This window comes from Onychostruthus taczanowskii, unplaced genomic scaffold, assembly GCF_017590055.1.
Source record: "Onychostruthus taczanowskii isolate IOZ18803 unplaced genomic scaffold, ASM1759005v1 scaffold4, whole genome shotgun sequence".
Taxonomy (NCBI): Eukaryota; Metazoa; Chordata; class Aves; order Passeriformes; family Passeridae; genus Onychostruthus; species Onychostruthus taczanowskii.
The window spans coordinates 18,260,336-18,332,424 of record NW_024501459.1 but is presented as its reverse complement, the minus strand read 5'-3'; positions in this window follow the sequence as shown (position 1 = coordinate 18,332,424).

The window sequence follows — 72,089 nt, the reverse complement described above, 5'->3', positions numbered from 1 at the left end:
TTAAGGTCCGGGCATAATGAACTTGAATCAAACACAACTTGAAGAATGGATTCTGCAAGGTCTGGGAACCCAGTGTGGTCCACTGGTGGACTTTTCCCTCCCAGCTGGAGAACACTTAGCAATGATGTCAAGTGTAAATCAGCTCCAGGACTGTCCAAAGTGTGCCTATGCACAAGGCATCACATAGCACATAGAGCGTATCTGTTGGGATGACACTGCTCTTTTCTGCCTTCTTTACTCTTGCCTAATTGATAATGAGAAGTTTGGTCAGCAAACAGATATTGGAAAAGAATATTTGCCATTTAGATATTCATGTAATTATTATTCAGCGTATGTTATATTCCAGTGGGGAATAACATGCTGGGGTGTTTGGGGATGAATGCAAAACCCATTCAGGAACTGTTTGATAATAATTAAGGAAATAAGATGCCTAGTGTATATAAAGTGGGCTTTTAATTATAATAGAAAATAAATTCTTCAGAAATAATTTGTGAGATAACTTATTTCTCAAGTATGTTTTGGCAGGGTTTCAAATAACATATCAGATAGTGATCACATATTCTGTGAATGGATTGCAACTAACCCAACACATTTTACAGACCCAGCTACTGAAGCCCAGCTCCCATGCAAATTGAATGGCATTCCGGGAAGATATTGGAAAATTTCAATCTGTCTGCAGGATTTTCTGAAATTGAGTCAGAAGTGGAGAAGTGTGCTGTTTGCTCTGACACACAAAATCCTGAAAGCATGTTGATAGGATGGTCTTTGCTGGGAATGTGAGAAGCACTTACTCCCCTTTGCAGGAAGGTGGTGGCTGCACAGCACAGTATTGGGTCTGTTAAGTCCACGTTTGATCTGGATCAAAAATGAGTATGTATTCCTGATAAATTAGCCAAACCATGCACTAGGGTTTAGACCTCATGTTTTTATGCCATTCCTTGTCAGGACAAAGAATAGGACAAAGGCATTAAGGCCTTGATTAGCTCTTTTCAGCATATGACTACTGCAGGTTTTGCCCCATCAGAATTTATTGGAGGAGGCTTGTGCATGTTCTGTTTAGTGAACTTTGATCTGGTGGAAAGCTCATGCTGACCAGTGCTTATGCTTGTGAAGAGAGTTGGTGCTGCTGTTTTCTTTACTCAGAGTGTCAGGAGTTGGAGAATAACTGCAAGGGAAGGTTGTCTTAGGTTTAGCTTCCTCTTTGTTCATTTGCAGGGATGTGACACTCTACCAGCAAATTCCCAGGAGACAGCTGCAAGTGTCTGAGGACCTTATGGGATCTGGAGGCGAGCTGTTGGCAGTTCCTGGGACAAAAAACCAAGGAGATTCAGTGGCTCTGGCATCACCCAGCGAAGTTTTTCCTGAGTTCCAAAACATGTTGCAGTGCATATTTTGGTGTTTCATAAGATAACATGCGTGTAGTAAAGCTGCAGCTAATCCTTTTGTGTTTGGGCTTTCTCTTGAGCACAGGAAGCCCAAGCTTGCTGTGTCTGTTCATTTACCATTAATACTGTAGTAACACCTGCAGAGGAGATAGGAGAAATTCAGAAAATGCCACCTTAGATTACAAGCTGCTGATTAAGGTGTTTTCCCAGGAAGATGAAGGTGAAGAGGGAGATACCTTGGATTTGGTATGTGAGCAGCCTTTCACATGGCTGTGAGAGGGCACACGGCTGTGTGCCATAGCTGGTTGTATATCACAGTTGCATGCCCACCACCTGGAAGGCTAATTATTAGAGAATCACAGAACAGCTGAGGTTGGAAGGTGTCTCTGGAGATTAACTAGTCCACCCTTCCCCCACTCCAGTTTTGGGAATCTTCCTACAGAACAGGGAGTGAGTCCTACTTAGCTGTATGCTTTTGAAACCTCTAAACCTGTGATACTCTTAATATGACCTTTGCATATAATACCTTGAAAGTAATTATAATAAGATCTCCCTCTTGAAATACATATAATTCTTTTTAATTCTCTGTCTTGGCTTAGGAATTAGTGTAATATTTGCAGTTGTTGTAAACTGCCCTTGGCAAATGGTTTCTTCTCTTCAGCTGTGAATCTCAAGCTGTATACAGAGCCAAGGGTATAGCCCACAGTTTCAATTAAGTAGCATTTGATTAGGTGGTAATAACATTAATTGGCACCCAGAATCAGTTGGCTGTAGGTGATCTGAAGTGATAATGCACTAGAGCTTCTAACATTCTAAGTCAAAATACTCCCTTAGCCTGGGGAAAGATGCAGGTGTTTGGGATAAAAGAGTGCTTTGTAAATGAAGGACTTGAACACTGTGATTCCACTTCATTACTCCTCTCCTGATGCTTAATGTAAAATGATTACTTTATTGCCACCTCTCTTCTGTGTTTTGAAAGTATTAGAAAATTAAAGTTTAAAGATAAAATATGTCCCAAGTTGTTTTAAAAAAAATTCAAAGCAAAGAAGCAAAAAAGGATATTGAATAACTAAAAAATAATTTAGAAACATTCCAGATTCAAGCCAGTATATCTATTACTAAAAGATACAATTAAAATTATCAGTTCTTGATTATCTTGCTTGCCTTTGTAACAATGAACCCCTCAAAACAATTGCCTTTCCTGAAAGACTGTTTCAGTTTGGTGGATTAGGGGTCTTCATGGAGATAGAATACATGTATGCAGCTGGCAAAGCAAGTGTCTTAGTGAATGGTAATTGTTCCCCAATTCCCACAAATCCTTTCATAAACCATAGGCCTGGTTCTTTTTTTAAATGCTCTTTCTTATATTTCATTAACAGCTGAGCCATTGCTGAATTATGCTTGATATAATCAGGAGTTAGCTTTAGCAAAAATAGCATTGCCAACTGAGGGAGTGTGAGTGTTCCTGTAATTTTGCACTCTTTGGAAAAGGAAAAAAACATGAGCAAAAAATTATGAAAGACTCTCAAATTTATCTACACTGTATATGGCCATATAGAATATTGGCATAAATATTAAATTTGACATTGTTGTGAAATTGCAGGCATGCATTTCGTATCTTATTGTCTTCATTGAAAGCTTTCTTTCCTGTGATGTTCAAGGCCCGGGACCGTGTCTGGGAGATGTTCTGTTATCAGTGCGTGTGCAGTAACAGAGCCAGAGCAGCCCTGGCGAGACCAGGGTGTTCTTCTGCAAACAGAGGGCACAGCGCTTGGTGCCTGCAGGGACAGTGTGGCGTGGGGGGTCAGGCTGTGTGCCTCTGACCCCAGGTTTGTGCAGGAGTGTGGCTGCAGCTCGTGCTGGACGGGTGGACAGCGCTCTGAGCGCGCGGTGGAGTGACCTGTGTCACCTGCGGGATTAAACACATTCCTCTTCTTAAACGTATGCACTGCGTTTGTCTGTGGTCCAAATTATTCTCGTGGGTTGTTCTGAGCAAGGTTTTGGTGTCCTGAGTTGTACCCCAGAATAAAAATTGATTTTCTTTATTTTTAAATAAAATAAATAAGCATAATTGAGATTTAAATAACAAGCATAATAGAGAAGAACAAGAAAATAATGAAGACATATGGGGTGAGTAAAGAACAAAACAGCATTTAGACATGTAGGTCAATATTTCTTAAATTATGCTATCGGAATATCAGTGAGGCTCTATAGGCAAATCGTATGTATAAAACACTGAAGAGAAATGTGTAGTGTAAACACAACAAAGATCTGATTCTTTTCTTGAAGACTACTATGCAGTTTACATAGCTTGTGATTCCCAAACAAAGACTGGTTTTGTCAGACAGGGAACAATGTGCATTGCTGCAGGCATGAGAAAGGAGAGCTGCATTTGGAAAGTATTGCAGTTATAATGGGAGTAGATTACGAAGCAGATAATTAATGATAGGGATACAGGATCTTCCCTTCCCACTGGGATTCATTCTCACTCTGTTGGTGTAACTTATAGCCCTGAGGAACACCCTTTTTAGTTTCAAGACTCTCTTTTCTAATCTTTAGGTCTTTTGGTGTTTTATTGCCTTGGTCACAAAGGTTCAAGGAGGTCACTCCAGAAGATATTCTCTGCAGGGGATTAAAGTGACTCAGAGGAACAAAGTAATTTGGAAGTTTTTGCAGAAGTCTTCTTCCACCTTTAAACTAAAAAAGTATTTTCTTCCACTCCTACAAGACCACTTCTGAAGTGTTTTGCTCTTCTGATTTATATAATTCTTCCTTCAGGAAGATCAGAAAAGAATATGTAAATTTAAATAGACTTCGTAGTTATATCTAAAAACAATGAAAATGGTATATTAAAAAATGTACATGCTTGGAATTATGAATTAGTTTATGATATTATTACTGATAAACATAGCATTGCTCTTTTCAATTACATTAAATAATATCATTTTTCTCCCCCAAAAATATCTTTTGTTATTAAAAAATAAGATTTTTATAATAAATATTTTAATAAGATGAAGAAAACTAATTGACAGAGGATGACACTTAATAGGGTAGACCAGTGTGTGAGATTTATTCCTGAAAAACTTGTAATAGATATTGAATATAGTTATTCACAAGACTTAAGAAAGCAACACAAACATTGCAAGCAGAGAAATAATGTTTAGATTTTGAATTTTTGACTGGTCAAGTATATAAGCAATGGATAAGAAGCATAGGTTACCATCTTCTTTAGATTATCTGATGCAGATTTTTTCTCACTTAGTGTTTGGCCTGTAAATAGAAATCTTCCAATTTGCATGCTAAGCACATATATAAGAGCAAGAGAAGACTTGTAAGTGGAACACAGCATCACCTTGAAGTCTTCAAAGTTATTCAGAGTCATCAAAACAGTAACTCAAAGTATCATCAAAGCAGTAAGCAGCATAGCCTCCATACAGCAAAATGTAAATAATTAGCAGAGAACCATCTGTAATGCATTATGAGCAAGTGTGTTCTGGGTATTGGTCTATTAAGGCATACATGTATTAATGTAGTCAATGTGTTAGGGTATGTCATGCTGTACAGACTGCTAAAAATTAGGAAAACTATTTTCAAAGCTTTTATTTTTCCTGTGTACTCTAGCATTTCTGTGTTTTTGTCTTACATAATATTAAATTTAAACTTCATTGACTATATTTGTGTGATGATAACAAAGTCTTTCAGTCAATCAGTATGACCTCCTGATAAGGGTGGAAAAGGCTTTTATCTGGTCACTCAGGCTCCTGTGGTTTAACAAGTGTGCACATCGTCCATTCAATTAATGTATTTCAGTACAGAGAAAAAAAAAATTAGGCAAGTTTCATAATTGCTGAGGTTGCTGGAAGAAAAGGAATATATATTCATGAAGTGGGCCCTAGACTTTGATGTTTTGCATAATATAAGCCCTCGAATCTCACCAAAAGACAGTCCTGCTTAGAGAAAAATGCTGACTACATTGTTTAAGAAAAAAATGGAAAATTTTATTGATTTTATAGTAAAATTATATATGCAGACTTGCTTAAGATTGAATAATGTTTAATTCATAGCTGATTCTATTTATTTTGCAGAAGGTTTTGTGCAGTTCAATATTGCTGAAAAAATAGTATTTCTGCAGTCCAGCTTAGGGCTTGTGATATGGTAAAGTTGAATATTGTTGAAATATGTAATATCTTAATATGCATAAAATGTGTGTTTTATGAATGGCATATAGATACAGTTTTGCTGAAACCTCAGTATTTTTCTCTAGCAAGTCTAACAAACTTTTTAAAAAAATCTTACTGTAAAATTTTGCACTTCATATTCCTTTAACCTAAACCCCATGGTGTATTTTTTCATTAAAAGGAAAAAAAAATGTAACAGGCACTTAGGAGAGGGTACTTCCCATGCCAGTGTTTCTATGGGTGAAGGTGAGGAAAGAGGACAGAGAAGCAGAAAGAGAAACAGTGTAGGTATTTTCATGTCATATGTAAGAAAACGATATGGGAGAGAAATCGGCCAGCAGAAAGTTATTCAGGAAAACTTCAACACAACCAAGAAACAAGTCACTTGTCTGGTCCCAAGTCCTATTACAGGTTCTTAACCACAAGACTGGTTTTCTTTCTTCAGTTGAAAGTAATTAATAGCATTCTGAAATTATAATTTCACTCAGCCTTGTTTCCTGTTGTGCTGGCTGGTGGTTTTCAGTGTAGCTAATATCTTATCTCTTATTTTTCATTAATTGGTTGGCATTTGATTATCCACCAGCCCCCCAAACCACAGGGAGTTTTGTATTTGAGCAAGCTGAGGTGAGAATTGAGTCCAATATATGTTATTTGAGTGCAGCTGAGCTGGAGATTCAAGGTGTTAAGTACTTACTGAAGACTGTTCTTATAAATCAGGTCAGTCTGTGTATATACAACTGTGCAATTTGAATTAATACACTTCTGCATGTGCTGTATTTTAATAGAGCTGGACAAAGGAGGTACAGTAAGGAACTGAGTAACTCAGGGAAAGCCTAAGCTGCCTTAATGCCAGTGGGACAAAAATATCACCATATTTAGCTCCAGTGTAACCAGACAATTTTTTTTTTTAAATTTGCATGTTTATCTACCCTGAAAGTGAAAATGGAGAAGTGAGGTAATATGAGACATTAGGTTTGTTGTTGTGCTTTTGCTTCTGTTTGTAACCATCATCTTGCTTTTCTCCCTCAGCTAATATTGAGTTGAGGACACCTTATAAGAAAATAGGTTCTACAAATGTCTGCTCTGCTCCCTAAGAAAAGATTTTTTTAAAGGTTTTTGCTTTTGCTTTTGTTTTCTTTATATGTGGTAGAGCAAAGGGCTCCAATTCACTTCTGGCTGTTGTTGAAAAGGGCTTCTTGCAGTTTGTCTCCCTTTATGTTTTGCACCCTCTGCAGTGCCCTTTTGCTGCCTGAATATTTAGCATGGCAGAGGAGCAGAGATCCTGTAAATGTGAAACAGAGTTTGCAACGTTTTGGAATCAAAATACTTTAGCACCAAAGCCTCCTGTTTTTCTAGCATTACAGGAAGAGAAGGGTCCATAAATTTATAAAGCAAGTCACTAGCTTAAATGTCATACAAACTGTGCTTGTCATGCAAATTTAGGAACTGACTTACAGGCTAAAAATGTTATCAATTGAGCTAGAGTGTTATGTAATACCTGAAGTAACTGCTTACCCTGCATTATTCAGAAGCATGTGTTTATTAAAGAAAAACAAATTGAGATCAACTTTGTTTTTTTGTTAAATTTAAAATGGGGAGGAAACTGACAACTAATCAGTCAGAGCTTGTGAAAATGATTTGTGACTAGAAAAGGGAAGAGAAGGGAAAAAAAAGACAAGGGGCGAGAGGTAAACATTGTACTCTGCAGATTGGATGTGCTTTATTCTGGAGCAAACTTGTCCAAATGTGAATAAATGTGGTAGCTCAATAATAAATGAAGAGCAGGAGAATACAAGCAAAAATCAGGTGAATTCATAGTGTTGTCTGTATTTTAGTTAAGTGGATGCTGTAATGTGGTAATAGAAATGTGTTACCTACATATCCTGTTTTAATGAACATTGCTTCATTATACTGCTGTAGTGAGTGTTTCTAATTTCCAAGAACATAAGAGTGTATCTTACTGTGGGGGAAAAAATATACTTATTAAACTGCAAGTTGCCAGCATGCCATTCTTGACAACCACATACACACACATACACATGCATGCATATGTATAGAAAGTATAAAATTGTTAAAATATTCCTGAACCCGTGCATACAATTTCATTTTTGTAATTCATTTCATCTCTTGTAGAGAAATACTGTTTAATTTGAATGAGGCTGTGAATTTTGCAAAATGAGCTGGTAATAGCATTCTACTTAAACTTATGGCATCTCTGTTCATATTGTCTCGTTCAGGAATGGTTTCTTTATAATTAAAGTGTCAAAAAACCACATTTGAATCAAGAATGATGAAATTCATTCAGGATGATTTGCTAAAGAATAATAACTTTAAACTTTCTCCCTTTAAACAGAATTGTTTAGACTCTCATCAGCTGTCCAGGGTGTCCTTATTTCTTTTTCTAGATACCCTAGGAAATGAACTGATCTCTTACAATGCTTTCTTTATTTCCATATGCTCTGCATATTATATACATTTTATGGGTCAATTATTGGAGGCTGTTGTACCAGTGATTTACAGGAGCATTGGTAAATACTTTTAAAACTTTACTGAGTAGGTAAGAAGATGCAACATATTGCACCACCAGTACAGAGAGTATAATCAGTGAAAGTCCAAATTTTTTTCAGAAATGTGGAGACTTCCAGGAATCCAAGTTGATAAATGTGAATTTTTCGGCATGTTGAACTTGACTCCACAATATTTGGCTTATTAGTTCACTGCTGAGCACAGGATGGTACCTCTGGCCTTGATTCAGCAGTCTTTAAATAAATGGATAAGTGCTCTGCTGAATCAGGGCCAGACTAGTGCAGTGTCAATATAGGGCATTTTGGGTGAAAGAAAATGTTGACCACAGGGGGTTGATTTCTTCTTCCTCGTAGGGGAACAAATTTGAAATAAATATACAGGAACAGTAGCAGGAAAGAAGGTGGACTGAAATGTTTTACCTAAAATTAACCTCACATTGTATGTTCAGAGCAACAGTGCTTGTTCTGTGAGATGGAAAAGCTATGCTTGACTTCAGTATTATTTTTTTAATTACACAGTGGGGTTGTATATAATAAGGGTGGGATTTGCTGCACCTTAATGTCTTTCTGAAAGCTGTCTGGTCTGAGCTTCTATAGGTGGAAAGAGACAGCCTCTCTCTAGGAGCTGATTTATCCTATTGTAAGGTATGTGTGGTTAATTACCCCCAGAGATGCTGCTGCATGGAAGGAAACTACTGGACTCTAATCAGACAGAAGCTAGGTGAGATAAAGAAGATGCTACCTGACTAAATAGAAAAAAATGTTTATTACACAGGTGTCTGTCTTGTCTCTTGCCCAGCAGAATTAAGACATGAAACAAGGGAAAGAAATTAGGTTTACAATTTACCCCCGTGCCTGTGTGAAGCAGGTGTCTGAATACGAGCCAAATAGCCAGCCCTTGGATCCAGCTTAATTTCTGGAGAATGACTGCTGTAGCAAAAGCTCCCAGTGTTCCTCACATTGACCTAGTTTTCAGTTATCTAGTGACTCTGTGCTAATGTGACCCAGTATTTCTTTGCAGTTCCCTGTCTGGTGCATTTAGATTTTTTTTTTTTCCTTTTTGTTTACCTTTGGTGTCTATACTCACCAGACACCTAATCCTGCAAAGTGTTAAATCCCACATGGGAGGTAGGGGCTGTTCTCTTTTCTCATCTAGCAGGAGTCAGGCTGCCCCATTTCTCCCAAGATTAGGCTGGATAACAGACAGGTAAGCATAAACAGCATTGTAGCTGGTCTTTGGATTGTACCCCAGCAAAGGTCAAACATAATGTTGCAGTGAAAATAAAGCATTTTGAGTCATTTATTCCTTTAAAAAGGTTTGTATCATCCATGCAGCTGCAAAGCCATAATGCTTTCATTAAAAGTCACATCTGTGCTGAATTAAAACAGGAGCCTTTTCCAGCCAAGGAGTATTTGTCAGCTTGAAAGTTTTTTTCTTAGCTCCTGAAGCTTTTTTCCAAAATCCACGGGCTAAGACAGAGAGCAGACCTTGTCACGAGCTGGTACTGAGGTTTAAGTACATTCCTGCTCTGTTATTCACCGTCTGGCTCCAATTTAGAGGTACATCTCCCTTGTGTTCACTTTATTAACCTACATATGACTGGCTTTTCTGTTTAATGTGGAAATGAAAAAAATAGATGCTGGGCCCAAGAAAATTAGCCTGAAAACATCTTTTTCCAGATTTTCTGTTCCTTGTGGCACATTAACCACTTGCATGGAATGTTTGGTGGATAAAATATATTTTAAAAGACGTTTTTTGAGAGTAGGCATTTTTAGCCCTATGTGAAAAGATTTAAGCAATCACAAAATCTTAGTCCTCTCATCTCCTCTATCTTTTCAAGCCCATTTACCACTTTCTACCAAAACTGACTTCAAAGATGTGAATGCACCAAATCAATGCAAATTTACTAAGTGGATAGAAGAGGATAGCCAAAATTAATTCCTCAACTGAGAGTGTGTCTGCAGCATGAGCCCAGCAGCTGTGTGCTGTGTAGCTGCACCAGTGGAGGAACAGATGTGTTTTCCTCAACACACTGCTGGATGCCTGTTCCACAAAAAGCCACCACATGAGCTACTACTGACTTGTCTGTCTGATGGGGATGAGACCCGGCAACTGGGAGGACTTGAAGGAGGAACTGAAGGTACAGTGGGAAGATCTGTGGTGGATGTGAATGTAAGTGTGAGTTGCTGGGAAGTAATGTTTAGGGCAAGAGACTTTGCTGGTTCCGCAGCTCACAGGCCAGATGACTTAGAAGAAGGGTAGAAAGCTTTAAAATTTGTGTTTTCAGTGTTATCATTTAGTTAGAAAAGGACAACAAGCAGCTGTCTGTACAACAGCTGTAAAGAGAGACCCCAATTAAATTGGGTTTCTAAAGCACAGCAAATTATCTTTATTGGCTTACTGAAATTTTCTTTTTAAATGCAAGAGCAGCGAAGCTTTGAGAAGTAACTAGGAAGAAAAAGATGGGCGTATCTTTATCAACACAAGTGACAGCAAATAATGCAGTGGGGACAAGAAAGGTAATCTACCTTTATAAATTAACTATTTATCCATACATGTGTATACATAAAAAATTTGAGTGTGTCTTCAGTCCTTTAAAAAAGGCCAACAAGCAAAGAGATCAGATTTTACTTTAGAAGCAATAGCATTTCAACTATATTTTCACTTTCTTAATCTAACACCCCACATTGCTGATTGTCAGTGTCTTCCCCAGTCACAGAGCTGTGCTCTTATTGTTCCCAGTAAGGACTGTCATCTCAGAGGAAAAGTTGTACCAAGGTTTCCTCCAAGTTTTTGGCTGTGCTGCTTCACAAGGGAAATATTTTTTTTGAAGAAGATATTTGGATGTAATACAAACAGTGCGAGGAGCTTCCCTCTCTGCAGAGGAGAAGGGGAAACCACCTCCAATTTTTTTTTTCATGAGACGTGGCAGATTTTCAGGATGTGTTTAACAGCGCTGTGCTGATTCTCATATCCTGGGGAGAAGTTCTGGCTCTGTGGAAACTCCCATCAGTGCTCCTGCCAGCTCCTGTGAAGTCAAGCAGAGGCAGGACTCCCAGGAGCAGGGAGGAGCTCATTTCTTCCTCCATACTCTGGAGTGGGGTTTGTGGGGGGGGGCTTCCTCTAGAGCCTGCATCATGCCAGGTCTCTGAGCTCATGCAGCTGCAGCTCTACCTTCCTCTCTGTTGTGGAATAGATAACTTGTTTCCATTGCATATTTTTATATAAATAAATTTAAGGAAAATATCCCTGAAGGTAACCTTTGACTTAGGTGGTCCCTCAGGGTTGTTGGTTGCTTAACCTTCTCCTTCTGAAATTATTTAAAAGGAGAAGAGGATGGAGATAAATGTGAGGGAAAGCAGTATTTTTCTAAGCAAAACAAAGGGTATTGGAAAATAAAAGTTGATAAAAGAAACTTTTCTGACACAGTCCAAGATGGCTTTGCAATGATGCAATTTCCTTCACCCTGTAAGGTTACTGCTCCCTTATCTCTTGGGAGCAGAGGAGGAGATGGGCAGCCTATGCCCACATTTCTTCCAATAGATATTCTTGGAGTGGTAGTAGCAATCAATATTGAAGCACACTTTGATATTTCTAGATTCTAGTAATTGAGAGTTTCTGAATTTGACTGTCAGGTGCAAACATAAAAGAGGATGAAAGGATTTCATTATTGCCAAGTTGCAATATTGTTCAGAATCCACTGTCTCTGGAGGCTGACTGGGCTCTTGTTCTTCTTTCCTTGCAAATTAAAGGAAAGAGGGCTTCAACAGAATTCCCTACTACACAGATTTTGCTAGCTAAGAATAGGCATCCAGAAAAAAGAGAAAAGTAAGTTAAACACTGATGTCTGTAAACTCATAGCAGTGGAAATTTGTATGCTGAAAAGCTGTTAATTCAGTGTTTGTTTTATCTTACTGTTTATTGGCTCATTATAATTTCCAATATATTTAGCCTTTAGAGCCTCTGTACTCAGGAAGAAGTAATTATTTGTTTAACAATAAAAGAGTTTTCTTTATGCCCATCTTTCTCCTTGTGCCTCATCACACAGGAGGGGTGGGATGGTGAGGCAGTGGTGTCACTGTAACCACTCCTCCACTGAAGAGGAGATGCAGATGATCTCCTGGAGCTGTTCATTACCACTCATTGCCTTGTTTAACATTGGAAATAGATGCAAGGTGGATGCTGCTGCCTGATGCATCGTTGCATGATGGAATAATGTGTGTTGGTGAAGACTTGGGTGAAACGTCTTCGTCCCTGACAAGTTTTCTGTGAGGAAAGCACAGGGAGAAAAGCTCCATGGGGCTTTCCTTGTGAGTGTTCAAAGAACAAGGCATTTCCCTACTTCCCCTGGAAAGGAGAGGTATGAAAATCTACAGTACATAAATCTGGAATTAGATGTTTATGTTTGCAGGACCACAAGTTTGGTGCTTAAGGATCTAGCAAGTGGAGGTAAGAGATCCTGGCAGCCCCAGGCCAGCAGTGCCCAGGACACTTGGCAGTGTTTTGGCTAGTTAGCCAGGAAGTCAAGCAGAAAGGGGAACCTATGATCCTGAACACCACTTCTTTAGGTAGGAGATGTTGGTTCAGGTGTCTTTCCCCTGTAAGGTGACTTGTGGGTGGAACTTCATAGCTTTCAGACTGTTGTCAGTTAAAACTGGTTGAAAGTGGTCAAGTTGATTCTTGGCAGCAAAGGGGGACAAGTGCTTCTGGGTAGGAGGTTAGTTGCCTTTAGGTGCTTGGGCAGGGTTTGTGGGACTGCTATTTTGAACAACAGCACCTAGACTTTTCGAGTAGATAGCTTAGAGGTTTGGATCTGAGTACAAAAGCACTTGCTTTTCAAAACTGCATCTGTTATCCCTGTATCTCCAAGTCCAGGTACAGATTCCTCTCCTCAGAAATGCAATGTTGCATCCAGTTGCTTTGCAGCTCTCCGTAGCTTCGTCTGCTAAGAATGTCCCTGACTGTGTGTCTTTCAGACAGCTGCATTGAGTGATCAGGATTTGCATTTCTGGACATTATTTGGGACTAAGAAAGGTGATGTTCTCTGTACCTTTTCCTATCTGTAGGCTGCACTTTACCACTGTTTTTTTTCAGAAGAATGTTTTTGACCCCCATTTAGTTTTCCTTGCAATGGATTTTTGTCTAAAATTAATGCACACCAAACAAATAGTCTGCTTAAAAAGAGAACAAGAAAGAAAAAAAGAAGGAAAAAAAAACAAAACAAAACAAAAAACCTCAACCTAACAGGAAAGTAACTGCAACAATAATAATAAAATCTTAGTTCTTGCTAGGTTGCAGTCTCAATCCAATCCACTTTGACTGTAGCTGTGGCAAATTGCTGTCTGAAAATGACTGCCCTATTCATCTGTTAATATTGTTAGAAAGAAAGCTACAACTGTACCTATCAGTGTAACTAAATTAGAGCAGGTTCACATAAGGCAGGCACACATAAAAATGTACTTATGAAACAGATGTATCCCTCAACAGGAAAATGACAGCAATTCTGATAAAATGCTTTTATTATTTACTTTCAACAAGTATCTATAACTGCAGCTTGACTATTGTTGAATCATTTCAATAATCTCGTTATAGGCCTGGCAATAAAAGGAAAAGCACTTCAGCACAGTGAAATGGCCTGGCTTCTGACATCTACAGTGGCATGTCAGTGATACAGTGGTGGGTTTTTTAGCTGTCAAAACAAACAGTTGCATTATTTATCCAGGTGATGAACTGCTTCAAAGCAGTGCACATCCTTTGTGTGGAAGAAGGCAGCTTGCACAAGTTGGGCACTGCTGGTAGGGATGGAGGGATGGATGGATGGATGGATGGATGGATGGATGGATGGATGGATGACTGCAGTGTGAGGGAAGCCTCAGTTGTGCTGGGTGCAGGGGTGGTACTCGTGTCTCTTGGAGGTACACACAGCAGTGTGAAAGATTACACCTGGAAATAAAAAAAAATAATTTTAGTCTTAAACTGGGCAAGTGTTTGCCTGGTATTTGCAGGCTTCTGCTTCTTATAAGCTGTAAAATTTATGGTCAACTTACAAGTTCCTCTAAAACTAGTGCCTAGAGCATGTCCTGTTTCCAGCCTTAAGTTTTTTGGATATGGATTGTGTGAATTTTGAAAATGGATGCAAAAGGAGATGGAGAGTTAGCATTTATGCATTCAGTGTCTTTCCAGGTTTTCATGGATTTCGGAAGAACTGTGACATCATAGCTAAGTATATGCACAAAGCACTGCAGTTGGCAAATATAGAAGTATCTTTTGCTATCTATAGGAACACAGAAAAATAGACTCAGTGGCTTGAATATAGTCGTGTAGGTTGTTTGTGGCAAACTGAGTACTATCTTTAGAGTATTTAATTTTAATCTGCTACAAAATAAAATCAATTCCACTTCAAAAATGTGAAATAGCTTTTTTTCATTTGTTCTCAAACTTGAAGAAATTTTCAGAGCAGAAAATGATGTTCAGAGCATTTTGGAGCTGAAAATGTTAAAAATGCTCAGTAGTGGACAGTATCTATAGGTAGTGATGTGAAATGCAAAATCTAATGTCAAAAAACCTGTCCTGATTCTTCTGGTAATTTTGGTGACTGCTCCAGGCACCTACAAAAACTTACTCTTTAGCAGAATATGTTAAATTACAAGCTCTGGTAATGAAAGTGTTAACATTTCTGTAGCAACATCACATTACTTTTTATTGTGTATATTATTCTAAATATTAGAACATTTATTTTAAGTTTTCTGAATATTCAGTGTAAGAACATACTGCAACTGAAGTCTTAAGCTTTTTAATCTTTAATATCTTTTGATGATCTTCTAGTGAAATTGGCTATATGAGTTCTGTTTTTTATAATTGCTTAAATTTTTATTTCTTCTGCTATATTTATATCTCTACTTTTAGGACCTATTTCTTTTTATATTTTTCTTTAATATCTGTTGATCAAGAGACAAATTTATTTTTAAAATATTTGTTTGGAATTTTTAAGTTTCTGAAACTTCCTCCCCTTACTCTGAACACACTGTGATTAGATCCCACCCAAAGGAAGAGTTATTCTGAAAATTAGAAATAAACCCCATAATTATTTCATTTTTGTTTTCATTTCAGACAATGGCAAGTGAGAAAGTGCTCTGTATGTCAAAAATGTACAATTTTAATATTTGCTATTCGAAGAAGCAAGATAAATTATTGAATTTTGAACTGTTGTCTTCAGTGAGGATCACATACTTGAACAGTTTGAGCAGAAGACATCACAAACGTCTCAGGTAGTTGCCTAAGCTCTTCCCATGCATGCTTAATGAGTCCCTGCCAAAATATTTCAGGCAGCAAATAAAATTGCATCTCCTTTGAAAGCTCCCATTGCCTTATTTCCTTGCTCAGCCTGAGATCCCCAAAGGAGGGCTTGAATGGGGAGATTATAAATATCTCAGCAGAACAGATATAACACCTACAGTGAAAAGGTAGTGGCAGAAGGAAGGAGGGAGATGGGAAATTTGGCATATTTTTGGGAAAGGTGTTGTTTGTTTTTTTTCCACAGGGAATTTCCTTTTAGCAGGTGCCTTACTGATCCTGACTCAGATTAACTAAGGTTTACATCTAGATCTCTCTTCTAAACCAATGTAAACTTCATCATCAGCTTTACCTGACTGATGGTTCCAAATACTTTCAGCTCTAAAAAGATGTTTTCTTTTAGGTGACATGAAAATTGATTTCTGGTCAAACCAAATATTCTGAAATGCCCATCCAAAGCCTCTAAATGGAGAAGCCAATACTGTGTCAGTGAAACCTGGCAAATGCAGGGAAAAAAGGTTTACTCATTCTGCCTACAAGAGCTGTGTAAACAAAAACAAAACAATCTTTCAGGACAGAACATGAAGAACTGGCAAGCAAACACAAGTGTAACAGAGAAGATTTCTAGGTCACTCAACTGCCTAATTGCTGGCAGCATCTCTGTATTTTTACAGCATGTCTCTCTAACATAGTCCTTAGGAAAAAAAATACTATATATGCAAAATAGATACAAATCTAAAGCATTTTGTGTTCTGTAGACTTCAGCTTTTACCTGCAGCAAGGTAAATAGAGCAACCTATCTTTTCATGACATATTAAATTTTAGTGATGAGTGAACTGCAAAACTATTTTCATCTTCCAACTTGATCTGGAGGACAATGGTGGCATTACTCACTGTTTTCTAGGGGCAATAATGAAAACCCTGGATTTTGTACAGCCTTGTACTTGCAGTGTCCATTCTCTGCTTCTATGGAATGATTTAGCCATTCCCATGACTACTGGGATCTCATCAGCAATGTTTGATATCCAATTTTTTTATGGTATTATTAACACTTGATGGGATGGAACTAGGATATTTTTAACCTTTGATAACAGTCTATATTAAGATGAAATACCAGAATTAAAAAGCAAAACAACAAAAAAAATTCCCCAGACCTCAAACCTACAGGGACAATAAATAGGTTTTATACTGTTTCCTGAATATGTGGCCCTGCATCCTTATACACAGAAAAGATCTTTGGTTGTTCTAATGTTGCCTTCCCAATTGTAAACATCTGTATAAAATAATACAGATGTATGTAATTATGAAAATATTTAATTCTTATTTAAGATTTCTTGTTTTTAATCTTTACAGTCTTTCAGGATTGAAAGAAAACCATGAAAACCATGTTGAAAGTACCTGTCTTTATTAGGAGAATTTTTTTTTTTCCAGATTTGAACAAAAAAGCTTAACTCAGTTTGTTCTTTAGTCACTACTCTCCCATGTTGCATTGTTGATGCTTTTAATAGGTTTTCTATGTATTAAACTTTGTTATCACAGTATTACCGGGGGAGTAATTGCAATCCATTTAGCAAAAAAAAAAAAAAAAAAAAAAAATTAGGTGAGTTACTGCTTTCTCCAGTGACTAATGCTAATTAACTCTGGCTTCACCTGCACTATGAAAATGAGCACTTTTTAAATGGTTGTGAAATAATCTTGTGACTCAACTATATTTTTAAAGTGTATTTCCATTCTTAACCCAAGAAACTATCCAATAGTTTGAGCATTTTGCAGATCACACCTGTTAAGGAAAAAAGTCATATTAGTCAGGTGTGTACATTTACTTCTGCTTACAAGAAAATATCAATATTCTGTTCAATGGACACAGGAAGATCAAATTACTTGAGATTGTTTAGGGACTTTACTTTGTCTTCTCTTATCTGTGTCTTTAAGCCTATCCAAGACTGTACCCTTTGCTCTAGATGGGCTTTTCTCACTGTAATCCTAATTCTGGCACTAACCAAATCTGCCTCATCTGCCTCCAAGAACATTTCTTTCTCTTTCATCCTCATCCATTCCTACACACAGAGGTCAGAAAAGCTCTGGCATCCATGTAAGTTAGGTTCCTGAGGGTGTTTGCATACTTCTATATTTTGGGTTAGGAAGCTGTTTCAGTCATTACCTGTTTGCCCAAACAGGTGCTTCTTGCTTCCACCCAAACATCTGAACATCGGCTCAGTAGCTACCTAAATCAACCTTAACAATGCTTAATACTAACTCTAATGGTATATTAGTTTTAGCACTGTTCATTAGCAGTAAGACCATTTTTATTGGTGCTTGCAAAAGCATATTTAAATATTTTTAGATGTCTAGTTTCTGTGCATAGCATCTATAGGTCAGAGTTTGCAAAATGGTTATCATCTGTTCCCCATCCAATGTAACTAAGGTAGTTCTGCACGGGAAAAACCCCTCTAATGATGAAGGGGGAAAAAAGCAGTGAAATTAATGCAAAGTGACCCACTGCAAGAGCTCACTTGTGTGAAGTGGCTTGTGTGTAATTTTTAGATAGAAGACACAAAACCAAACCACTAGCAATGGACAATCTATGATGGATGTCCCAATATATTGAAAAGCTGAGCACTGGCAAATTACATCATCCCCAGGGTATCAGAGAGACTTCAGGGCACAAGCTAAACAAGCAGGAGGAAAGTTTGGTACTTTGGCTGATCATACTCTGTATACTCTCCTGTGCCTGATTGCCCAAATACATTATTCCCACAAGGTCATGGCATGGTAATCAGTGCATGTTTCAGAGAAGGCACTCTGAACTCATTGTCTCAGGAGACCGAAAATGTCATTTCACTCTGCTTGCGTATATTGATTATTTATTCTTAACAAGTTCTATTACAAATAGCACTGCTGTGGTGGTTGCCAAGTAAACATATCCTAAGGTATCCTCAGCCTTTAGCCTATTAATTCAAGACCTGACCCTGTTCAGATGGGATGGATACAAAATGGGTGCCCAGACGTCTCATACATATGCTCAATTAGATCAAACATGCATCAGTGGATGGTGATATACACCAAGCCTATGAACAACACTGCTGTATGTGTTGCTCAGTCCTTTGAGATGCTGTAGTGGTACCCTTCACTGATTTTAAACCTTTAGAACACAAGGGAGACAAATGCTGGCTTGCAATAAGTACTGTTGGTTTGCTAATTTCTACTTATTTTGCTAAATCTTTGGTATTTGTGTATAGCTTGCATAGAGTGGGTAGCTGTGTTCTGTCTCATTCAAAACAAAAGCCAGAAAATATTACACTGTTGCCCTACACTACTTGTGTTATCTTGGGTTGCCATGGCATTGCCACACATAATACAACATAATGGCAACAGAAAGCAAAAAAGCATTCTGGCCTGTGAGAGTGTTGATGTAAATAGATAATGAAGCTTTCTCTTGTATACCATGATAATAGCAAAGTAATGGAAACAGAGCTGCATGTGATAGCAGATTTGATTTATTTACTGGGATTTATATAAGGCATTCTTCATGATTCTCTCCTCCTGCCCAAATAATTGCATACAAATTCCTCATGCCAAGATATCAGAGCTGCCATCTAATGCTAGGTCTTTTTCACTTGTCGAAACCATTTAGCCACTGAATATGACAAACCTTTAACTGCACACTCCTTATGATCCCAAACCTTTTGAGATGCTGGCTTTTGGACCATTTTTTTTTTTTAGTCAGGCAAGGGGATGATTTCATTTGGGTTCTTTGCATAGCTGTTTGCGTGTCTGTTCATGTGAAAAATACTGGTGGGCACCCTAGAAGCCACTTGTTGCAGCAGTATGACACCAGGAAATAGACACTTTCCTTTGGTGCTCAAATTTGGGTCAATGTGAGAATAAGTTTAGCCACACCAGACAACCAGCAACACAGTGACCCAGCCAGTGAATGTCACCTGCAGCATCAACCACAGACTGAAGGCTCCATGGATGACATGAGCATGCTGAGAGACATATGCACTTTTTTCCTGCAGGATGTTGAGAACTGACCTGATTCTCTGGGCTCAGACATGCAGGAGCAGTACCACAAGTCCTCCTTCCTGACTTCTGGCAGCTCTGCATCTGTCTCCTCTCTCTGCTACCCATAAGCCAGTGACACGCAGACTGATTCCTGTAAGCCTCCCATACCATGAGTTATACTTCAAGGTTACCTTTGAGAGTTCAGAATTACAATGTGGACAACTTTGCTGAAGGCTATAGGGCATGGTATAGATGGAGTTCTGTGTTAAGGGATCTGTATGGTTAAAACTATATATTGGAGTAGAAAACATCTAAGTTTGCTGTCAGCTGAAGTCAGAGGGGGCTTGACAGCATATTAAGTCTCCACAGGGAGTAAAAAGGTTGAAATAATTTGAATTGGGATCCCTCCCCCTCCCTAACCAGTTACAATTTTAAGTAGTTTAAGGCTCAATAGAGCAATAGGAGTGCCTCCAAAACAAACTGTAAAGTGGCGCAACCTGAGAAGCTCTGCTGCGAGTATATTCCCTGTCTGCTGCAATAAATGATTGTATGGGTATTCTGGTCCCAGAATGGGAGTTTCAAATTCAGTAAGAGTCCTCCCCACACTCACACCACCAAAAATTTGTCAGTGTTAAAGTCAAATGAGACAAGAAGAAAAAACTGTACGACCCACTCCAATCCCTTTTCTAAAATTATTTTTTCCCTAAACGTCCCCTTCTACACTAATTTTGACCACTGGACTGAAAATCTACAATTTGATAAATTCTGTTTAACAGCAATGAGAAAGGTGTCATATCAGCCGTCCTGTGAAAGGGACTCCAGGAGCTCTCTGATACTGAGAGATGGTTTATTTGTGTCTGTTGCAGATGGATGACATCTTTACAGAAACAATTTATATGTTAGACTGAGAAAAGAAACTGATGCTTTAAGATGTCTTCTTGATTCATTCAACATAAGTCATCCAAAAAAATAAGCTTGCTCAGGGGCATGGTACAAAAAGGGAGAAAGAGAAGACAATAAGCTGTTGATAAAAATACACAGGAGCCAAAGCTCTTGGAAACATCCATCTGGACCTTGGCAGTGCCCTGGAACTCAGGAGCTCTGAACCTCGTAGACACCTCTGGTCTCCTGTACCACAAAGGAGAAAACTGCATGAGTTCACTAGAAGCTGCAATGACAGTTTTATTCTGCCACTCTTTGTGAGTCTTTAGATAGATAACCTAATAAAAAAATGCAGATAGTAAAAGAAATTAGCAAGGATTGTCTCTTTTAAGGTTTAAAGTGTTAATATATATGTTTTCAGCCCCCATAAGTAGTCCGTATATTATGCATGTTAATATGTACCTTTGAGTGATATTAAAAATAGAATCCTGGTCATATGACAAACCAGTTGCTATAGTAACTACATTTTTGCTGTAGAACAGCAAAGTACTAATGTGTAAAATGTGTAAATTATCAGTGTGCAAGAGCAACTGATGTGTCTTCGCTCTGCTACTCTGTTTTAAAATGAATCTTTCTATGAATATACATGTCTCATTCATGTATTCTCATGACACTCCTGTAGCTGGCTCCATCTCTTCTCTTGGCCACCCTTCTATGCTTAAGTGAGATGTGACATTTCAGCCAAAAGAGAAAGAAGCAGGAGAAACACAGATAATGGCCTTGATCCAAAAGAAAAAGGCTTATACTGATTTCAATAGACTTTGCCTTGGGCTTTATGCAAACAAAGGTGATTTATGAGAGATACCAGAAAAAGGCAGAGTTCACTCATTTTTGCATGCATGTTACCACATTTGCCTTTGGAAATTTGAAGAGATGTTGCCCTTGACATTGGGGAAAGGTAGGATCAAGCACAAACATCTTGGAGATTCCCATAGCAGGCTGAGCATATCTCAGTGAATGTGGAACCAATTTTTGAGAACTTGTCTTCCTTCACCCCAGATTCCAAGCTTCTAGATTTACATGCATGTCAGATGCTGTTTTGCCATTTAAATTTCTTAGGATAGATAAGATAAGCGTTGCTAAAATTTAAGAGTGGGTGAAACACTTGGAATGAAGTCCTGGCTTAGATGAAGTCAATAGCAAAACTCTCATCAACAGTATTTCCCCTTTTCTGTTTAGTGTCACACTGAAGGGGGCACTGACCTCCTGCCCTGCAGGAGATTGTAGGCCCCCAAAATGCAACAGATATTTATTTTGGACTCCAGAGAGAGGAATAGTGTTTGTAGCAGTGCTGGCTGCAGATCAGATGTATTCCCATCCGGGGGGAATTATACCAGTTAACCAGTAAATCTTTTGCATGACTCGCTTTAATTATACAAGGTGGCTGTGATACTTTATTTTATTGGCCTTTCTAGTTTTGCTGTAGTCCACATTTTAAAGAGAGTTGGTTGATCCTGAAGTCATTCTAATTTTAAAGTTTCAAGGCACTGTGTTTTTCTTTTTGCAACCACAGCGTAGATGTAATTATAATCTGCCTTGTAACAGCACCTGCCTGAGTGGAACAGTTAGTTATTTACTAACACTCCAGGAGGGACTCCAGATTGAAGGAGATCAGCTGTGTCTCTGAGCTCGTGGGTAGCCCAGTATGAAAATATTACTCCAGATTTACTGTGTCTGAGCTTCATGACACAGCCCACCCCCTGTTCTCTATTGCAAGGCAAAGGCTTTTTGCTCAAATGAGACAAACCCCATTTTGTATGCAAATACATGTTCCAAAATAGAAAGTGTTAGTTTAAAATCAGAATGTATTTTTCATCTTAAGTCATCAGCAGGAGCTTCTACCTTTCCCTTGGAACTTTTGACAAGTAGAGCTACTGTCTTAAATTCTGCTGGAAAATTATATTGTGGGACTCCAACCAAGAATTCTTGTTTTGTAGCTTTTTGGAACAAAGCTTTTTATAAAGTAGTGTTCTGAAATCTGCATATGGAAACCAACAGACTATCAGATTTGTATTTGTGAAATATTGTTTTTAATAGTTTTATGTGACAGCAAACTAACATTTTTCCTGTTTCTTGTGTCATTGTTGCAGTATCAACTCTATCATTTAGTGTCAAATTTCTGTATCTATATCAACAAATTGTGAAATAACAATTTTGCTGGAGTTCTCTTTTCTTTGGAGTGGAAAATTTCAACTTTTGGCATACATCAGGACTTGTTAGGTGGAGATGATGTCTTGGTACCTCTGTCTCTCTTCTTGCTCTCGTGGACTTGCTGCTCAGATGGACTCTCACCACTGTAGAGATAGCAGGAACTGAGATGGCCCAGGCTCCAGAAAGACTGTGGGACTCTATCCTGTACATGCTATAAAGCTTAATTAATTCCAGTGTTAAACTTACTTGGATATTTCTATGCTATCCTACAATATATTCTTGCTTTTTTATCAATAGCATGGTGGAGAAAATGTAGTGATAGAGAATCCAGCCCAGACAAATGAATGGCAGCACGAGGTCTCTGACTGTAGTACTTAAAATGTTTTCCAAAGAGAAAATCACTGAATAGTTTTCTTTAAAAAGGCCTCGGGATAGAGGGTTTATGTTCAAACATTCACCTGGAACGCTTTTCCTTTGAAACTCAAGATCTCTAGATGGAGATCCAAAGTTTTCTAAACAAAGGAAAATCCTTCTTTTTCTCTTTCTCTTGGTTTCTTTTTCAAACAACTACAAAATTTCATGAGAGTTATTATAAGGAAAATATGCATCAATTATCAATAAAACAAATATTTTATTAATTATTTGTGGTAAGAAATAGTTGGGAAAAGTAAGTTCTCCCAAGGTTTATTATTGTTCGTATTGCCACATTATTGCCATTTTCTATGACTTCTTTTCCACTAACAATAAAAGATTCAGTAATATATTACTTTCCCTTTTTTAAGAAGTATGGTAAAGTGTATTGTGCTATATGTCTTCCTACACTTCCTTGGTATTGAAGTTATAGCTCTTATTAATGAGTCACTTTTAACTTGATAAGTCAATTTGTGGAGTCGAGTTGAGTAATTTAAACCTGTTTTCTTTCCAGTAGTACGATCATTATGGAAGATTGTGAAATAAAGCTCATAATTAGGAACTGCTCAGGAACTGCACTGACAAAATAATTTTTCCAGGAAACAATTAATTGACCTTCAAGTTGTGAAGATATGAAGTGGTTTCTTCAGAAAAGATTTCTGGTATTCAGTCTGGGATTTCTCAGCAAAACAAAGAACTTGTTAAATTAATGAATCTGGATTAATTTCCTTCCCTTCTGTCCCCTTTTTGAGAGATCATGATTTTGCTTGATGGTTTCCTTGTCAATCCCTGGACTGTTGTAGGTACACCAGGATTTTTCTTTTATTCTCCTTTCCCATTTCTTCCTCAAAAACACTTATTTTAAGCTATCACAAATTCATGCCAACATGGAAGGGAGGAGATGCCAATAGAGAAAATTTTTTACCATTAAAAGAAGACAAACAAACCTTTTGTTTTGATCCCAAAGTTCAACTGCTTCAGCTTTGCAGGTATGAGACCCTATTTTTCAAACAGGGAGTAGAAAGCTCACAGATGCATGTGTTTTGTCATAAAATCCTTCACATGTAGCTTACATATGGTAGCTTAAGTTATGTAAAGCTTTAGAAATCTATAGGAATATTCAGGGAATAGTTCAAAACTCAATAGAGATAAAGACAGCAGAATCTAACATTCAATTTGCCAAATATTCTGAACAGAAGCCAGAAGTCCATTTACATATAAATATATAATTTATATTGTGGAAATGCTTCAAGGCCTTGAATGCAAATGCTTTGGATTTTTCTGAGAAAAAAAAAAGAAAAAAAATTCTTTTCATCCTCTTGTCTTTTGTTTCATTTAAATCGTGTTCCACTGTTGCATGCATTAAAATAAATTAAGAGGGCAACCTTTTCTCTCTTTGCATACAACTGGCATATAAATGACACTTCCTGCATGACAGAAAAACCTCAGATAATTGTTTTATAATTAATTTACCTAAATTAATTTAACAGATAAAAAAATTGCATTATTTTATTATAAATGTGTCCAATTCATTTAGAGAAAATAAACAGAATATGGTTTATAACTCCAGCCTTTTTCTTCAAAATACTATTCCTCCTGAAGACTAGATGCTTGGGATTTTTAGCTACTGATGGGGTTTTTTTTCTTATTACTGTTTCTGAGTATCAGTGTTTTCTGTATGTTGGCTGAATCAAAAAGAGAGAAATAGAAAAAAATCAGATCTGAGAAAATTCTTTTGTAAATATTTTCAGTATTTTTAATTTTGTAACTAAAACTTTGTTTCTTGTTTATGTTCAGCTGCTGTTTTAATGTATTTAATTTGCTGGCAATACTAATGACAACTAATTCATCTGAGGAAAAAAAAAATTCTGGCTTTGGAGAAAGAGCTTCTGATCATAGGAATTTGTTTTTCAGGCTATGCAACTGAGTATCAAAAGTGGAGATGTTTTACAATACATTGGGTTACAGTCATTTATTTAAAACCAAAAGTCATTCAGCAAATACTTTGATGAATGGTTACATGAGAAAACCATTTTGCTGGTGGATCAGCCCCAGCTAGGAAAGAAAATCCCAACAGCTTCCTGTCATTTCTACAGTTCAAAAATAAAAGCTTTTCTCATGCGCACATAGGTCTCTTGAACTCATAGTAAAGAAATAGCAGGTTGTAAAAGAATGGACACTAAGAAGAAAAGGAGCCTTTAAGCAGATTAAGTAGCTGGAGAGATACAGTGTATTGTCTGTTTGACTAGAAAAATCTGTGCCTTTTATGAGAAGTAAGTATTTGACCATAAATTGAGAAATATATTTGCCTGATACAGATTGTGAAAGCAGACAATCCAGAGATAAGGGAAATCTAGAATCACAGAATATCCTGAGTTGAAAGGGCCCCACAAGGATTCCTAGAATCACAGAATATCCTGAGTTGACAGGGCCCCACAAGGATTATCGAGTACAACTTCTTGTCTCTGTGCAGGACACCCCAGGAATCACACCAAGTGCCTGAAGGCCTTGTCCAAACACTTGGAACTCTGTCAGGCTTGGTGCTGTGACCACTTCCCCACGGAGCCTCTTCCAGTCCCCAGCCACCCTCTGGGTGAAGAACTTTTTCCTGATATCCAACCTCAGCCTCCCTGACACAAATTCAGGCCATTTCCTCAGGTCCTGTCACTGGTCGTGAAAATGAAGGGATCAGTACCCATCCCCACACTTCCCCCTATGAGGATGCTGACGACTGCAAGGAGGTCTCCTCTCACTCTCTTCTTTGCCAAGCTGAAGAAGCCAAGTCACTTCAGCCACTCCCCACACGGCTTCCCCTCAAGGCCCTTCACCATCTTCATTGCTTTCCTTTGGACACTCTCTAATAGTTTAATGTCTTTTTTATGTTGTGGTCATCAAAGCTGCCTCCAGCACTGGAGGTGAGGCTGCCCCAGTGCAGAGCAGAGTGGGACAATCCCCTTGCCTGGCTGGTGATGCTGTGCTGGATGCACCCCAGGCTGGCACTCCTGGCTGTCAGGGCACACTTCCTCCTTACCTGAAAACCTGAAACCTGAAACTTTTTATGTGAACCCTGGTCAAAGGGAACCTGAGCTTGGAATGTGGCAATCCACAGGAGTGGATGGAAAATTGCTCAAAGCAAATGGAAAAAAAATAAAGTTAGTCCAAGACTTTAAATGCTAACAGTGTAATAAACTGTTCAAAAAGCATACAGCACACAAAATAACACATTTGGAATAAATTTGTTTTTGAGAAGGCTAATAAACACCTTATTTTCCACATGGCAGTAATAGTGGTAATCAGCACATTTAGATTCAGAATGGACAAACAGCTTCTTGAATAGAATGAATGTTGCCAGGAGCTGTAGGGCTGTGCTGTTAAAAGGGACTTCAGCCACAGCTGAAGGAGCCAGCCTAACAGGAGAGGTTTGCCTGGTGCAGTTCTTTCTGGACATGGTAGCTGCCCTATTGACACAAAGTCGCTGGGCCAACAAGAATTTATGAATTGGTGTGAGTAGTGAGAGTGTTACAAAAATTATGGTCTCAGACAATAACATTCTATTCTGATCAGCAGTGATTTTTTAAAAAAATGAATGAAATCTAAATCAAAATAGGTACTTAAGTAAGGTTTATTTATTCTTTAAGACATTAAGAACCCAATTAGCAGAGTATGCTGGATTTAAATATTCAGTGTCTTAAATATGGATGAGCCCTGGGATATGTTAAAGTCAAAACTGCAAAATCTCTCTAAAAATATGAAGGAGAAAATGTAGAAAATGCATCAGGTATTTTTGAAAGTACATTGAAAGTAAAAAGGGCTTAAAACAAGACAGGCTGAGAGAACTGGGTCTGTTCAACCTTGAGGAGAGAAGACTCTGGGAAGACCTTATTGCAGCCTTCCAGTACTTGAAGGGGTCTTTAAGAAATCTGTAAAAGGACTTTTTTCAAGGGCATGTTGTGTGAGGACAAGGGGAAATGAAAGAGAGTAAATTAGATATTTAACTTAGATATTAGGAAGAAATTATTTACTGTGAGGGTGGTGAGACACTGGAAGAGATTGTCCAGAGAAGCTGTGGATGCCCTATCTCTGGAAGTGTTCAAGGCCAGGCTGGATGGGGCTCTGAGCAACCTGGTGTAGTGAAAGGTGTCCCTGCCCAAGGGGGGCTTGGAACTGGATGATCTTTCAGGTCCCTTCCAACCCAAACCATTCTATGAGTCTAATTGTGAGTGATTCTGATTGTGCAGAGATTCTAGATGGACACAAAAGGGAAAATATTTCACAATGAGAACAATCAGCCACTGGAACAATCTCCCAAATGAAATGGTGGGTTCCCCAACACTGGACACTTTTGATGTTCAGCTGGACGAGATGCTGGGCATGTTGTCTAGACCATTTGTTTGCCAAGAAAGTTTGGACCAGATGATAGGATTCTATGATACTATGAAATAGCAGAAAGCTATTGGTAGTAAAGCTAACAAAAGAACAAAAAAGAAAGCCATTCTTCTTTCCAGAGGATGAGGTTAAGATATAGCTATGGATCAGACCCAAAATGTCTTGGTTTTTCCTAGTTTTTGCCAAGGACAAAGATGAATAATTATTCAATAACAGGTAATTATTGAATTATTGTTCAGTAATAACAAATATTTCAAGACTCAGGATTCAACAATAACCATGGTACCAAAGGGGAAAAGAAGAGAATCTGTAATGTCTACAGCTGAAGTAAAATCAGAGTCTGGAAAGTTTAATTTCATCATGCATCAGGAGTAAACATGAACTTAATTTTTAATGACACATGAAACAGTAAGAGTTTGATAGCTGTTATTTTTATAAATTAAAATATGGAGAGCTTGGATGGAGTGTAGGAAATATAAACGAAAGAAAACGAAAAATTGTGATCTGGGCAATTACAGGTTCTGACTGACTTATCTAAGAAGTAGGGTAGGTCAAATATGCTTGGACTTTAGCAGGGTATCTCACATGGTGCTCCACTGCTAATTTCAATAGGGAGAATGGGCATTAGAAGGGAATTTAGAAAAAAAGCGAAAGAGCTGAATGAGGACAACAAAATAATGCATCAGCTCTAGCTTGAAGGGGATCATCAGGCTGGAAGGAAGTACTATGGATTCTTGAGGGATCATTAGGGACTGATTAAGGATACCTAATCAATTGTCATGACCATCATGGGCAAGAGTGTGAGTTTGCAGCTTAAGCACAATACCTATTTCTCTCAAGACACTTGCTGCTCCGTATGCTGTGATAAATAGGAGACAGCTACTCTGTTTCACTACAGGTAGTTGGATGCATGTGGGCAGCTGCTGCACAGTAAATTATGTGTTCAGGTTTTCCCTCTGGTAACTATTTCCTCTCCTCATACCTTTCCTTAATAGCTTTAGTAATGACAAAGGCATAAAAAGTGGCAGTGTGGTAATGAGACAAAATTGGAGGTTTTGTCAATATGGAGAAGATCGAAGCATAATGCAGGAAGATCTGTGTTACCTAGAGGACTGGAATAGCAGAAAAGAGCTGTAATTCAATAGCAAAATGTGCAAGGGCAGTCACTTAGAGGGGCAACTGGAAGGAATTTTCTGATAAGCTCAATGGCAGGAAATGGCAGAGGAGAGGGAGCAAGATACCCTTATTGGTTTCAGGATATGTCTGAGAAATCCAAGAGATGCTTCCAAGAAGGTGGCAGGCTCTGCCCTTAGATAAATCAGCTGGGCCTCATATCTTGCCCTAAAGACATATTATGAGCATACAGAGAAGTTTTTGCAGCTTCTGGTCACCCATATTAAGACTGCTAAATTCAAACTGGAATAATGGTTGTTGATTGGAATGATGGGTTGCTTTTATGAGATTAGAAGATCTTGGTGTGTTTGCTTCACAGGAAAAAGAACTGGGAAGGAACATGTTACTGTCCAGCATGGGAATAAAAAAAAAAAAAAAAAAACAAAAAAAGGAAGTGGAAAGTATATTTGAAAATATGACAAAACTGATTAAAGGCAATAGTTATAAGCACACCAGACCATACATGAAGGTAGAACTGGGAATGAAAAGTTGTCAGATTATTTCAGAATAAAGTCTTGAAATTTCATGGAACTTGAATCCTCATGTAAAAATATAGGAATTCAAAAACATGTCAAAAGATTTATTTTTAAAAGTTGTAGGTTTTTTAATTGTTTAGAGGTGTAAAAATCACTTTATACAATGTTGTTCTCAGTCTCAGCCATTGGTAAGACCTGACAAGTGGGTAAGAGGCTCTACAGACCTACAGAGGAAGAAGATGAGAGAATGGTTCAGGCTGGTAGTTCCAAAGTCTTGAGCAGAGTGCATATCTGCTGATCTTTTTTTGATGTTCTGGTATGGTGGATCTCAACCCTGATATCCAGTTCTTTTACTAACATTCTTGGCAATAATTAGTTGTGTGCTGTGCTTAGTGTGGAAGGGCTAAAGGACATGCCGAAATAGTTTGCAGAATTAAGACCACAAAGATTTCTGGGCTGATATTTTAGGGTTTTTTCATTAATTTTTTTTTGTAATTTTCTTCTGTTCTGTCATTTTAAGATGCATAGCAGAGTATTTTAATGCTGTATTGTTATGTGAGCCATTTGAAATTATATTTGTTGTTTATAGAACTCAGAATAAAAGTTAGGAAGATATAAGTCCATAAGTTCCCTTAGAACATAGGTATTTTCAACTCCTAGTAGCACTAATAAATCTGTTTCTTTAATTGTGAGAAAATTAAGTGTGGTAAGACTTTATCTTCCAGTCATTATGTACATATATATATATATATATATATATATATATATATATATATATATATATTCTTGCCCTGTAATTGGTGTAGGTAAACCTTTGTCCACTTTAGGTGTATTACTTAATGGAAATTATTGTTCTGAATTTTTAGTGCTTCTAGCATTACAGTTAATGAAAGCCAGATGGAGTCCCAGCCGTGACCAGAAGTAAAAATCCCATTAACTCAAGAGACACAAGAGTAGATCCACAGTGCATTGGAACCTATCAGAAACTTATAATCTTTAATGTTTGGAAATACACTTCTTTAAACTCAAGGTTAGTGCTAAAAAAATATTTGATGGCTTCATCTGAAAGTTGTACGACTTGATGAGAAGTTAAATGTGAGATTTTAAGAAAACAAGAGTGAAACATGTTTTATGGTTGCTGGTAATGAAATACCAATGTGACCTCATAGATAATTCAAAATTTCAGTGGGAATCACCTGTGATGAAAGCCGGGTGTAGTGGAGAAGGGTACATGTAGATAAATAGTTGGAGACTTCAAGGTCTCATTGCACCATAGAACAAAATAATGTGTTTCAGAAACTGGAACACTGACAAGTGAAGATTTTTAAAAAATAAACCATCCAACACACTGGAAACTACATGTAAACAAAAGGTCACATTGCATAAGGGTTGAGAATGTGGCTTTCAGCAGGCAGAAGAAAAAAGAACAAAACATGCAGTGTAAAAGTCTATAGTGGCCTTACACATGAATCAGTCCAAAGGTAGAGAGCTGCCTCAACATCTTAAGTACATGTAGTGTAGGCCAAGCAGTTGTGGAACAGCAGGAATGGCAGGAGAAGAATAATTAACAAGTAGTCCTTTGGCAGAATGAAATACTTGTAAGTCATAGTAGGGATTAGATTTGCTGATGTAAGAAATTATTTATTTGGAAAAATCCTCTAACTCAAACACATTGTTTTTCAGTGAAAACTGGAGAAGTTAAGAATGTGCAGCTGTAAAATTTCAGGGGGTTTGTCTAATTGACCTCCTCTTCAGGTGTCCAGATTGGCATCATGACTATTGGAGTGAGTCATCAGAATTGTGCCTAGATTTTGTATGTCACATAGAGCACCACTTCTGAAATAAATACCTAAATTACTGCTAAATGATGGCTACTACATTCAGGGCGACAAGGATGCAGAGGACATCAGAAAAGACAGCAAACAGAGAGAAAGCAGGTGACCTTCAAAGTCACTGGAGAAATCTTCCAGGCCTGTCACCTCAAGAGGGTTAGGAAATTGGACCCATGAAGCCTAGCTCAGCTGAAGGGCTTTGGGAACAGGAGGAGGTGGGACGTGACAAACTGCAGATCTTGACTTTGTGTGAAGCCATTTAGAGCAGGACAGAAATTGCAGTGGGCTGGGAGAAGGGCTCTGGTGCAGCACAGGTGCATTGCAAAGATACCAGGCACTGTGGAGGACTGTTTTCACCCACCCTTCTGCCCAAGGGCTCCTAAACCCCTGCTCACACCATGCCCTCCTGTCAGAAATGGGTCAGCTGTGCTGTCGTCCATTTGGAAGGAGCACTGCACTGCACAGCCTCTGGCGATGCCTGCCAATTGGAAGTGGGTGAAATTCACTGACCCCAAGTTTTCCTGACAAAGGGAGTATTTACATTCATTGCCTTTAACACACAAAACTATTTTAAGCTTCAATGTGAGTAAAGCTATTTTTGCTAGATGCACAGAGTGTTTGCCATTGTTCTATGTACCTTGTCACATCTAGTGTGTAAAAATGCTCTCAGTGGAAATACCTGGAACAAAACCAATGAGGAAGCTGCACACATACTTCAAACACCTGCATATCACAAAAATTTAACAGTGCCAGCACCAAATAGTTCTGGTTTATCTCAGAAGAATGTTTGCAGCTAATCCTCTCCTGTGGACATAGATAAACATACTGCAGCTAATACATACTTATCATAATTCAGAGGAGACATTTCAGAGTGCACCACTTAACTGCTTTTCAATTTTTTTTCCTGTTTTGTCATTATCATTGTTGTGGGGATTTGGTTTTGGGTGTTTTTTTGTTTTGTTTTTTTTTTTTTTTCCTTAAATTTTGATTTTTGTTTGTTTGTTTATTTTCCAGATAATTTACAGGTGATTGTTTGGTCCTTTCTTGGAACTACACCCACAGTGTACTTCAACTTTCTCTTACTTTCAGTGCTGCTTCTCTTAGCATAGAAATCTGCAGAGCTGTGGGACAGGTACACATAGAGCACCTAGCTGCAATGTAGGTTTCATAGGCCCCATGACAGCACAGCTAGAGTCACTTCAGGCATTGCAATTTAAATTACAGGTATGTTATCTACATTTATTGTTCTGTGGGACCATTGGTTTTCTTAGTCAGATTTCAGTTCTCATTTCCTAAGTATTATATTTTCATTCAAACGAATGCAATGCTGTTTATTCTTTGCCTTTCTTTTAAATATATAAAAAGTTCAAATGCAGAGTTATTCTAGATCAAGACATATATATCAATGTAACAATTTGCATTACCTGTGCCAGTACTTTCCTGTCCTTGTATTCTTGCTGTAACTTCAAACATGCCTTCCTTCAATCCTCCCTCTTAAGATGGTATTCATCTCCTGCATCTCTCCTGAATTTCTGCTCCACAGACTTCAGATTGTCTTAAATGTTTTTGAAGTTTTGCTCATGAATCTTGTGTCCCAAACTTTCCGTCTGCTCAGTCATATGGTTGTACTGTCTCTGATATGAATCTTCTGTTGTGAAGAACAGATATTTCGTCTCCTGCATCTTCCTCAGAGCCATATTGTTGGAGGATTAATGCAAACCTCCAGGTAGGTAGCTAGGCCAGAAGGCTATATTTGAATGCCATTCCTCTAATGGGTCAAGCAGTTCAGTTGCAGAAATGAATAATAGAGAGTGTGTTTGCCAACAGGTTTAATCTACTTGAGTTTTCTCATCATCTAGAGACTTCTCTGAGACATTGTTATCCTCTTTTGATTCCACAGTGTCTCTCTCCCTTGCATTGAACAAGCTGTTACATGCACTACAGATTTCTTTTCTTGTCTGTGTTTTCTTTGAGACTGTGCTGAAGTTGCAAAGTTGGGAAAGACAGAAGCCATTAAGAGAAGCACTGCTTGTTCATTGTAGCAAACTTCTGATTTAAGAAAACAAATAATTGTTGATTCCACTTCCATAATGTGAAGCTTTCCGTCTCACCTCCATGGATTACCTCACTGCCATGTTTCAGGATGGGTGCAGACTCAATGTTATTAGTCTTTCATTCAATTTTTTGAACTAAGAGCATATTGGCATCTTAGGGGTGTGGAGGCTGTTAGACCAGGTAATCCTTGACACCACGCAAATGTTAACTGCCATGCAGCAGAGGTTTGAAGTTGTAGCAGGATAGAGTTTCCTTTCACTTCCTTCACCAAAGGTCATGAGACAGCTTTCAGGAAAATAAAGTGTTAATTTGCCACAAATACTTCAGCCATCTCCAAAATAACTATATTTCAGTGTTTTCTCAGCCCAAATATTTCCCTGCTCATGCATACCTGAATCTGGTAGTTTGCCTCTGTGCAAACTCGTTCTGCTGATTGACCTGACCTTTGGATATTTACTCATGCGCCTCCACCTTTAATGTTTCCTGCAGGAGCTAACACAACATGTGCTGCATGTGAGGCCAAGAATTAAATACAAGGTTTTGTGTATTCGTCTTTGAAATATGTGCATTTGACAGTATGGGAATCTATCCTTTGTTGTGCTTTAGGAATGGTGTTCTCCAATTTAGTGTTCCCACTGAAACTGCCCTAAACCACTCCAGTTTTTTACTCCCCCCTTCCTCACTTCTCCCCTTCCCCTGAATCAGGCTGGAGAGGAAAATTGGAGGCACAAAAGAAAAAAAGCACAGGTTGATACAACAACAATTTACTGGACCCAGCAATTACATAAGAAAACTAACATGGGTGTTTAAGATATGTGAAGTATTCACATGCAAAAGCACACCACTGTCCCATAGGGAGCCATCACCACCCCACCCCTACACAGAAGAGAGCCCTTCCCCATCCCCAGAAAGCTAGGTGGTATAAAATAACCTCCAGGCCCTGGCCATGCCTCTCTGAATTAACCCTGTCCAGGCGAGAACCAGGGCAATCTTCTATAAAAATACGTTCAGCCTATGCTTTTCAATGTTTGTCTACAACAGTTTGATAGTGCAACTCCACCTCAAAAATTCCTTTTTTTTTTTTTCCCTTTTTTGTGACAGGCATTCCTTACATACTGCAGCTAATACATACTTTTCTCAACTAATATTTTGTTCCCAGGATAATTTGATAACAATTATTCTTTTTGGGTGGCGACAGAGAGCATGTCAGGATGGAGCATAATTATCAACTGAACAAGTAGGGACTGGATTTGCCAACCAGAAATAACAGGATAATCACACACTCTGACAAGATCAATATATACCTGGCTGTCCAAATCTTGAGAGTGGTTAAGCATCTCAGTGTTCTAGGATGCTACATCCTCTCCTGGATTTCTCATACTCTTGTTCATTGACTCTATCTTCCTTTTGCCTTTTGATTTACAATCCTACTATAAATTCTTTTTGAACAGAGATTATATGTTTCTACAGTGGTTGGCAAGTGATCCCATTCAGAGCTGGAATTCTCCTTAATAAAAATAAAGACTATACTTTAGATGCTGGTGGGTATTCCTTCACAGATAGGCATAGCATGTAATATCTGAGAGAGGGCATGTATATATGATTTTACATATTAAGTGGGTTTGAATCATTCATAGGCTTCAGGAAGTGCCTTTAAACCCATTTCACCACCATAGTAGCCTTGGAGCAAATGCAATGCTAATACCCCTGCTTAGTGATTTTAAATAGTTTGTAAGCTGCTGTAAAAAATGTGTTGTCAAACTCTGAAACTAATTTACTTCTTCCAGTCTATAAAACAAGGAAGGAAACATCTGTTTAAATGAGAATGTAATGGCAGTGGGGATTATACTTTTCTTGTCTCTGTTGTTGTTCATTTTGTTTAATCGGTTTAAATATACAAAAATAATGTCACTGATTCATAAGTAGTAGTATTTATTAGAGCTTGAGACCCTGTACAAGCCTATGTAGACAAACATTTTTGTGACACTGCTGGCATTTCTGAAACAAATTAAGCAGATGTGGGAACATTCCAGACATTGCTGAAGACATAGTTCACTCCACATGGATGAAGTTATGGCAGAGTTAGCACAGATGACTGGAGCTATCAACACAACATCTTTGTCCATAAATTCTCTGCAGAAAGGGTTAACATATTGCAAAAGGAATCCTGCATGGGAATTTTCATATTCCTCTGTGTGATTCACTTATTTATACGTGCTCTATGTCTGTCTCTCAGATTATTCAGCCCCTGGAATGCCAGAATAAATGCTTTAGAAAGGTCAGCCCTGCTTGCAGGGAGCCAGCCTTGCTGTCCTCTGAACTTCCAAAACGCAGAGACTGTTTCTTGTGTGGGCCTTTTAGCGGCCCAGAAGAAAATGCACTAGAACAGTATTCAGTGGAGTGTGAAAAGCACTAAAGGGTTTTGCCCCTGACCATTGTTTCCTGTGAAATGCAAGTCTAGTGCTCTAGCAAAATTTGGGCCATGGGGCTGTGCCTTGTCTGCTTTATTCTACTTGGTTTGTTTGTGAATTTTTCATTTAGAAGCTAAGACAAACCAAGGTTAACTTGTTGCTTACAGACAGGAAATAAATAATTTGATATGAATTTTTTGACACAAACAAGTGAGATGAACAAAAATACTGGGGGCACATTCTATTGATCATTTCTTACTCCAGAGCCTGTGGCAGTCTGTTGCGGAACCTTGAGGGCCCTGGAAGAAAATGGCCAAGGTGTGAGTGTTATTTTACAGGTTTAGATATGGAATGTAGATGGCATAGAATATGCAGCAGTAAAATAGTGTGCAAAAGCTTTTTGTTGATTCAGGCACTCCAGCAGTATTTGTAAATCATCCAGAAAATCATTCAGGAGCAAATCCAGTGGAATCAGAACCAGGTAAACCTCTTCACCGGAGTGCAAGGAAAGGAGAGTGATGTAGAGCAGGGATCCTCCAGAGACATGGTTGGCTGTGGCTCAGGACAGAGGCTCTCCACTGACTGTGCAATAGTGTGCGTACATTTCATGTGGTATTTTTTAGAAAGACAAGCAAATCCAGATGCATTCACAGCTTTGGTCTCCACGTAGAAAAGCATGAGTGATCACGGTTCCTTTTAATTTACCTTGGGTAGCTGGAAAGGGCAACTAGAGCTTGGTGAAATGGCATAAATGGATCAAAGTCTGGGTATTTAATTTCTAACTTCCCTAGCAAATTTTTGTCTTTAACTAACATTTTCTCATCATCAAAAGAAAGCAAACCAAAAAAACCTAAAACAAGACAAGAGAAAATTCTCTTCATCAAACCATTCCCAAGACGTAATTTGTGAAGTGTCATTCCTCTTCCATGGTAACTGATAGAACAAAACCAACTGTAGTGCTCCTCTAGTGAGCCGTGAGGTAAACAAAGAGCATGCACTAATGACAAACTCTCAGTAACAAGTGAGGACATTAAACTTAAGACTTAAATCTGCACAAGGCACCACTGAGGACCTAATTAATGTTTTCATGAAAAATAAAAATTAGTTGAGAGATACAATTGGATTTTTGCAAACGTGAGCTTTCTGAGTGAGAACTCAGATGTCATTTCATGGGCTTAAAATTAATTTTCTAAGACCATCATTTCTTTTGGACTAAGCAGGAAAAGGCAGCTTAAGAGCTCTTTCAAACATGGGTTATGTATTTTGGTTTAGTTTTTTAGATCTTTGTATGCAGTTTAATCACTCTTCTGGAAAGTCTAAGGCAGGTATTTTGCACTTCATAATGTCCAGTGGCTACTCTGTGTCAAAGGGTGAAATCCAAGGGTGAAGGTATTTACGTCAGAATAAAGCATGTTTTTCTAACTCAATGAAGACACTAAGATGAAAAAATGATCTTTAATGTTTTGTTTTAAACACTCCTTTATTTCCTTGAAGACTCACCAACCAATGCAATTTTAAAATATTATCTTATAAACTGGGAAAGGAGAAACAAATATGTCCATTCAAATATGGCCTCTTCACATGAGTAATGAAGTGAAATAAGATCAGCATATACATTGCCTCATCAGGATATGAATGAGCCTTTTTTAATGTCTCTGAAAGGCAACCATCACTTTTACAAGATCAAATAATGGAAGGGCTTAAAAATCCTGCATGCAGGCTACTTGTAACACCTGAACAATGTCAATCAAAAATATTTGAGCCAGTGGGAAATGATTCCATTGGTTTTCTAGCTTTGATCACAAGAGGGAGTATTTGCAAGTAATCTTTCCCTGTAAAAACAAAAATGCTGCTTAACAGTGCAAGCAGTGGATTTGGGCCATTAACTGTTTTCTGCAATGGTCTAGCAACATCCAAATCAAACTTGCAACAAATGCAATTTCTTCTTGTCTGCTTGTAGAAGTATGCATGATGAGACCTTCAGAAACTTCATGCAGTCTTCACCAATCATAGTGAACTATTTTAGAGGAAGAAATTATAGTCTTACACTCAGAGCCAGATTACTGTGGCATAAATTCTTTGTCAATGTCTCAAAGTAATAAATTAATCTTTCTTCTACTTGTATCTTTCTGCCTAAGAGAGACTGGTGCTTCCATAAAGGAAGTTTTATTTTCTATTAGTTATAATCTTTAATTATAATTTTTTTCAGGAGATAGAATGTCAAGGAAAGGAACATATGGAGTGTAAAAATAAAAAATGGCAGTTTTGGACTACTGTGATTTAAAGGTCACAGTTTAAAGCTATCTGCAAGTTCGTAACAGCAACAAAAAAGTCCTCATTCATTACCAATGGCATGGCTTGCAGCTGTGTTTGGTGCTGATCAGTTATCTTGCACTAAATAAATTAAAGACAACTCGACTGATAGAATTAAAAATAAAGAAAGAGTAATACTGGCATAGTTTGTTACATGGTCAATCCAAACATCTTGAAACCAAGCTATGAATTACTGAAGGTTCATAACTTTCAAGCAAATTAAGAATACTTTTTGCCTCCTCTTTGACCTGTAAGCAGAATTTGACCCAGAGAGAGAAATACTGATGATGCAGTGGGAGTGCAATGACACTTAAAGGAAAGGAGCGGGGAGCCCATACTGTTGCAGGAACAGAGACCTGCTTGAGGTTTCAAAGGACAATGGTAGCAGGCTTCATAATTCCCTAACTGCTGGATTAACCTTTTCCTTATTTAAAAATGCTACAGAACTGTTTAGGAATCAGAGGAACATGGAGCAAGGGAAGGAGGAAGAAGGATTAAAGCCACACTGTCAGGTAGAATTATGCTCTATATAAATGTGATTTTGGAAGACTGTTAGATTGATAGAAAAGCCCTATGAAATCAAATGTGGAAAATTATTCCACTGAAGAAAAGTCTTCTGTTTGTATTTAGCCATTCCACCACAGCATCTGCAATCTGAAGGAAGGGTCTTTGTTCAAACCCCTGAGTGCCAATTCTCCTGGCCTTCTGTGAGAGCACTAATCATTTTGCAGTAAGGAGAGCTGCTCTTTGTGGTCAACATGTACTTTTCCTGACTGCACAGAGGTGTTTTGATGATGGCTGGCAGAGCAGTGTGTCAGGAATTTGTTTACTGACATAAGTGATAGGTGGGAACATGTCAGAGCCAGTGGCATTGTCTGACTGGCCAAATCATGAAGTGGAAAATGCCAAGCCAGTGCTCAGAGGTGTGAGCAAGGATGGTGCCTCCCTGCCCTTCCCCTCTAACCACACACACACCTGTTGGCCCTGCAAAGTGCTGGCAAAGCCTGTGCTCTCGAGGACAGTGTGTGGCAGCCGGACGGAAGAGGAGAGAAGAGGACAGGACAGGAGAGGACAGGAGAAGGCACCAGCTGCCCATGGCCACACATCCCCCCACTGTCCTTGCAGTTGGAAGGAAGCATTGCTGCTCTCTTAAGAAAGAGAAACTTAAATTGGAGAGCTTGAAATGAGTTTTAAGAGCTCTGCTTTGCTCTTCTTTGTGCATAGGCTTATCATTCCATTCCCCACTCTGTGTAGGTAGCCATTCTTCTTAATGCCTGGAATAAGCATCAAAGTAGCTGTGCTGGAGCCAGCCTCTGCCTACTGTGTCCCTCTGATGGTACCACCTCATGGAGAAAAGGTGACATGATGACATCCATTCCTGACAAGTAGAAGTGTTCATGTCTTGGGGTGACTTGGAACTGAACCCATTTAATAGCCCCAAGAGTCAAGATACAGTGATTTTTTTTTGCTTTAACTGCACTGGGGAAGCTTTCAGGCAATGATTTAAGACGGTTTCTATAAAATCATACACTTTTTTTTGCCAACTGTTTCTTGATTTTCCCCAGTTTCCAAACCTGATTTCTATACTGATTCCTCTTTTAAAGCTACATGTTCTCTTTGTCCCAGGATTGCCCTTAAAAGCTGGAGTGCAGAGGGAGAGAATATCCTTTCAGCTTGATGTGAATTGCAAAGCAGGGCTCTCTCCTTCCATTCTTAAACACGAAGGGTGGTACAAGTAGCAATGCTGACAGTGTACATTTGCAGATGCCACCATATGGGTCTTGAAAAACTAGTTGCACCGATGATTCCCTGCACATGTAGGAGACAGTTTGCATTGTTGGCATCGTCCCTGCACAGAAACAAGCACAGCTTAGCAAAGCTAAGCAGATGGCACTAGATCTGGTGCCAGGGAAGCACTGAATTAAAGGTTATACCCACCAGGTTTGATGCAGTGCCAGTTTGAATTGGTACAGAAGCTTCGGCCCACCTGCTTATTGGCCCCGTGACATCTGGCATCTTTTTTTTTTTTTTTTCTTTTTCCCCTTGGACTAAGCTAAATGCAGCAAGGAAAAATGTCATTTTAAAAGCTAGTTACCAATAAATGGGATAAAATTCTCTGAGAAAAAAGAAAGCCTTGCAAATGCATTCTGTTTAACACTGCTATATTAGAGATCTTGGGACAGCTTTGTGAAGATTATATGATGGAAAATACGAGTCTGGGTAAAACCACATTTTACAGAAGGCGTAATGGTCAGGGCAGCATACTAATGAGCTCATGGAGCTGTTAGGAGTTTAGGGCTATCAGCAGCCTGCACACAACAGCTCAGAGTCTCAGATTGTCACCCTACATATGTTGTCACTCAGAGCAGGAGAGATATTTTATGCTATGCCACCTGAGTGTGGCTGGTGGAGGTGACTAACAAACAGCAATGCACCCTGCTAAACTTACTGCCTGCTCCACTTGGATTTCTCCATCTCCTTTCTGTTGTCACCCTTCACCTTCTTTTTTTTTCTTTTTTTTTAACCAGTCTCTCTTTCCTCTCCACACGTTCACATGCTGTATACACAAATATGCTGCCATGGGGACTGTGCTTGTTGCAGAGACTAAACCTGTTTATATGTCTTCTCCATTAGGGATTTAATCCTTGCTCCCTTGGTGTGAAATGAAAGCATGCAGCTGTATGGCACTCTGGAGATGATTACCAATAGAGCTAAACCTGAGTTTATACACACCATGAGCCAGATTAATCAACAATTTATTGACTCAAAATTGAATCCATACAGCAGTGGTTTTGACTTTCTTCCTTCTTTCCATTTTATTTTTTTTTTTAAGAGGGTCTCAGACTGCCTGAATAATTTTGGTAGAGAATTGTCAGAAAATCATTGAGCCAGATTTATTAAATATCTGAAAAATAGTGACAGGCATTGTGTGCATTCTAAGGCTCCATCACAGAATGGCAGGGAGGTCGATGTGCTTATAAACTGTAGACATACATTTTGAAATCATCAGTGCTGGTTTGCAGTCTTCGTTAAAAAAGAAAGAAAAAAATGGTCAGCTTTGGACCTTGCCTTGAATTTTCTTGGCTTCTCTACATCCAGTACCAATGTTTAGAAAAACAAATGAAAAGCTGGTAGGAATGGATAAATAAGGCAATATATTTCTGAAGAAATAAATGTACTGGGGAACCAGTTATAATGCAAGTGTATTTCACAATAAAAGACGATTTATCTCCTCCACACAACAACCCAAAAAATGCTGTACACCTGGAAATTCTTAAGCCGAGAATATTTTGTCATAAAAAAGAGACTAATATTAAACATCCAAATTTTCCACTGCTGACCTTTGAGTTAGAAAGTATTTGCAAATATATCCAAATCCCACTGAAGTCAGTGGAAAGACTTTGTTGGCTCATGCCTGCCTTTTCCTGACCTTGTTGCTGGTGTCTCTACCTCTCGCTTTCTCCAGCACAGGCAACTGCATTGGTGCCCTTCGTTGCTGGAGGCTGCCTCACAAGGCCATTCCTGGCACAGATACATGTTGAGATTCAAGTTGAACACTGACTTTTTAAACTGTTGTACAGCACAGCTTTGGCATCTGCTGAGCTTTGATTTCCAGGGTCAGAATTTCATGGCTTTCAGCTCCAACCTAGATTTACTGCTTGTGGACAGCAGTCTCGTTGCACAAAGTGAAATCACAAGAGCTGGATCTCTTCTGGCAAGGTTTCAATAAGGATCAAAGTCTTGGAGGTAGCTTCCTTCTTCAGCTGTCTCTGAAGTAGCTTGATCTGTGAACTCTCCAGATCTTCAGATTTTCAGAGATGAAGGTGCAATGGCAGTTCTATTGGTTTTGGTTTTAGTGAGGAGAACCATGCTGGCCTTTTGTGTCACACTTTACAGGTTGCCAAAGCAATACTTGGGATATTTCCTTGAGTTTTGATGAATGTCAACACTGAAATAAAAATAATGGGCAAGACTTTGAACCCTTTTTCACAACAAATCCTCCTCCTTGTCTGCCCCAAACTTGGGGAATTTATTACTCAGTTCAGTAACAGTACTACTTGAAAAGCGGTTTGTTTGTTGTTGGCTTTTTTAAAAATAATTTGACAAATGTTCTATTTACATGACAGATCAGTAAATAGTTTGGACACAAATTGCTTTTGTTAGTTCCTCAGATTTCTTCATGTAATAGTGCTTTCTCAGAATATTTTCTATTAAAAGTTTTTCCTAGCATTTTTAAGTTATAGACAATATGTCATGCTACCCAGGGACAATGATGTTGAATTAAAAATAACATTCCTAAATATAAAGGTTATAAACAAAGAAGTTTATTACATATCTGTAACCAACACACAACAAGGATAGAAATTTCATTATTTGCCTGAATTTAGTCTATTTTCATCTTTAATGGTTTATTACTGTTGCAGTTTAAATTTTCCATCTGGTACAATAATTTCCATCACTGTCACTCTCTTCACCATCTTCAAATTCTTTCCCACGTTTAGTGTCTTCATCACCCTCATCTTCCTTTTTGAACTCAAATCATCATTGGCTCCTTTCATGGCATTTGAAATTCAGTCTTTCCTAAAGCATTTAGTGACAACATCTGGATTTATCTGATCTCATGTTGTCTTGATCCAGTGACAAAGCTGTGCTGCCCTAGGACTTCATCCTCCCTGTAGGAGTTACAGCAGGATCCTGTGCCAAGAGCCATAAAGGCTACACACATTCTTTAAAGGTCTTGCTGTCTGCTACATCAGGCACCTACAGCTGTGACATTCCTGCTGGTACAACTGCAAGGGATGCACTCTTTCCTCCAATGATAGTCTTCATTCCTGGTGTTAGATACCCTCTGAATGTACCTAGGACAAGCATTCTCCTTTCGTGCACCAGCACACCTGGTCTCCTGTTCCAAATGATGTTCAGCCAATCCTTCATTAAGTCTGTAGACATCCATCCTTGGTTTTGACACCTAACAATTATTCCAGTAGGCAGCTGGTCCTTCAGCATTGTTTTCCGCTTCAAGATCACATACGGTGGCAATTTTATACCATCTGCTAACACTGCCAGCATTACTGTAATGCACATTTTTTTCATTCCCCAAAGTTTTGATGATGACGGATTTTGAACCTATTTTTTCAATGACGGTATTGGATGGCTCATCAAAGGAAACTGGTGTCTCATCTGCATTTCCCACTTGGCTCAGCAGGTAATTGTGACCTTTATGCAATCCAGTCACGTACTGCTGGAATGCTGTGACTTTTATGCTGAAGTTGGAAGGTACATGTTGGCAAAATGAAGCCCTTCTCTTTAGGCAAAAACCTTTATGACACATCATCTTTATGCACCAGTCATTAGTGATTTTGAACTTTTGCCATGTAATTTGTCATGCTTGTGCTATGCCGTGAGATCTTCATGTAATGATTTTCTGTGCAACAAGAGTTCTATCCTTTTTCCTTTTTTGTTTTTAGGTGCACATATTCTCCAACTTATCTTTTTACTTAGCAGCAGGCAGGATGGATTAGATGACCTCCAAAGGTGCCTTCTAACCTTAACCATTCTGTGTTTCTGGCATTCCATGGCAGTTCATGGAAGTGCCCTTTTCAGGCATTTAATAATTTCTGCATTGAGTTATTGCATAACTGTTTGTGTTTTCATTATTTCTGTCTTGTCACATGTGCCTCAGTAACATTATATTTCCTCTTGGCTCACAATTGTTAGTTAGTACCCAGAGTTCCACCTACATTGTAATTCCTACTTGCCTTTTAGTATGTTCCCTCTTGTACTTGTCCCTCTGACCTCCAGATGTGTTGCTATTTCCCAATTTACCTAAAGCTATTTTAAAAAATCACACTGGAATTTTCTGATCCACCTCACATCTATTCTCTAGTTGCTGAAAAATCAAAGAGTAAATCATTGTATTCAATCATTGTATTCAAACTTCTTCAGATTTTGGGCTTCTTTGAGCAAGTTTGTGGACGTAACTAATGAACCTTCTGCAATGCATAGTCATGGTATCATTATAATACAAAGGAAAGACAATCTCCAATTTTTAAGTTAACTTTCTCGACAAAACCCTCTAATCCTGCTTCTGTGTAAAGCAAGTATTGGGGTCTTTTTTCTGGAACTGTAGTCAGATTTAGTCACAAGCTTTTTTTTTAACTCAGGAAACCATCAACACAATCTGTGTATCCACTCCAGAACAGCTAATTTTTTTATTAAATGAGTTAAATGAGGTCTGCATTGCACATGACCTGTGAAATCATCTTTTTTGGCCAGCTAGCCCTGCAGCATGTGGGCTCTGTCATGGGCAGAGCTTGGCTGAGCAATGACCCTCAGCCATGGGCAGGCCCACGGCCCCATGGGTGCAGACGTTTCTCTGGTGTGCTGGCCAGTCATCCCCTTTGTGTCTGTGCAACCAGAGAGACAGACCAGCTCTCTAGCTCAGGATTTCCTTGCAGTAGATTATATGACATTTATTCTGGCCCTATACATAGACTTTTAATCTGAGTAATATACAATAAACACTACACACACGAGTCATGTAATGCCAAGTGACAAGCAGAATACGGCTCATAACAACCCAAAATACAGGGTAATTTCAATTCATAAATTAATGTATTCATAAACATTTTAAAAATTAAAGCATACTTACTTGAAACTTTTTGCCATATTTTTATATTTTGAAATATATAGAAGTACAATTAAATTATCTGCATGAACAAAAAGAATCCAAGAATCAGCTCCTTGTCTTTGCTTATAATTTCTTGAAACTAATTGCTAGCGTGGTTTTAAAATAACAACAAAATAGATTGGTAGCATCTTACATTTCTACTACCTTAATCTAAACCAGCAAGCATTTAACTTCTTTTTTTTTTCACCCAGTGATTAATTCCAGATAATAAATTGTGTATTGCTGTGAAGTGCCTCATAGCAATGGAATGTATTTAACTTTAATTAAGCTACAACCGGATCTATATTTAAAATAACATTGTTCCTTCATTATTTTGGTGAGTTGTATTTAACTTCACAAGTTACAGAGTAGAACTATTTTATAGACTTTCTTTATTATTTGAACGGTAGACAAATAAAAGTGGACATAAAAAAGGTCATTTGTATTTGAAAGTTTTATTGCTTGAGTTACAGATAGTACATATAAGTGTAAAAAGACTGTAGCCCATATTAGTTCCGCTATATATTTCTGGGTTTGCTCTTTAAATTAAAAAAGTGTGGAGCCATGAAAAACAGATGCTTTCAACCAATTTTCCTCCAAAGTGAGAAAAATATATGTTTGTTTTGAGGTGCTATATAGGGATGGAGTATTCTGAAAAGATTGTCCACTTCCTCAGCAATTCCTCTGAAGCTGGCATAGACCACATTTCAGTTCATGGCTTCAGGTCTGAATTTTGGAGGTGAGTTCTTGATGCCTAAAAAAACATAGGGTTTTTTAATGCAAAATCTACACCACTATGTAAAGCCTCGAAACAAGTCCGTAGGTACATCTGTTGCATGTTGCTTTCTGGTAGAAATCTTGAAGCTGGAGGCCACTGACTGGCTGCAGATCTGCTCCATGCTGAGTATGTCTGCAGTGTAAGAATGCAATGTGCTGTGAGGAGGGAAATGACTAGAAGCCTTCACTTGGCTGGTTGGCAAAATGTGGCTGCTTATGATTTTATTCATATTGCTCTATAAGTAGGGTTTAGTTTTTTGTGTTCATTTGTCATCAGATATTATCTCTATAATCATAAGGATAAAATAAATGTAGGACAGCTTGCAAACTCCTTTGTGGGTGTTCAGGTTCCTCTTCTTGATTAGCTTCTTTTTCATTTGTATTAATATAATCTCTTTTTTGTGGGATAATTATTTCATTTTCTTCTGGTTATTTCTTAAAATGTTAATACTTATTTCTCCTTTTCTAATTTGACATTCCACTAAGATTATTTAATTTTTGATTTTATTTCAAGAGACCAAGTAATGCAGTGCTAAAAATGAGTATAAGCATTAAGAGTATCAACTAGAGTAAATGTTAGACCATCATCAGAACAAGGCTTCTTGTTTAATGTGGTTTTGCATTGGCACACCATGTACCTATGTCATTTATAAGCACTGGCACAAGCAGACAGTCTATAAAGTGTCCAGATACAAAACCTGTATGGTTCTGTTGGATTTTCTTGTAAAAATGTCTTAGTTTTCATACAACTGACATTGTCATATTCAAGTTTGAACCCCATCAAAGGGCAAAGGGATTGTAATTTTAAAATTTGGGCTTCAAGATCCATATTGCCACCACTGGTATCCGTGATAGAGTCTTCAAGGACAGCCTTTGTCTTTGAATTTTATAAAGCTTTGACGCAAATTGTAGCATGCTGTTCATTTTGTGAACAAGGACCTTTGAAAACAAAACATATAGGGAAAGAACATCTCGAATACACCAGCTGAAGAATTAGAAGATAATGCCACAATGCAACATACAGAAAAATAAATCAATGTATCAGCCTGTATTAAAAACCAGTACCCCTTCCAGAATGGGCATGCTGTGATATGACATCCATTGTAGTGAGCTGCTTCTTTGAGTATATAGAAACAACTCCTGAGGAGGACCAGCACATCTCTTTGAGATAATTTAAAGCAAACAAATAGCTTTTTGAGAAATTAAGGGGGGAGAAATAGCAAAAAAAAAAAAAAAAAAAATTGAAGCTATGATTTATAAGAAAATAATTAAAAGAAAGACCTAAAATTATTTTTTCCTCATATCCTACAATTAAAAAATAAACATAATATTGTCTTCAGTAGACATTGCCTAAAACTAAGAAAAAAATATTCTGCTATATCCAGCTCAGTGCTTGAAGGAAAGCAGCAACTCCTGTGATGTGTAGGATCAGTAATGAAATCCAACCATAGGGCTGGGAACATGGGACAAAGGCCAGTCTTCAAATGATGAGTCCTAAGATTATTTGCACAGGCTATTTGGATGCTTACTCATGGAATCAATAGTTCATTACAGTACCAAAGTCAGACAAAGATAATAATTTGGAAGGTATTTTTTAAATTATTATTAATATTTTTTCTGTGCTGAGAAGCTTTATGTAACTAGAGGAGGGTCTGGGGTGAAATAACTTCAAGCTGATGAGTTTTGATGATGAATTGAATTAGGACAAAATTTTCTTGCTGGTATGTTGTGATAGGGATTTAGGGAAAAGAAGATTTTGTAATATTCAGATAAGTATACAGGAATGGCAATACTGCAAAATCTCCATTGAGAGAAATGGAGGATTTAAACTCTCTCACCTAGACCATATACTACTTCTTTACTTCTCTAAATATTCTTGTAATATAATAGCTGGAAAAGAATATTTTTCAAAGACACATGGAGGAATGTCTCTTAAAATCTGTTTCAGTTTCTGTTGCATTTTGTTGGAAAAACCTGAAGGAACATTAGCGGTAGTGATGGCTTTGCCTTGGAATCCTCAGTCAATGAGTGAGCAGGGTTATGGCATTTGAACAGTGTTGATACTCAACTCACATGCTGCTTATTAAATACATGTAACACAACGACAACAAAGTTGAAAAGAGAAATTATATGATGAATGTTTTGGAAAAAAGATGGTTTCTTTTTTTTGTGAAAACATGCTAACAGAATTATATGGTTAATTATTCATATAGCTTTGATAAGGACAGCAATTCAAAATTCAGAGGAAATGCCTACAGTGTTTCAACAGTAAGATTAAGCAGCATCTATCAAATATAAAACTGGCTGTAAAGATAATTAGCTCCAGTGTAATTTTACATTGAAGTGGTTCTAAGGATCCAGGACTTGGTCTGCAGTCAGCAATGGTAACTTTTCCATGGTTCTTTGCACGACAGCCAAAGCTCCAAAAAGAAATGACCACCACAAAATGCTTTTGACATAACTACAGGTAAGAGATAACTAAGCAGGGACTGCCATTATCAGAGTTTTCCATGCAAAAGATTCAGCATGCTCTTGAAAAGTATCTGCCGTGTGACTACAATGTCGCTAAGTTATGACAAGGAAATATCTGTGATATGACAGTGGCATCGTACAACTGTCAATATAAAGTAAGTGCCATGGGATTGCTCTGTGCTCTAAAGCAACTGTCATGTAATGGGGCTGTGACTAGGCTGTAATAGCAGTGTGACTGCAACATGCCAGCAGAGTGACTGATAGGTAACTCCTGGAAGAGACGGTTCCCATGTAAAATTGGCTCTAATCGTTTTGAAGTGCTGCGGACCCCATTTGTAGTGACAGCACTGCCCATCAACTTTGGCGAGGTTTTAGTCAGTACCTCATGAGAGACCAAGGCAGTTTAATGCTGTGCTTCTGGCAGCCTTAGAGTTATTCTGAATAAAATATTCTTGTATCTGTTCAGAGTTGCATTGTGCCAAGGGAGCTGACTCTAGGTACAGCCTCATGCGCAAATGCCCCTAAGCCAAAGATGGGCAACACTGGCCAGGGACCAAAACACAGGGTCAAAGTGGGCTCCCTGGGTGTCATGGCAAGAAGTCTTACCCCTGGACTCCACAGAACAGTGTTACCCTGTGGCAAGCAGAAAAAAGGCCTCCCTCTTGGGAAGGTCCCCACCATCTAGGAGCACTTTGGACCAGACCTTGAGTTCTTGACCTCTCTGCTAGTCGGCCCCTCTCACTCCCCAGAATTAGACCTCCACAATGAATGTTACGGACACTTGGCAAGTAAGGAGAGAAAATATGGCAAATTAATTAAGAAAAAGGGAAGAATTATTATATTCATTTCACAGATGGAGATATTGGTGTTCAGATTAATTGATTTGCCCTGAAGCCATGCAGCATGTCATTAGCAGCCTTGTGAATATAGTAGTGTTGCTTGAAAAATGGTTACTGTGGATAGTCTTCAATTTTCTATTATATCAATGGAGAAACCTATTTCTCTAAAGAAGAAATATATTCTTTGCAAAAAGTAAGCTGTTAGAAATTTTCCATTATTTTTACTTTTTGAAATTCTTTGTCTCCTCCTCTCTGTCAGATTTCCTTATATTTCAGTTTACCTTAAATAAGATTTGGAACATTACAGCTAAAATGAGAAAAAAAAATAATCCAAACCAAACCAAACCAAAAAAAAAAAAAAAAAACAAAAAAACAAAAAAAAAACCAACAACAACAAACCTACAAAAAACAAACCCAAAAAAAAGCCACCCAGAAGAAAGGTTTAAGAATGCTGATGCACAATTTACACTGAAATTCAAAAAAAATAATGTAGTCAGATTGCTGTTCCCTTGCATTCCCACCTTCAAGAATCCCAAATATGTTAGTTCGTGTAATGGATCATTGGTATGTATGTCATTGTATTCAGGTCACAAATCAAACCAACAGTGTTGGAAAAGGAATGCAAGCATCACTCAAGTGGAGAATAATATTTCATACTAAACAAAGGAGGACAGGAATAGAAGTTTATCCTATCTGAAAATGGTTCTGTTTCTGCATACCAATGCCTTCTATCAGCAGAAACACCTGCAGCCACCATAAGGTCCACCTTTCAAAGGGAACATTTTCATCTTTCCCCCTTTTCTTTCATATAAAGGAGCAAAATAAGTATACTGATGTGCAATTAATTGTAAAGGCTCTCTGCTGAAAAGATTTACTTGTGGTTCAGCAGTGTAATCATCTGTTGGGCATTTGCTATAAATCATGGGTGTCTGCTGTTGTCTCCACTAATTAGTACACTAACTTATTATTAAGTCCCTTAAACATTATACAAGATCTGGGCTGTGCACAGAATTACTGGGGGAATGAGAACACTTGAAGTTTTATTGCACAGCTACAAAGCATACAGTAAATATCTGGGTGGTGGGCAGTTGTAAGGCATAAGACAAGATGGAATATACAACCTTTTGTAAATGCTCTACCCATCCATAATTATAAAAGCCCTTTATTTTTCAGCCTTCAATGTGTCTGTTCAGTCACTCAGGCACCAAATAAAGGTCTCAAACACAATAATTCAAAGCAACTGGTACAGTAGTAAGTGAAGTTTTAAACAACAGTAGACAAGTTGATTAGAGCCTTTGGAGATGCATGCCCTGAATAAAGGTTAACCTTTGTGAACTTTGAATACAAAGCTTTCAGATGAATTTTATATGAAATCTGGTGACAAAGAAAAGCACTATTCAGCAAGGGCTGATTAATTGAGTTACACTTCATTGTATACCCCTGACAATGATGGAAAATAAATTTAGCAATGTGCTTTGTAGCCATACATGTTGACGGGATCTCACTAAAAAGCAAGAATCAGACCACATAAAGGCCCTGTTGAATACCTCTGAAGATAGTCTGGTGAGTGAAATGTAAAGCCAGGATTTACAAATATTACATAAGTGAACACTGTTACTGCACTCAGGCTGAAAAATCCTGTTCAAATCCAATAAGTGGTTTAAGATGTGTAAATAGAGGTTTCTGCAGGGAGTCAGGCATTAGAAGCCACCTGGAGCATGTGGTAAAGATTGTATCCATCAATACAGCAGCTGGGCTGAAATTATAAAGAGAGCTGCTTTCCATCACGCTTGTTTTAATGCATACATTTCTCCTGTCACTAGCACCCCAGGAAAACTACTAACTACAAAAATGAATGGTACCCATTACCTGATATTCATACTTGTGACAACAGAGACAACAATCACAACACAACAGTAAGCAAAAAAACTGATATCCAAATTATTTTTAAGTTGTTGCGGTGGATAGATCTTGAGAACCAGTTGGTAATATTTTAATAACATTGTAGGTTAGAGGAATGAAGCAGGCATCTGGCATTCAATCCGAAGTTTCCTTCTGCTGCACACATTCCATCAAATCATGCACCAAAGCAGTTTAAACAAATCAAGATTAGTAAAAAATTGTTCCAAGAAGGGGAACCCCATGTAAGGTTCAGTTGTATGCCAGCACCAGGGAAAATCTGACATTGGTTTTCATTGTGATTATTTAAAAATAGCACAGATTTACTATCAGTATGTTCCCAATGCATTAAGAGCACTTTTTAACCCTACATTAGTGTTGGACTGTCTGAAGAGGCAAAGTAGGCAGCTGCTTGCCTGAGGTAGTAGCTCAGGGCATCAAAAACTCCTCTGCAGTTTCCTTCCAAACTGGCAAGAGTCACGGGTGAGAGAAACACGGTCTTCAAATTACAAAAAGCTACAGTGAAAGCAACGTGCAAGTGTCACTCCAAAACAGGCAAGGAAACTGTTAAATTGCTCATTGTAAAGTCAGTGTTAAAAAATAATAAAAAACAAGCAAGCCATATTGCATGTGTAGGGACAGACTGTGCCACTAAGCCACAGGCCCAAGCCGTGGGTGGTGTGGAGTAGCATTGTTCCCCAGCAATTAAAATGAACATGCTCGCCACACAAAACTGCAATGTGTTCCTTCCTCTGTGAGTTGTGCCCTCCTTCTGCTCCCTGACACTACCAGCCACAGCAGTGAGCCGAAACTCTCTAGTGTTCCAGGGAATTCGGGGGACTGCAGGCCTCAGTGACATCTCACCGTAAATTAGGAGGCACAGTGTTCCCTGAGTGATTTCTGTCCTTCTTCCTGTGCATCAGTTTCAAGCATCAGAACTGCCAGTCCTGTATTTAGGTTATTATCTTATTCCCTGTGGATTTTGACAGAATACATTAGTACTACTGTACAGCAGGAAGCAGGTTTGCAGCCGGATGGATGAGATGTAGGTTGTGCAGTGGTTCCTATGCAGACCTGATACAGTTGGACATCAGTCCTCCATCCCAGATCTCACAGGTGAACAGCAGCCACCTAAGGAGTGAGGACCACATCAATTTCTTACCTTTTTTCTTGCCGTACTTCTGGTTAATTATGTTTCTTTTTGATTGTTTATGAAGAGAACAGCAAGTCTGTTTTTAAACTTTACCAGAGTGTAGCTATTCCATCAATTAATACTTCTTTGCATATGAGAAGAGCTGATAACAGCCCAAATTCTCTCACTGTTTACTTTGCTGTGCAGCTTATTTTCTCAGTAGCCAGCTTGACTTAAATGTGTTAATGAGGGTGCCACAACCTTGCTCTGAATGATTAGTGGGCCAAACCAGTTGAGATGTTTCAGGTGTTCTCCAACATACCTGAGCTAACATCAGAGATAGGGATCACAGGCACTAAGTTGCTACATGAATAATCTCCAGCCACATCCTGCATGTGTGCACAGATACACTGATTAACCTCCCTTGGGCTCCCTCCAAGCCTCATGACTTTTGTTCGATGGCTCTCACTCACCCCAAATGCAATGATAAAGCTTTCCCTCCCCACAGTTATTTTCTAGAACTTCTTTCTGAAGTATTGGTGGAGGAAGGGAGGGAAGAGAGTATTTTTCCCTGTGTCCTTGCCTCCAGTCTGTAGATCCTTTCACTCAGTAGAACTCTCTCTCTCTTTTCTGCTGCCATGGTGATTCAATGAGTTTGATATTATTCTGCTAAATCTGCCTCTCCCAAGAGACAGTGGTTTGATTCTCAGTATTCTTAGATAGGTCAAGAATCGCATTAGCTCAGGGCAAAATTGCTCACTGTACAAGGAGGTGAGTTTCAAGATCTTGGCAAAGCAGCAAAAAGGACTTACTCTTAACTCTTGTGATAGATGTCATGATGATGCCAAATAAAAGCAGTTTTGCTGAAAGAAAACTCAGAGTGATATTGCTGCAGCCAGGGATGAACCAGCAGTGATGCAAACAGTCCGCCCACGGTGGAAGAATACGGCACGATGGCATCAGGCATAATAAAGGAAGAGCTGGCAGGTGAATGACACGCTTCTTTTGCATCTTTGGAGCCATTTAATTTGAGATTAATTGTTGTGCGATAGCTACTCAGTAGCCCAAAGGCAGCAGCACATTTATGCTTCACATTTCCATGACTTGTGTTGCACAAACAATATAAAAGGCCACTGTTCTTGGTTTGCGTGTGCACACGATTAGGTCCATTCACAAATCCACTTTATCCTGCCCTCTTATTTATGTATACACCAGTCAGCTAGACAATGCAGCACATGGCTCTTTCTGAGCAGGCAGTCTGAAAGTCTTAGCCTTCCTATTTTGAAGCAGAACTGGGTAAAAAGCAGAATTTTTAACCATGCGGCAAAGAAGATTCAAAAATAAATGTTCTAATTTGAAATTTAATTATTAGAAAACTACCATAAATGGAATCATTTTCCTAAGAATTATTACAGAGGGCTGTGGTAGTTATGCCATAGTTATGTCTAATAATGGAAATATTATATTAATATTTTCAAGATGATGACTTATTGCTGTTAGGGAAGATATACTTCATTAAAGATCCCACAGAACTGACTCTTGTGGACCTTTGTTTCTCACCATTAAAAGTTCAATAAAAATTGTTTTACCCATATCTAATTTGAAATTTGAAATGCTATCATTATGCAACCTTCATGTTGTGATTTATTTATGTTTTAATATCTTGCAGATCAAGCTTTTCCTAAAAACTTCAAAGCACTTTGCAAGCAATAGATAATGCTACAGTCCAGCAGAACTTATTGTCTTATCAATTTTATGAAGAGTTTTGACTCTGAACTCAACTGATTTCTAAACTGTTTCTCAAATTGAAGTTCATTTGGGTGGTTTTATTCATGGCAGTGGTTTTCTACAGTTTTACCAATATCTTTAAATTCTGCTACCAGTTCTGCATAAATCCAGGAAACACCTCACAACAATCAGGGTGTGTAGAAAGTGGTGACCTCATCAACTGCTCATCTTTACTTATATTGCCATACTGGCATACTACTATGAAAAGAATATTTGGGACTAGGCTGCATTTCAATTTACAGTAATAGTTAGTCTACCATATCGGGATTTGTGCAAGCTTCTTCTTCTGTGACCGTGAACTTTAACTTCTTCTTTATGAGTTCAGAATATTGCAAGGAATTTTATTTCTTAATGTTGTGCCCTGACTTGTTCCACATGACTTCTTTCCTCATGTGTTATTTTTAGCTGCTAGCCTTGTAAATGCAGACTTACCAGTAAGTAGAGTTCAAGTTCAATCTCAAAAAAGCAAGGCTTTTAAAAAATAAATATGCTGTCTAAATATGAATTTCAGGAAAGCAAACATTCTCAGATGAAGCAATGTCAGTTTTTGATTTCTATGATTTAGAAAAACATGATAGGGAAAGAAATTGGTGTCATTCTTTTCATGGAAGTTTGCGATTTTGTTAAAACAGTTACAGTCATAAATTTGTGAGTCATTCAGAGTTGCAAACCAGATTTACCTACATATGAGAATACATACCTGAACTCTCAAAGGTAATGGTGCTGTGGATTGTTTGTCTTGGAAAGACATTTTTTGGTCATACTTTTTAGTATGTACATATGTTTTTACAGGAAATTTTGCCTGTTTCTGCTATTCTCAAGGAAAGCTAGCAGAGAAAACCTGACACTGCTGTCTAGCCCTGGGAAAGTTATTAAGGGATTAGATTACCTTGTCTAGGAGCATGAACCAGCTTTCACATTGCAGCCAGGGCTGTGGTTGTGTGTCCTGCTACAGAGAGGGAACACCATGAGGCCATTCTCCTGTAAATCTTCTGCTGCCCAGCATCAGCTGTGGTTGATACCCACTGTGACACAGCTTGACAAGGTGAAAACCACCAATGAATTTCACAGTGGAAAAGACAGTTCAGAGATCCATAAAAAGTTCTTGATGGCTCCAGTTTACACACAGGGAGGACCCCAAGCAATCAAATCCAGATTAGATTCACAGTCCCAAAATCCAGAAAACTTGCCAAAGAGTGGGGAGGTATTGTGTGTAAAAGGTGTTACATGAAAAGATAGAACTTTAGACTAAACCTGGAGATTTGAGGCTGGAACATTTACCTAAAAGTCAGCTTCTATCATACAAATTATGGTCATTTTACATACCAAACTATGTGGGGAAAAGATTATCAGAGAGATTATTTTCCATCATATGAATAGCCTCTTGGCTGTTGAATGAATACTAAATGCAACAAGCCATTTCCTTTTCTCATCCACTTTCCTCCCTCTCTTGCTTAAGTGCCTAAATTAGGCTACATATGAGCAATTGATGGATGGCTTGGAATCTTGACCAAAAGTAAATCTTTTCTGTGCCTGCTTGTCATCTTTTCCCTGTGTCTCCACTTTAGAAAGATGTTTGGGGAAGAGGGACCAAAGAAAATTACTTCCTCAACCTGTAGACTTTCCTCTTAGAAAAGCCCTCTTCTCCTGCTTTGCTGCAATGAGATTGATCTGAATTTTTATCATTCTTTGATAAAAAGTTGAAGATGGATAAACGTAGCCTTCTCTATCATGGGGGAATTTGTATAAAATTTTCTGTGCCTGGATCAGTTCCAAAGCTGCTATCTCTGGATTAATCGTTCTACCTGAGCTGAAAACTGTGCTTCCAGTGCCAGTAACACAGGACCTGAGTCAGTATGAGCTGTAGTCCACCATCACCACATTTCAAGTAGTACTAGACACCTTAATACTTGTGCCTTTGCCTTGTCAAGAAAATGCTCTTCAAGAATGTGAATCATCAGCTTGATGCACATTTTAAATCAGGAGGTATTTTATAACCAAAGGCATGATTCTACTCAGAAAGAAAAAATTGTGAGTCTTCTTAGTAACAGCTAGATTTTTTTCCCCAGTTTTTGTTTGCAAATCATTTCAGTGTGAGCATAGCCAATGTGGATATGTGCCTTTTAAAATCTGTAGTGGAGAGGAGGATGGACATTTTTATGTGTTAAGGATTCTGTTTGTTGGGAGAGTTTGCCAGCCAAGAATGTTAACTTCCACAGAAAAGCTCAAATTCAGCTTAGACACTGGTGTTGAAAGTCAACAGATGTGTTTGAACTGTGCTTAGATTGATGGAACTCTGATTTTTCAAAATGGATATTTTTCTGACTCTGTGTTGCCGTGCCAGGAAGTCACCAAGAGTGGACTTTGTATGAGAATCACTCTGACATTAAAAGATCCATTTGTCAGATCACACTTAATCTACTGCAGGATTTTACACAAGTTTTTATATGTTGAACTGAGTAGAAATGTAATTTTGCATGCTTTAATATGTATGTTTTAACCGAACAAACACCTTCTATCTCAAAGCTCAAGATGTTTCCAAGGTATGTGGTTTGCTTTGTAAGTGCAAACTTTCCCTTCTGACTGGACTCCCTAGTCACTCATAAAGACCATAGTACATTCCTATTTTTCCAACAACATCTCCTTTTTGAATTTATTCATTTTTATTTTTAGCATTCACAGTGAACTGGCAAAAATTAAAGCTAAAATAAATATGTCCTTTACGGAGGAAGACAATTGTTTGGAAAAAAAGTGCAACTAGGACTGACTAATTTCAATTAAAGTTGTGTATCTGATCCATACATTTGGTTCTATATTTAAGTGACAGCTTAATTGGTGGTTGTGGCTGGATCTAATTAATTCTAATAAGGACGATGAGCCTTTTTAGGTTGGCATATAGATACCAATGCAAGTTACATCTGTACATTACTGTGTCATGTTATCTTGCATCAGAGAAAATATAAATGTCTTTACCCTTGTCGCTACCCAAGTAGGGAAACAATGTCCTAAACATTACAAATGTGAAGGAAAAATTAACCTATTTTTCATATTTATAAATTATATTTTATTAGCATAAAGATCAGCTTCAATTTGCAAATAGAGCTTAGCCAATTTTATGTATTTTGAATAAAAACTCATCCAAGCAGATGAGGATGATGCACTTAGAATTCCTTATTTAAAACAATGTTGTTCTCCCATTGAGGAAGATTCTGTCAGTGTTGTTCCCTGAAAAAGTACATTTTCTGTCTGTAGTACTAAATTCATTGAGGTTATGCCTGTATTTACATTGGTTTTCTCTTTGCTTATTTATCTGGGAGAGATGCAGACCTTCTTCACTGAAGATAAGTACTGCAAAGTGCTTGTTGCTGTCTATTGCTGAATTTGCTTCTTCCATCTAATCTGATCCTTTTGTTCACTTAGGTATTCACAGGGTAAAAATGCCTCAAGGAGACCAAAGTCAGCTGAAATAAGGGATATGTTCCAAGAAAACAATACCAGCATGTTAAAAGAAGCAAACTGAGAATCAGAGAAAAGCTTTATAATTTAAAATTAGCCCAAAGCAAAAGTGTTATGCCAAATATTATGCAGTGTTTAGGTGGTAAATCCTTGCCATCCTTGTATTCTGTAATAGTGTAATTTACCTCCTTCCTTGGGAAACAAAAATTTAAAATTAATGTATATGCACATTTTTGTGTGTATGTGTGTGTATATCAATGCACTAATATCTACATACCTATGGAAAGAAGTAGATTCAGTTCTCATTTCTACAACACATACCGAAGTGATTCTGAAGAAGATAAACTAAGCAGAGCTTCTGCACTATTTTACCTTCTAAGGGTTTTGGTCTGAGATGGATTTTTCATGTGTGCTCAAAGCTCATCACTCCAAATGACATCAACAATGGTTTTGTTTTGAAGGTACAAAGATCAAGATAATGCCAACTAATCAAAAAAAGTGGTCTCACAGGTCTTAGGTTGGGTACCCTGCATCAGTAGACACCTTAGGATTACTACCTATGCCTCATGTCCCCAGCTGAAACATAAAGAGTAGCTGCTCCATCACTTCACAAGGCTGTTATGAAGATAAGTGTGATTAAACAAGATTTGGATAACATTGTGATGAGCACTGGAGAAACATTAATCATTCTTATTTTCAAAGGTTGTTTGAATAGTATGCGTCAGGGGGCTGCAAATGGGACAGGAGGAAGAAGAATGGCTAGATGTTCATTAACTGAGGAAGCATGATCTACTTCATGCCCTAAGTGAAATCAGGATGCCATGCAAAAATGGTTTTTGATGAGGTTATCAGAGACTGTATTACTAAACTTAGAGAAAATGCATTTTCTAAGTGCTTCACTTTCTAAGCAATATTGTTATATTCAACTTGTTTTTAAAATATTTTGCTTGTATTAGAAAAAGACAAATTGCATTTTCACTTTTTCAAATTTGTGATTTGCGTAAGTCATCAAACATTGTTATAAGTATCTTGCCCTCAATTTTGCTCAGTGTCTGCTAAGATATCCCAATCAAGCATTTCTTGCCTTGTGTATTAGCACAGGTTATCACTGAGGCAATTTTTCTCAACCTGCTCTTGAAACTTACCTTTTGAAGTTGAAATAAAAGTTGGCTTCCTGAATTTGTGTTTCTTCCCTAACATAAGCAATGTTATTAATAGGGACTCAGCCTCCCTGCAAAGCTTTCCTTAATGCCCCAGGCCACCACCACCACCACGATGGCACTGCCTCTCCTCTCCCACCGCCTTTCTTGACGTGCCTGCTGCAGCCCAGCTGCTCCAGGGAGTGCTCCACATGCACGCCACCTTTTTTACAGTCTATGGAGGCTTTGAGAAATTAATAGTATGCCCTGGTGAAACTGCTTTGCTTTCTTTCTTTCTGACCCAGTCTGGGCTCAAATAGAAGGCCACCTAGCTTATACATTAAAGCACACAGAGAGCAAGTGGTTTATCTTGGCAGAACATTTCATGAAAATGAGCTAAGGAAAACAAGACCCTTACAATTTTATCATTAGATGGGAATTCACGCAATGTGACTACAGCCCTATTCCAGCCTGGGATGTTTTCCCTGACTCTGTTTTATCAGCTCTGTACTTGGAATTCTGACGGACAGCAACTGGTACATGCTGCAGACTACAGTTCTGTGAGCATGTTTAGTAATGAGCACACCATTACAGGAGAAAATTGGTCCTCCAGAAATCATAGTCTGGAGGCAAAGAGATTTCCCTTTCATTAAACCAACAGCAGAAGCTCTACTGAGCTTTTCCCTGCAAGCTGTCACTCTTGGATGTTTCTATAGACTTTCCAAACTGCTAAGTTGCAGTAAATAGCAAATAAAATAATTTGGCCCAGTCATCATTTGGATCTATGAAGTTTTTACATCTCAGAAAGCTCCTAACAATCAGACAAGCCCAACAGATTTTTAAGGAAGTGTAATCAAAAGCCTGGAGGATGTGTTAGAAGTATGAGCTCTGCCTGACTCTGCTAGTGCAGATGAAGCCAACTGACAGTGCATTATAAAGAATATATGTCTCTGTAGCACTGCCTTTCATGGGAGAGCACTTGATACTTTCTGATGATGAGCAAAGGGATTGAACAGTGTGGTTTTAGTACAGCAGTCATGCACTTCCAGCTATGTGAACTGAACTCAGAGATATAAGAGACAGATGAGATTTTTGACTGATATTTGATAGTTGCTGCTACCAAAAGATCAGTAATTTTTGGACCTTTCCAGCTAATTTTTGGTGGGTTTTTTTCTGTGACAGGACATTCATTAGAACAAGTGAATCATTTGCTAATAAGTTGTATTCTCCAGAGATGAACATTTGTCACTGCACACTTGTATTTTTTACATTTCATTTTTATTAAGCATGATATAAAACAGTAATTGTGGACTTCTACTGTACAGGATGGGTTCATTCCAGGGATGATTCTGCATGAGTCAATGCTGATCCTGTAAAGCATGTTTTAAAACTGCTCAGTTGGACTTACCATCAGAGAAGACACAGTTGCTGTATGGCAAGGGTGCCTTTGCTGTGTTGCATGTATAGTTCCAAAATCACAGCTTGCTCTTTGGATCATCCAGAAAGACAGAGGGAGAGAAACTGCTGGGTATATAGACTGTGATTGCTTATTTTAACTCAATATAAAACATAAGAATACAAGACTTCTGACAGCTTTAAAGCTCAGCAATCTCCAATATGTTGATTCTGCTATTCTGTACATTTAATTTTCTTTTTAAAATGTATCATATTTCTCCAAGCAGTGATTTGCTTTTCAAATTATCGTTGCCTAGCTAAGACTTGTGTACCAGGTGCCATGTAAAAGCATGTTAAAAGTAGATAAAAGCAATTTATCCTGCCCTCTAATTAGAGATGTCTTGTCTTTACCACTGACAATAGCAGCATGCAGCTGTGGCAGAGAAGAGATAATAGCACCAGAGCAGAGAGAAATTAAAGATAGGTTATCATATGCTGGCTGATGTAGAGTGTCATCTCTCCATTGCATTACTAAGATGGTCCTTAGGAAGAATACTAACTTAGCTCTTGGCCTGACTCAAGCAGATTTATTTTAGTTATTAAATCCAAGGTAAGATTTTATTATAATGAGGCAAAGGGGGCAGAATAATAATGTCTCCATTAAATACACAGAAAGAGAATGTGAGTCACTGTGATTACTGTATCAATAAATACATGCACACCACGTCCCAGTATGTGCTGGATCTTTATGAGGGTGGGACTAAGATTCATTTTGCCCTGCACAGAGTTCCTCTTCAGATGAAGTGAATGAGTGCCAGGGGGGTCATATAGTGGGATAGATGACTCGGTGGCATGTCTGCTGGATGATATAAAGGGCACCTTTTAGTTCAGCAAGAGGTTCAAAATGAATGGGGAAAGGGTGGCATAAGCCTTGACAGATATTCTAATTTTTATATCTTGATGCCTTAATATGCTACGTACAGGGAGTCTGCACTGCAAAAATTATGTGGAGAAAGAAATTTCCATCAGGATTAGGGCTGAGCAGTATCTCAAGAACGGCAAAGGAGCTTGATCTGGGTGACACAGCTGGGAGAAATCCAGTGAGAGTGAAGGTGAATAGATCTGTTTTGGTTTTAGAAAGCAAATTTCCTCATATTGTCACAATAATACTGGGGTAATACCCTTATGTCCTTACCACAAAACTGCAGTCTCCAAATTATGGAGGAGTTAAAGAACTTGTTCTTTGTCTCCAGCAAGATGCTAACAGGGTAGTCATAATTTCTGCATTTTGTCCAGGTGAGAAAAGATCTAAGACCAAGGCTAAAAGTCACTTCTGCGGTAAAGAGTAGTGATGGGGAGAGGCTGTGTTCAAGACTGTGCTAGAGAATTAGATCATGAGTAGGAAATGGGCTAGATCATGCCTCAAACATATGTACTCATCACTGACACATGTCTGCACTTCAGAGTTAATTCGCAGTCACATCTCATGGACTGAAGGACTTGGAAAATCATACTGAGGAAGCATTACATGTCCTAAGTCCCGATTGCAAGACATGGATTTTATTCATCTTTTCAATGTTCTAGATATATATGCAGCCATAATAAAACTGAAGAATGCACTTTACCTCCAGTAAGATCAGAGACAACACCAAGGTGGGCAGGAGGGTTGATCCGCTGCAGGGTAGGAAAGGCTCTGCAGGGTGGAGGGATCTGGACAGGGTGGATCAATGGGCTGAGGCCAGTGGTGTGAGGTTCAACAAGGCAAAGTGCTGAGTCCTGCACTTGGGTCATGACAACTTCTTACTTACAATGCTAGCAGTTTGGGAATGAGAGGACAAAGAGCTGCCTGGCAGAAGAGGCCTTGGGAGTGCTGGTGGACAGCAGCTGAACATGAGCCAGTGTGTGCCCAGGTGGCCAAGAAGGCCAATGACATCCTGGCCTGGATCAGCAATAGTGTGGCCAGCAGGAGCAGGGCAGGGATTGTCCCCCTGGACTGGGCACTGGTAAGCCGCACCTCGAGTGCTGTGTCCAGTTCTGGAAGGACATTGAGGGGCTGGAGCGTGTCCAGAGGAGGGCAATGGAGCTGGTGAAGGGTCTGGAGAACAAGTCCTGTGAGGAGCAGCTGAGGGAGCTGGGGGTGTTTAGCCTGGAGAAAAGGAGGCTCAGGGTGACCTTTATCACCCTCTTCAGCTACCTGAAAGGAGGTTATAGCCAGGCATGGGCCAGCCTTTCCTCCTAGGAGAAAAGCAATACGATGAGATCAAATAACCCCAAGTTGCACTAGGGAATGTTTAGATGAACTTCCTCACTGAAAGGGTGGTTGGATATTGAAACAGGCTGCCCAAGTAGTGGATTCACCATCCCTGGAAATGTTCAGAAGGCATATGGATTTGGCACTTAAGGACAGGTTTTAGTGGTGAACACAGAGGTGTTAGGTTAATAACTGGACTTGATGGTCTTAGAGGTCTTCTCTAGCCCTAATGAGTCTACAGTTCTATATAAAGGCACAATTTATAAAGGCACTAATTCTATATCAAGGCACAAAAAGAAAATCAATTTAGTGTACAGAATTCAGAATCAAGAATGACTTCTGCAAATCTAAGCACACTTCCAGAATGAGTAAGTCTTGCATTGACATTAAATAAATTTGAGGAAAAATGTTTGTTTAGAACAAAATATGCATAAAATCATGGCTTTCCCTCTATTGCTCTTGCAGCGTGATTCCTGAGAACAGTGCTTATAACTTGCCTCATGCCATGGTATTGCATGTACTCTGCACAGAAGTTTCTCTCCACTCTGACCTGTAAGGTTTTGATTTAAGGGAAAAGAAATCAAGATATACCCTTCTACTTCTCTTGCTATATCAGATACAGACATTCATTATTAAAGTTTGTTGACTTGTTTAGTTGTTTTAACATGTTAGTTATGCCACTTGCAGTACTTGAAATTTTCTCCAAAGATCTAAAAAATAATATTTTAGTGCTAGTGGGCAGAGCTGGAGGGGAACTTGCAGCCAAAAATCAGCTTAACTGATTTGATATACACTGGTACATTTCTCCAGATCTTTCACCTGACTAGATCCTATCAGGGATTGACAGAGATCAGATTCATTCTATATTAATTAAAATGTTGATATTACAGCTGAGTGTAAGCAATTCCTTTATAGGGATATTGCCTCTGAAGGGGACTGGAGATAAATCTGGTATACATTCTCTCAACTGTGGTACATACAGCTACAAAGAATGGTCTCCTTGGATTAAATCTGAGCTCTGTTTTCTGTTTTGAGAGAACATGAATTTAAGCACTGAAATCAATGAGTTCATTCATTGATAGGAGTAATGCAGAGTATAGGTTCAAAGGTCTTAAAATTGTATTTATATAATATCTGAAGTATTGCAAAATTTTATCCTATAATTTCATATTTATATCCTGTGGTCTGAGCTTTTTAAATCCATTTCTGACTTTATAAAAATAGTTCTACATCATGCCTAGTGGGATTTCAATGTGTACTGCAGAACCATAGCTAGGCTTTCAATTAGTGGCCTCATGCTGCTTCTTGCTCTTACTGGGGCATTGTTTAGTTTCTCCAGGACCACAGAATCTTCATGGTTTAAACAGTAGTTAGGGCACTGATGCTGGTATACCTGTAAGGTTACGTTGCTTAATAGACATATATTTTTTTTTAGGCTGCTGTTATTTCCTTTTGTTTGCCTAGTAAATTTGTGTTTGTAAAGGTTTATGATGCTGGCAGCATTGGGAATAAGTGCCTCACGTCTCTAAGTTGCTAACACCAAATTGCTGTGACCCTCTGAGATATCATGCTTTCCATAGGATCTCTGCCTCCTAAAATCTGCTGAGCATGAGGTAACTGCAGTTCATCCTCTCACCTATCAATTTAATGACTGCTGATGTGACCATGTTTCCTCTTGCAAAAAACATGCCTCTATAATGCAGGTCAATTGCTGAATTAGCAGTGGAAGAAGGAAGAAAGGGAATGTATCTCATGAGCTATGTTAATGGTAAAGCATACAATTGCCTCTAGCATGGAGGGCTGGGAAGCCTCCATGAGTCCAACCTGGGAGGACTGAAATCCCAATAAGCAGAGAAAGAGTGGATGAGTGAGCTCACAGGGCAGTGGGGAACAGTGACCAGAGGTAGGGAGCTTACATGGAGGTCCATCTGTAGAGCAAATAAGTCAAGGTGGAGAAGAGACGAAAATAGACCTGTGATGGAGTGGAGGCACAATGGTAAAGCAAAGGCAAAAAATGAAACACAGGGAAGAAAGGGAGAAAAGTATTCAGTCAACTCAATTTTCCTTTCCCTTTCTCAACTAGCTGAGAAAGGGAAAGGAAACTAAGTCTGTATTCTTAGGCTGGGACAAATGAACCTTGGTACACAACAAGGACAGTGATGGCTTTCTGCCACCTCAGCAATTTTTTAAAGCATCGTGTTACTCAAATGTGAACTGGCTTCCAAAGATGTCAGCAGATGTTTGACTGAGGCCGCATCCACCTTCTGTTCACTTCAAACTTGCCAAAGAAACACAGTAGGCAACGGCCTACAGTAAATGATTGCTGAAGCAGTAAAATAGCCATGACCTTCCTTCACTTCTAGACCTGCCACGGGTGCTGCCACCAGAAAAGTGCCTGGGTGTGTGGAGCCATGATGACTACTGAAGGTATTCTCTTGCTAATATCAGCCCATAGCCCAACCTTGCCCTTGTTCCTTCCCCTTGCACTAGTGGCAGGAATGGCAAATTTTCCTCCATACTGGCCTCACTCTGCTGCTTCCAGTCTTAGGATTCTTGATTTGTCCAGATCCTTGAGAAGTCCTATCTGAGGAGAGAAACCAAATTTTCATACATTCTGAGAAGACATAATCCAGTTTTTGCCCTCTTCCATGCTTCTTATGTTGACTGTGGGAAAGTGCTACTCAGTCTGGGAGAGGAACCTTCTGTGAGCAGAGAAGCTGCCTTTGTGATTACTTCATGTCGTTGAAGTGGCACAGACAGAAGGAGCTGAGCTAGTTCAAAGGGGCTATCATCAACAAGGTCCATGGATTTGTAATTGCCAGTAATTTCTTTTCTGCTGTCTAGAAGTCAAAAGCAGATCATTTTGGATGTGAGAGAAGATGACACTGCCAGTATCATGTATATATTTATACTTTTAATGTATATATTGGGTCTGGCAATGAGGAGTCCGAACTGGTGACTCCAGCTCCAGCCTTGGTTTGTGTTGTGAGTTTGCATTCGTCTTTGAAGTCTGGTCTTTTAGAATGGAGTGTGTGCAAACTGAAGCACCTTTGTGGGGCTAATTTGACATAAAAATAGGGTAACAGCTGACCAGAAATATGTGGATCTGGTCGGCTTCATGAACAAGCATTTAACTTGTGCTTACAATTCCATCAGCTGCACTCCTCCCAGGTCTAAGGTTCCATTTTCTATAAGTGGGAGGCATGACTTTCAAAACAGGATGCTTAATACTGTGGATTAAAAGTAATGAGAAAATCTGGTAGTAAATAATTTTCTGCAGTGGAGGGCTTTGAGGGTAAAACAATTCTTGTTCATGAAATATTTTAGACTTTTGCACAGAAGTGTAAATTTTACAGAGCAAAGATGTGTGTATATACATATATATATATATATATATATATATATATGTAATTGGTGAAGTGCAGTATTTTTGTACACAGAATATTTTATTGAGCTCTCTAATGGACTAGGTAAATGGATTGCCCCATAAAAAGTTTACCAAGGCAATAAAAAGATCAAAGACATTTTTCACATCGCATCTCCAAACATCTAAACCACTGAAGTTTAAGAGTTGTAATGTGACCTTCCAGCCTTGGAAAACTTGTTACAATGACTAATTGTCCTGCTTTGCACTTTCAAAATGTGATGACTGTATATAGAAGTTGAGATCTAAAGGAGAATAGGAGTGAAACATGCGTATGAGAGAGAGGCAGAAAACCAATTCTGTAAACAGCCAAAGGCAGAAAGTTATAGTCACAGGCTATAATTAAGGTCTAATTAAAGAAAAACAGGCATGACATAAACAAAGGGCAGAAGACTTGATTACAACAGGAGGGTGGAGAACATAACAATGAAAGACAATGTCCTAATACAAATAGAATAAAGAGAACAAATAGAACAAGTGGAGTCTTGTGAAGAAAGCCAAATACCTATGCATATTTGCATTGCAAAAACTGAAATCAGAAATCACGCATATATTTTTCTCCTTGATGATGAAGATTTTGTCAATTTGTGAATTGCTAGAAAAATGGTTTTTGTCATGTAGATCAAAGCCCTATTTTGTCCTCCCAGTGCTGTTACATGTTCCTGTGAGGTGAGCCTATGAGCTGGCATTACAGGCAGTGGAGGCTTGGCCTGAGCAACCGTACAGAGGAACAGAGCTCTGGGCTGGGACAGCTCACACAGACAGCAGCTTTCCTCTGCCATGGAAGCCACCAACATCAGGATGCTCTATCACCAATCCATCTGCCTGGTCCACAGCATGCTCACACACAGGACACTGACACGGGCTGTGGGGCTCCTCAGAAGCAGCCCGCAAGAGAACAAGCTGATGGGCTGGGGCTCGCTGGCAGAGAGGAGCAGATCACTGCACTCCACCAGCTGATGACACTGCATTGCGAGCCCTGAGCACAGAGGGGATCATGGGGTACTTCTTGTCAGGCTCTGGTTTTCCCCCACAGCAAACAGCCAAGCTGCATCATGGGCACAGAAGAATGTTAAAGCTGCTCCCAGATAGCATGGGAAAAGTGAAACTATTTTTCTTGATGCACCCAGGGAGACAATGGCATCATCCAAAGTTTGGCCCACAGTTCCCAGAGCTCTTAAATGCCCAGCATATTCTGCAAGCTCTGAGCCTCCTTAGCTTCCCAGGGTTTCAGTGAGAGCCAAGAATACTCAGCACCTCTTCACACAAAGCACCCTGAAAAGTCAGGCTCTTGGATGAAGTGTGTGCCTCTTGGGCAGTTGTAGGTGTTCCTTCTGTCTGCTCAAGCGTGCTTGTGTGTTCAACAAATCATACATAATAATGTCAAATTATTAATAACTTGTGAAATTTCTGGAGTGCTTTGGGAATATTTTCCTAATGTTTTATGCAAACTACTTTGCTTGTTTCTTTGAGACCCTTTATTTGCTTATCGAGCCACTGATAATTTCCAGGACAAAAATGAGCCTATTTAACATTAAAAAAATCTATTGGTCCATGCAGTAGAAGTGGTAATTTTTTCAAAAAATTGAGAGTATTTCTTTGTACTGGAGAAAAGACCACACAGGCTTTAACCAAGTGAAAACAGCTGTGTACAATCTCTGGTACTTGCTTTGCAGGATCACATCTGTGTGGTCAGCATGTGCTGCAATACTGTGAGCAGACTATTTATAGACCAGTTGTTTCGATGTGGTGATCTGTCTGAAAGCATCAGTAGCTGCTCTGGTTGCTCACTTAATTTTCATATTATATTTGGTCTAATTGTTAAAAAGAGTCTGAAATGTAGATATGGCTTTTGTTTATTCTTTGTCTTTCGGTGTTCACTAAATATTCAGCCGGTGTATTTTCTGAATATCCAGTACTACTCTGGGAATGACACGAAGGGTGCACACTCTGCTTTGCTTGTGAAATTCAGTAAACAGAAAGTCTGTATAATGCCTGTTTCCTACTTTATTTTAATTTAGACTGAGTCAGGCTTTTTGTGTAGTGCAGGGGCTGTGTTCCTGCAGAGGATAATGCTTAGCATGTGTATCCAAGGTGAGTTTCCATTGTAGTCTATCACATTGCATCAGACTTTCAAACAAATTCAGTCCTGGGACTGAGTATTTCCAGAGCCTTGGCTGCGTCCTCCTATCTAATGAGAATACCTCATGTATTTTATTAGATAACTGCCTTGAGAAATATATAATTTTGCAGGATCTCATTCTTTAATAGGCATTATGCTGCTGAGGTTGTGCTATAAAAAGTTTTAAATGGATAATGGATAGCATAGGTTTGCAAAATAGCCCCTGAAAAAGCATTATTTTCTCAGGTCCATTCAGTGAAGAAATATTCTATGTAAAGACATCTGGTTTTCTGTCCTCATATTAACAAAGACATGAAAAGGCCAAGTAGAAGAGTTGCACCATTACTACAGTTTGCAAATGGCTGTGGTCAATCTGTTGTTTCCCACACTGGGGTTAGAGGGCAAACACATGGAGGAATGTCACACGAGTGAAGGCACGGGTCAAACATATGCATAGAAGTGCTGAGAAGTAACTTGAATGTTTCTTCATTAGTTGAAAGACCAGTATAACGTGAGGATGAAATTATGAAGGTATCCTAGCAACTGTATTTTCAGAACAGCCATGGCCTGTAATATTGCAGTGAATGCCAGCTGCATTTTATTAATTCAAGAGGGTGAGAGCAGATAATTTTAATTAATAAAACTTAATGGCAAGTTCCTAATGCAGAAATTTGATAAGCCCCCTATTGTGGGCACCATTGATACAGTTCTGTAGAGCTTGTAGAATTTCCTAAATCTGAAATTATGAACCAGTCCTAGACATGTTAAGACAATCCTTATGCTATTCTTATTTTGGAACATAAGCATAGCTGTAGACCAGGACCTCCTGCCCTTGCTATAATAACATGGAAAATATGAACAAGAGGGGGAAATGTTTCCTGTTCAAGGCAGCTCTGCAGTGGCACCTGAGTGTTGCCTTCTGAGCATGGCAGGCGAGGTGCTGGGTCAGGGCACAGGCTGGCTGGGATCGGGCAGGGTGGAGCTGGGGGACTGAGCTGCTGTGCCAGCAGCACACATGGGTATTGCACAGTGGCAGCCAAGTGTGTTCCTGGGCCAAGCAGCTGTCATTTAAAGAGCAACAAATGGTTTGCTGTAGAGCAGATGGAACAGAGAGTTGACCCTTTAATTTATTGGCATGCATGTGTATATGAAGACAAGATTCATACAAAATCAAAAGTAAAAAAACACCAAAATCCAACACAAGAAAGGCTTAATTACCCAGGTTACTCCATGTGCACAATGGCAGAAAAAATAAACTAAGACTTTCAGCTGGTGTAATTCAGGTTAGTTTTACAAAACTTATGTTGCTACAGTGGATTTCTGCCAATTTCTACCAGCTGATGATCTGGCTGATTATGTCTGGTAATTTGTTTGTAACGTCCATAATGCCTTCTTAGACATTTTAACTCTGGAGATGATTTGTTGGATTCCACATGCTCTGGGATGATTATGAATTTTTATGTTCTGAGTGAGCCAGGTCAAACCACTGCTGCTGGCTTTCCCTGTGAGTGTGTTCCATCAAGACGTTTCCATTTGCAGTTCAGCCAGGGTGTACAGGCATGCAAGTGCCAGCCAAATCTGGCGGAGGCACATCCCTCAGGTCTCTGGAAACCATCTCCCTGAGATGGAACCCAGCACTGTGTTCTGGTGTGAGTCCCTTAGATTCATTTATCAGCATAGACAAGGGGACTGTTCTTGTGGGAGAGCAGGAGTGGAGGGACGCATGCCAAGACCACATCTTTTCTACAAATTGTCCTGCACCCTTACTTACTTAAAAACAGGACAAAATCGTCATCACTCTATGGACCAGATCATCAGATTGCTGGCTGGATGTGGACTATACTTTGGGAATTGCTGTTGTAAACTTATTTACGAACCAGTGGAAAGTTGGGGAATTGCCTGCAGGGCTTGGTTTTTTTCATTGGACTTTCTCTGAATTTACATGTCTTGTAAATACTTAGCAAAGGTCATTTAATTGAGGGAGGTATAAATGGGCCACTGTGTTTGAAACTGCTTTGTGAATGAGGCAGATATATGGAGATATCCCCTACAGTTGTGCTAAGGTTCCACATAAGGATCAAATGGACATCTCTGAGAGCCGTAGAAAGCATCACAACACACACAAGGAACCCTTCCAGTGGTCAGAAATATGCGTCTCAGTCTATGCACAGCTAGCATGGTATTGCCACTGTCACAGGCTATTCCAGAGGTTTTGGTTGCGTTTTTTTACAAAACATCCACAACATCTGTTTCAGTATGCTGCATGAACACTGGAGGCAGCTTTCTCACACAGCAAGAGGATTCACAGCACTTCTTGTTTTGCTTTCCACAAAGATTTTTTTAACGTAAAACACAGTTCACATAGAAATGCACAAAAGGGAGGATTTGAATCCAACCTAAAGGTAAAGTTCTGCCACATGAGATGGATTTCATAAAGGTATGAAACTTTTAAAATGCAAGGACACAATGCAAGGCATAGAGCTCCTATTTTTTTATTGTGTAAGGCAAGGGCTGTTGATCGGATCAGGCTCCATGAGGTATCCTATGAAACTGGACACTCTATAATTGGTGTTAGGGATTTCTGGTTAATTAAAGAAGCCAAAGTAACACTTCCTTGAGTTAAAATAAATATTGTCTGTATGGAAATTACTCATTCTCAATGTAGAATGGCCAACTATAGAAGTTTTCAGACAAGATCGGCAAACACACAAGCAATTTGAAAGCCTTGTAAGCTAAATCATGGAAAACCTCCTACACTTAACAAATTGCCTTTACATCATTGTAATTTGATGTTAACTACTTTCCTGATTTTCTTTTTCTATTCCTTGCTATAATGAAAAATTATTTATAACATCCATTTTAGAAGTTGAAACACATATTTTTGGGAAGTCCTTCTTTATTACTGTATTTCTGTACATTTTGAGACACAGTCTTTGTTTTGGCTGAACCTTATTATGCCCTAGAATATTTACCCCATAAAACATTTTTTCCAAGTCATTTTTTCTTTTCCAGCTTCTGTTAGGAACACTGTAGAGTACAACTCTATTTTCTGCACTCTTTTGAGCTTGGTGGAATCCAGTCTGCAGTGTTTAGACCATTGTCCAAGGCAATGGCTGAGTCATTGGAGAGGATGGCTGGGAATTTGTGGGGGACTAATGTCTTCCAGGGGATGGAACAGGGCCAGGGCTTACCCTGGGAAATTAGACCCATCAGCATAACTTCATATCCCAGGAAAAGCACTCAAGACTACATAAAAGAAAATGCAAGGGATGATTTGCCACATTTTTCACTTTTAAAGTTGTAGTAATTTTATTTGTATCAATTCACTTGAAGTATATTAGATTTTAAATTATTTTTTTTTAGATTTGTTTGTATGTGTGTGTGTGGTATTTTATTTCCGTCTTTTCTCAGGGGGAAGGAAGGAACACTGGGGAGAATAGCTAACTTGTCTTTCTTCCTAAAGTAGACTTTTGGAGCCCTTGGCCCAACCCAGATGCAATTGTATAAAATTTGCTGTTGTCCAGTAATATTTATATTTTATAATACAAACATATTAATACAAGGTATCTTTTTTCAAACTGCTGTTCCAATTAAGTAACTCTGCAGCTGATTTTATTGTCAGAAAGCTTTCAGCCCTAATTTTGTGGATAAACCCTGAGCCCTCCTTCTTCCCCTAACATTTGTGATACCTTGTTTTGTTAAGGAATACAATTTATTATTTATTTTTGTTATGTACAAACAATACAATATTTTATTTGGAAATTAATCATAGTAGAAATATGTAGCACTTATGCCTAATGCTTACAAGGTTGTGTTTTGTAGCTGTTAAATTTTTTCCTAAACATAATTGTTAATGCTAGATCAACCGACCAAATGTTTTTGTGAGGCTGAGCATCGTTATCTTTTAATCTGAAAGATTTTATAGGTCAGTTTTATTTTTTTGATTTGCAAAATGAAAAAAAAGTTTATTAACACTTGAAAAATGTGAATGGAATAATAATGTTGATCTGTTTACAGATCAAAGTGCTAAACAGAGAAAGAAAATAAGAAGTTAGAAAGATTACACACATTTTAGCAAGTGTAGGTTATTTCTTCTTGTTTTACCAGGTCTGTTTTTTAAATTTCCACATATTTTTGTATTTATTAACATAATATAAATGCCTAACAGGTCAATTGCCAAAGAAATGTGTAGATCTTAGGGTGAAATTCTAGCCAATACCAACTTCTGCTAACAGCATAATCAGCAATGATGTGATGCGGTACTTGCTGAGGGACACTGTCTCCCTGAAAACCAATCTGACAGGAAAAATAAAATTTTTAGAGATAAGAATAAAAACACAGAGATTGAAAGATTTGCTCACAGTTATAAAGGCACAAGCTGAGTCAAAATGCAAAATCTGATCTGTCCCCTGCACTTTACCAAAATGCCTTATGGAATTTTAGTCTTTACAACTCCTTTGGCACCTACTTAGAGATGGTTGAGAAGCCGATGGCTTAATTCCTGTCAAAAAGCTTTGAATTAAGCAGTTTTCCTCCAGAAGTCTTCCTGAAGTTGCTGAAGGAGTGAGCCATGCAGCCCTTTCCAAGCAAAGCCTTGTGTAAAAATGAGCCTGTGACTTAGTTAACTATTTCTGTAGATGGCAGTGGTTTCTCACCTCCGTCTGTCCCCCCTTTGAAGACAGTTTCAAACAACAATGTGGAGACAGACAAGAACCCTGGGAGACAGCTGCACTCAGAAACGGGCACTTGCCATAGCAACTATCTTTATTTCCCACTGAAACAGTGGAACATGAAATGAAATTGTGTCACCAGCAGGGAGTGAAGTATTTTGCCCTTGGATGGCTGCCATCCAAGGTAGATGGCCTTCTCCTGGAATGGGTGGCAGGTCCCCAGCCCCAGAAAGCACAGGGGAACGCGAGACCCCCATTGCTGCCGTGAATCATCACCCTGAGAGGCCACACCAGAGCTTCTCTGACTGACTAATGTTCATAAAGGTCCCCATGAAACAAACTGACATTACTGGTGATAAAGTAATGAAAAAACATGTTTGCTGTTTCCCAAGTCTCCCATGTCTGCCTGGCCTAGGTTTTATGCTTATTTCTTCCAAAGAAGCACCTGGCTTGTTTGGACATTGGAACTGTAATAATTATGATGTGAAGCACTGGCATCCCTGTGTAACTCAGCTGCT